Source organism: Gobius niger (genome assembly GCF_951799975.1).
Source record: "Gobius niger genome assembly, chromosome: 3".
NCBI classification, from domain to species: domain Eukaryota; kingdom Metazoa; phylum Chordata; class Actinopteri; order Gobiiformes; family Gobiidae; genus Gobius; species Gobius niger.
In genome coordinates, this window is record NC_136854.1 from 10,453,699 (window position 1) to 10,515,986 (window position 62,288).

General features: G+C 43.0%; 1 protein-coding gene across 1 annotated transcript; it reads right to left on the reverse strand.

Annotated features, from left to right (window-relative positions):
* Positions 1–29,929: 29,929 nt before the first annotated feature.
* Positions 29,930–56,777, reverse strand: LOC306961506 (cytochrome P450 3A30-like). Its single transcript, XM_079554273.1, has 14 exons — positions 56,693–56,777; positions 56,398–56,491; positions 54,665–54,717; positions 52,898–52,997; positions 50,425–50,538; positions 44,128–44,216; positions 41,639–41,781; positions 41,440–41,570; positions 39,834–39,909; positions 39,603–39,763; positions 36,956–37,023; positions 32,865–33,023; positions 32,630–32,792; positions 29,930–30,033 (listed from the first exon to the last, which is right to left on the reverse strand). Exons 1-14 carry the CDS (start codon positions 56,761–56,763, stop codon positions 29,947–29,949), a joined length of 1,509 nt encoding a protein of 502 aa, XP_079410399.1. The 5' UTR covers positions 56,764–56,777; the 3' UTR covers positions 29,930–29,946.
* Between the last annotated feature and the right edge of the window lie 5,511 nt (positions 56,778–62,288).

A 62,288-nucleotide genomic window follows, 5' to 3' on the forward strand; every position in this document is an offset into this window, starting at 1 on the left:
AAGAAGTCTTTGTTCTTGGTTTTGCCTGTTTGCATTGGGTGAAATTTGGAGCACAGTTAGCCTCTGTGTGGTGGTGTTTTTTGCTGACTCTCTGCTGTGGTAGCGTGTGTGATGTACAGGTGTTTATATTATAATATCTGAAGTGCAGTGCTGTGGGCAGCCATTTCGTCTTTGTAAAAGGTTCATACTGTCTTGTTAGGTTAAGTCTATTCCAGTTTTGTTCTTTTAGTAATACAGAAGGTTTAGTTTACCTGCTTCACTAGTTTCAATCACTTCCTGTGATCTTCCTCTGGAAGGAGGGAGATGAAGAAGATCACAGGAAGCGATCGAAACTAGTGAAGGAGGTAAACTAAACCTTCTGTGTTACTAAAGGAACAAAACTGTAATAGGCAGCCATTTTGTGTCTGCAGGACAGTTGCTCAGGCGGTTTTATTGCAATGTGAATATACATGGGTAACACTTTATTTTACATTACCCTTGATTACTTTGTACCTGCCACATTTAGTACAATGTAATGTTCTATGTAACCATAACACATGGTTACAGAGCAGATTACACTGTACTAAATGTGGCAGGTACAATGTATCAGTGGTAGTGTAAAATAAAGTGCTACCTATAAATGTACTGTTATAGTGATTCATGTCAACATTACTGTAGTGTTCTGGTACTGGTTCAGACCTGATGTAGGGTTTGTACTTGTGAGAGGAGGTTCTATGTGTTTAAGGACAGCCGCCATTTTGTGTCAGATATGATACTGCTAATGTGTTTGCATTAGACTTGTTGGCTCGATTGTGACACTTCACAAATAAATCATCATTTAAAACTATTTTGTTCTAGTAGCTTAACTGTTTGTGGGGAACAAGTCTTTGTTGGTGTAGCCTGTAGTGTTGTGTGAAAATGTCCAGTTTTGACACAGTTGGCATCTATTTGTTTGCTTTTTTTCTGGTTCTCTGTTGTGAGATTGCATGTGATGAACAGGAGTACATATTCTCTGAAGCGCAGTGCTCTGGGTGGTCATTGTGTGTATTGCAGGTCATTTGCTCAGCCTGTTTTATTGTGTGACGTGAGGATAAATGCTATGAGAGCGTGTGTGATATAAATGTAATGTTCTGACTAGGGTTATGTTTCACACGTGTTTGTCCTTGTTTGAAGAACACGTCTGTGCTGAGCTGTGTTTGCATTAGACGTGTTTCAGTTCATGATTTAAACATCTTTAATGTTGTGGACAGTTTTATCAAGTCATGTGAATGTTCATGCAGTGATGATGACAGTCCTGTTGAAGACTTTGTTTAGTTCTGTGTTTTGTGGATCATTTTAATATGGCAGGTCTTCTATTTACAATAAAGTCTGACCCTGGTGGGTCTTATTGTTTGTGTAGGCCATGCAGAGTTCTGGTTCTTGTTTAGTCCTGTAGTGTCACGTTTTTACTGTACAGTTTTGTGCAACAGTTAAGTTGATCTGTTTGTGTATGTTTTAAAGTAACAATAGGTTTTAGTTGCTCATATAATCTGGAATGTTTCCACTGTGTGGCTTTAAAGTGATGGTCTGTCCATCTTTGCTGTCGCTGTTACGACACAACTGAACACTCAGTCGTTCACCAGGATAGGGAGGAGCAGCTGCTCAGAGAACAGGATTCAGGAGGATTACTGAGAGCTGCGTGAATGAAGCCAGACGACTCTGGGGTGTTTTTGATAAGGAAATAGCATAACAACATGGCTAAAAGCTCCAAAAAGTCAATTTTGCATGATATAGGACCTTTAAGTTGATCTGTTTGTGTATGTTTTAAAGTGACAATAGTTTTTAGTTGCTTGTATAATCTGAAATGTTTCCACTGTGTGGCTTTAAAGTGATGGTCTGTCCATCTTTGCCTGTTTACCTTATCTGCATTTAATTATAATCTGTCTATGACCACTTTTAGACACAGTTAGCCTCAGTATAGTATTTTGCTCTGGTTCTCTGTGTGAGATTGTGTGTGATGAACAGGAGTAGTTCAAAGGCTTTGTATTTTAAAAAGGCATTATGTTTACTCTTGTTGTTTCTGTGGTGCTATAGCCATGTTGTGACTCACAGGACAGTGGTTCTGTTATATTGATTCATGTGAACTTTCCTGTAGTGTTCTGGTTCACAGGTACTGGTTCAGACATGATGTAGTGTTCTGGTAATTGTGAGAGCGTGTCATGTAAGAGGGTGTAATGTTTGGTTCTCTTTCTGTTTGTTAATGTCCTTGTGTCTTACTTAAAAGTGCATTGTTCATATTTTAGATTTAATCTAAATGAGTTCTGTTGTTGGGAGGACTCTGTTTACATGGTTTGTTTGTAGTTTGTTGAGTTCTGGTCCAAGCTTAGTGCGGATGTTGTTTCAGTGTAAGGTTTGTTAATGTCCTTGTGTCTTAAAGCTGCATTATGTAACTTTTATGTGGAAAAATAGTTTATATTTGTGGGTATTTGACCTTGTAGTAACCCAGTGGGTGTATGAGTGGTCAGCATGGTGCCTTTACTTTCCATCACAGTGGTCTCTATGACGCTCCAGGATCAATTGTTTTAAAAGGTTTTCACTGCTGACTGAGCCTCATCAGAAAACGAAAGTTACGTATGTAACTACGGTTCTATGAATCCCGGATGACCGCCAGAGCTTCTCTGTCAGTGCTTACAGCACCGCCTCTGGCGGTCAGGAGGGAACCTACTTAACAATTGATCCAGGAGTGTTTTAAAGACCACTGTGGTGGAAAGTAAAGGTGCCATGTTGACCACTCATATACAGCCGCTGGGTCACTACAAGGTCAAATACACACATTTGATCTGTTTTTACTCTGACACCTCACAAGTAAACCATCATTTAAAACTGTTGTGAAGAAGTCTTTGTGCTTGGTTTTGCCTCTTCGCATTGGATGAAATGTCCAGTTTTGAACAGTTAGCACCTATTTGTTTGCTTTTTCTGGTTCTCTGTTGTGAGATTGCTTGTGATGAACAGGAGTACATATTCTCTGAAGTGCAGTGCTCTGGGTGGCCATTGTGTGTATTGCAGGTCATTCTGTTTTATTGTGTGATGTTTGGATAGATGCTGTGAGAGCGTGTGTTAAGAACAGGAGCGTTGGCATGACTGAAGGTTCAGCCTCAGTATGGTGCTCGTTCAGACCTGATGTAGTGTTTATCGTTGTGACAGCACATCTGTGTGATAGAGAGCGGCCATTTTGTCTCAGATGTTTTGGTTCATGATTTCTCATCTTTCATGTTGTGGAACAGTTTCATTGTGTCGCGTATTCATGTTTGTTTTGGTGCAGACTTGGTTTGGTTCTGTGTCTTGTTGATTTGATTAATTGTTTTCATTTTAAGCTAATTTTAACTTGATAGATGCCTCTAAGATTTAATCTTAATGATTTCTGTTCCTGGTGGAACTGTCTACATGTTTTGTATAGTTTGCATTCTGGTCCAAGCTTGGTGCAGATGTTTCAGTTTAAGGTTTGTTTCTCGTTCTGTTTGTTAATGTCCTTGTGTCTTACAAGCTGCGTAATGCAACTTTTATGTGGAGAAAAGAGTTGATATTTGTGGGTATTTGACCTTGTATTTGACAGTGGCTCTGTTTTCTTGATTCATGTGATCTTTACTGTCGTGTTCTGACCTGGCTCATGGTCCAGTCTTAGTGTGGTACTGGTTCAGACCTAATGTTCCTCCTCGTGAGGGGTGTCTGTGTGATGGAGAGCCGCCATTTTGATTCTGGGACTGTGTTTGCATTAGACCTGCTGGTTCATCTTTTTTCATTCGTCATGTTGTAAATATGTTTTGGAACAGTTTTATAGTGTCACTTAACACCTAATGTTTCTTAAACAAAATAGCATGTTTTTTTAAAAACTGATTTTATGGAGATTAAGTTGGCTTTTCTATCCTTTTCAAATCACTATCTTATTGAAGTTGAATTGTTTTGTTAGTGAGGAACACTCTTATTTCCTGTTTGCATTAGGTGAAATGGTCCAGTTATTAACAGTTAGATCCTCTGTGGTGATGTGTTTTTTGTGTGTTTCTCTGCTGTGAGAGCGTGTGTGATGAGGCTGTTTTATTGTGTGATGTGAAGGTAATGTAATGTAATTGTGTAATGTTCTGACTAAGGTTATGGTTCAGACCTGCTGTGAGGGGGAGGATGCTGCTCCTCTGTTTGTTATTGCAGCCAATGCTGTCGACCTGTTGGTTCATGACTTGTCGTCTTTCATGATGTGGAACATTCAGATTTATTGCACATGTTCTCTATGAAGATTTCTGCTTTAGTTATGATGTTCTAGGTTAAGATTGAGTTGGTGTTTTGTGTTTTAAGTTGCATCGTGTATTTCTGATTAGTCCGCTTTTTGCAATTGCTTATCTGATCTGTTTGTGAATGTTTGAAATTGGCAATAGTTTTCAGTTGCTCATATAATCTGGAATGTTCCCACTGTGTGGCTTTAAAGTGATGGTCTGTACATTTCAGGCTAGTTTCTCGTTCTGTTAATGTCCTTGTGTTTTACTTAAAGCTTCATTGTGTAACTTTTAGGAGTGTTTTAAAGACCACTGTGATGGAAAGTAAAGGTGCCATGTTGACCACTCATATACAACCGCTGGGTCACCACAAGGTCAAATACACACATTTGATCTGTTTTTACTGTGACACCTCACAAGTAAATCATCATTTAAAACTGTTGTGAAGAAGTCTTTGTTCTTGGTTTTGCCTGTTTGCATTGGGTGAAATTTGGAGCACAGTTAGCCTCTGTGTGGTGGTGTTTTTTGCTGACTCTCTGCTGTGGTAGCGTGTGTGATGTACAGGTGTTTATATAATAATATCTGAAGTGCAGTGCTGTGGGCAGCCATTTCATCTTTGTAAAAGGTTCATACTGTCTTGTTAGGTTAAGTCTATTCCAGTTTTGTTCTTTTAGTAATACAGAAGGTTTAGTTTACCTGCTTCACTAGTTTCAATCACTTCCTGTGATCTTCCTCTGGAAGGAGGGAGATGAAGAAGATCACAGGAAGCGATCGAAACTAGTGAAGGAGGTAAACTAAACCTTCTGTGTTACTAAAGGAACAAAACTGTAATAGGCAGCCATTTTGTGTCTGCAGGACAGTTGCTCAGGCGGTTTTATTGCAATGTGAATATACATGGGTAACACTTTATTTTACATTACCCTTGATTACTTTGTACCTGCCACATTTAGTACAATGTAATGTTCTATGTAACCATAACACATGGTTACAGAGCAGATTACACTGTACTAAATGTGGCAGGTACAATGTATCAGTGGTAGTGTAAAATAAAGTGTTACCTATAAATGTACTGTTATAGTGATTCATGTCAACATTACTGTAGTGTTCTGGTACTGGTTCAGACCTGATGTAGGGTTTGTACTTGTGAGAGGAGGGACGATGTTCTGTGTGTTTAAGGACAGCCGCCATTTTTTGTCAGATATGATACTGCTAATGTGTTTGCATTAGACTTGTCGGCTCGATTGTGATACTTCACAAATAAATCATCATTTAAAACTATTTTGTTCTAGTAGCTTAGCTGTTTGTGGGGAACAAGTCTTTGTTGGTGTAGCCTGTAGTGTTGTGTGAAAATGTCCAGTTTTGATACAGTTGGCATCTATTTGTTTGCTTTTTTTCTGGTTCTCTGTTGTGAGATTGCATGTGATGAACAGGAGTACATATTCTCTGAAGCGCAGTGCTCTGGGTGGTCATTGTGTGTATTGCAGGTCATTCTGTTTTATTGTGTGAAGTGAGGATAAATGCTGTGACAGCGTGTGTGATGATATAAATGTAATGTTCTGACTAAGGTTAGGTTTCACACGTGTTCATGTTTGAACACGTCTGTGCTGAGCTGTGTTTGCATTAGATGTTTTAGTTCATGATTTAAACATCTTAAATGTTGTGCAGCTGCTGTTTTACCAAGTCATGTGACTATTCATGCAGTGATGATGACAGTCTTGTTGAAGACTTGGTTTAGTTCTGTGTTTTGGGGATCATTTTAATATGGCAGGTCTTCTATTCACAATAATGTCTGACCCTGGTGGGTCTTATTGTTTGTGTAGGCCATGCAGAGTTCTGGTTCTTGTTTAGTCCTGTAGTGTCACGTTTTTACTGTACAGTTTTGTGCAACAGTTAAGTTGATCTGTTTGTGTATGTTTTGGTTCTCTGTGTGAGATTGTGTGTGATGAACAGGAGTAGTTCTAAGGCTTTGTATTTTAAAAAGGCATTATGTTTACTCTTGTTGTTTCTGTGGTGCTGTGGCCATGTTGTGACTCACAGGACAGTGGTTTTGTTGTATTGATTCATGTGAACTTTCCTGTAGTGTTCTGGTACTTGTGAAAGCGTGTAAGAGGATATAATGTTTGGTTCTCTTTCTGTTTGTTTATGTCCTTGTGTCTTAAAAGTGCATTGTTCATATTTTAGATTTAATCTAAATGAGTTCTGTTCTTGGGAGGACTCTGTTTACATGGTTTGTTTGTAGTTTGTTGAGTTCTGGTCCAAGCTTAGTGCGGATGTTGTTTCAGTGTAAGGTTTGTTAATGTCCTTGTGTCTTAAAGCTGCATTATGTAACTTTTATGTGGAAAAATAGTTTATATTTGTGGGTATTTGACCTTGTAGTAACCCAGTGGGTGTATGAGTGGTCAGCATGGTGCCTTTACTTTCCATCACAGTGGTCTCTAGGACGCTCTAGGATCAATTGTTTAAAAGGTTTTCACTGCTGACTGAGCCTCATCAGAAAACGAAAGTTACGTATGTAACTACGGTTCTATGAATCCCGGATGACCGCCAGAGCTTCTCTGTCAGTGCTTACAGCACCGCCTCTGGCGGTCAGGAGGGAACCTACTTAACAATTGATCCAGGAGTGTTTTAAAGACCACTGTGGTGGAAAGTAAAGGTGCCATGTTGACCACTCATATACAGCCGCTGGGTCACTACAAGGTCAAATACACACATTTGATCTGTTTTTACTCTGACACCTCACAAGTAAACCATCATTTAAAACTGTTGTGAAGAAGTCTTTGTGCTTGGTTTTGCCTGTTCGCATTGGATGAAATGTCCAGTTTTGAACAGTTAGCACCTATTTGTTTGCTTTTTTCTGGTTCTCTGTTGTGAGATTGCTTGTGATGAACAGGAGTACATATTCTCTGAAGTGCAGTGCTCTGGGTGGCCATTGTGTGTATTGCAGGTCATTCTGTTTTATTGTGTGATGTTTGGATTGATGCTGTGAGAGCGTGTGTTAAGAACAGGAGTGTTGGCATGGCTGAAGGTTCAGCCTCAGTATGGTGCTCGTTCAGACCTGATGTAGTGTTTATCGTTGTGACAGCACATCTGTGTGATAGAGAGCGGCCATTTTGTCTCAGATGTTTTGGTTCATGATTTCTCATCTTTCATGTTGTGGAACAGTTTCATTGTGTCGTGTATTCATGTTTGTTTTTGGTGCAGACTTGGTTTTGTTCTGTGTCTTGTTGATTTGATTTATTTGTTTTCATTTTAAGCTAACTTGATAGATTCCTCTAAGATTTAATCTTAATGATTTCTGTTCCTGGTGGGACTGTTTACATGTTTTGTATAGTTTGCATTCTGGTCCAAGCTTGGTGCGGATGTTTCAGTTTAAGGTTTGTTTCTCGTTCTGTTTGTTAATGTCCTTGTGTCTCACTTAAAGCTGCATTATGCAACTTTTATGTGGAGAAAATAGTTGATATTTGTGGGTATTTGACCTTGACCCTGAAGTGCAGTGCTGTGGGTGGCCATTTTGTCTTTGTAAAAGGTTCATACTGTCTTGTTAGGTTAAGTCTATTACAGTTTTGTTATTTTAGTAAGACAGAAGGTTTAGATTACCTGCTTCACTAGTTTTGATCACTTCCTGTGATCTTCCTCTGGAAGGAGGAAGATGAGGAAGATCACAGGAAGCGATCAAAACTAGTGAAGCAGATCAGCTAAACCGTCTGTCTTGCTAAAAGAACAAAACTGTAATAGGCAGCCATTTTGTGTCTTGCAGTACAGTTGCTCAGGCGGTTTTATTGTATGATGTGAATATAAATGGGTGTGTAATAACACATGGTTACATAGAACACATGGTTACAGAGCAGATTACACTGTACTAAATGTGGCAGGTACAATGTATCAGTGGTAGTGTGAAATAAAGTGCTACCTATAAATGTAATGTTATATTGATTCATGTCAACATTACTGTAGTGTTCGGGTACTGGTTCATTCCTGATGTAGGGTTTGTACTTGTGAGAGGAGGGACGATGTTCTGTGTGTTTAAGGACAGCCGCCATTTTGTGTCAGATATGATACTGCTAATGTGTTTGCATTAGACTTGTTGGCTCGACTGTGACACTTCACAAATAAATCATCATTTAAAACTATTTTGTTCTAGTAGCTTAACTGTTTGTGGGGAACAAGTCTTGTTGGTGTAGCCTGTAGTGTTGTGTGAAAATGTCCAGTTTTGATACAGTTGGCACCTATTTGTTTGCTTTTTTCTGGTTCTCTGTTGTGAGATTGCTTGTGATGAACAGGAGTACATATTCTCTGAAGTGCCGTGCTCTGGGTGGTCATTGTGTGTATTGCAGGTCATTCTGTTTTATTGTGTGATGTTTGGATTGATGCTGTGAGAGCGTGTGTTAAGAACAGGAGTGTTGGCATGACTGAAGGTTCAGCCTCAGTATGGTGCTCGTTCAGACCTGATGTAGTGTGTATCGTTGTGACAGCACGTCTGTGTGATAGAGAGCGGCCATTTTGTCTCTGATGTTTTGGATCATGATTTCTCATCTTTTATGTTGAACAGTTTCATTGTGTCGTGTATTCATGTTTGTTTTGGTGCAGACTTGGTTTGGTTCTGTGTCTTGTTGATTTGATTTATTTGTTTTCATTTCAAGCTAACTTGATAGATTCCTCTAAGAATTTAATCTAAATGAGTTCTGTTCCTGGTGGGACTGTTTACATGTTTTGTGTAGAGTTTGTAGATATCTGGTCCAAGCTTGGTGCGGATGTTGTTTCAGTTTAAGGTTTGTTTCTCGTTCTGTTTGTTATTGTCCCTGTGTCTTACTTAAAGCAGTACTAAGTAACGTGTTTACCTTAATAAATCCTTTTCGTAGTCCCTGTGCGGGTAATAGAAGTGTTTATGGGATGATTGGAGGGTCTTTCATCCCCCCCTGGTGTCTCTGGACAGAAAACCATGTTTGCAACTTGACTGCCACCGGTGCGGAGAAAGCAATACACACTAATAAAATCACGAAGAAGAAGCTAACATGCTAACGGGCAAAGCTAACTGCGGGCTAACGTCACTTTAAACAGTATTTACAGCAAAGTTTGAGTGAAAAAAAATATTTCCATTGTATAATTGGATGCACTGTAACCCTCTCTCCCTTCGCCTTTCCTGTTGGCGTAGTATTTACTCTCCAAGACAATTAATAAGTAAAAAAATCGTAACTTTCTACTACACCTGCAGTTGCGCTTATGGCCTCTAGGGGGAAGAGTTACTTAGTACTGCTTTAAAGCTGCATTATGTAACTTTTATGTGGAAAGAGTTGATATTTGTAGATATTTGACCTTGTATTTGACAGTGGCTCTGTTTTCTTGTGTCATTTGAACTTTACTGTAGTGCTGTAGTACGCAGGTTCTGGTTCAGACCTGATGTCGTGTTCTGGTACATGTGAGAGCGTGTCATGTAAGAGGATGTAATGTTTGGTTCTTTCTCTTTGTTAATGTCCTTGTGTCTTACTTAAAAGTGCATTGTTCATATTTTAGATTTAATCTAAATGAGTTCTGTTCTTGGGAGGACTCTGTTTACATGGTTTGTTTGTAGTTTGTGGAGTTCTGGTCCAAGCTTAGTGCGGATTTTGTTTCAGTGTAAGGTTTGTTAATGTCCTTGTGTCTTAAAGCTGCATTATGTAACTTTCATGTGGAAAAAGAGTTTATATTTGTGTGTATTTGACCTTGACCCTGAAGTGCAGTGCTCTGGGTGGCCATTGTGTGTATTGCAGGTCATTCTGTTTTATTGTGTGATGTTTGGATAGATGCTGTGAGAGCGTGTGTTAAGAACAGGAGTGTTGGCATGGCTGAAGGTTCAGCCTCAGTATGGTGCTCGTTCAGACCTGATGTAGTGTTTATTGTTGTGACAGCACATCTGTGTGATAGAGAGCGGCCATTTTGTCTCAGATGTTTTGGTTCATGATTTCTCATCTTTCATGTTGTGGAACAGTTTCATTGTGTCGCGTATTCATGTTTGTTTTGGTGCAGACTTGGTTTGGTTCTGTGTCTTGTTGATTTGATTTATTTGTTTTCATTTTAAGCTAATTTTAACTTGATAGATTCCTCTAAGATTTAATCTAAATGAGTTCTGTTCCTGGTGGAACTGTCTACATGTTTTGTATAGAGTTTGCATTCTGGTCCAAGCTTGGTGCGGATGTTTCAGTTTAAGGTTTGTTTCTCGTTCTGTTTGTTAATGTCCTTGTGTCTCACTTAAAGCTGCATTATGCAACTTTTATGTGGAGAAAATAGTTGATATTTGTGGGTATTTGACCTTGTGTTTGACAGCGGCTGTTTTCTTGATTCATGTGAACTTTACTGTAGTGTTCTGGTCTGGCTTAGGGTTCAGCCTCAGAGTGGTACTGTTTCAGACCTGATGCAGGGTTTGTATTTGTGACATGTCTGTGGTAGGAGGAGGAGCTGCCCTGTGTTTAAAGGCCCTATGTGACTTTGTTGATTGCAAACACAGAAAAGGAAATCACTAAATTAAAATGTTGTTTGTAGGCCAAACTCATTCCTAACTTTCGGAACATATTTGTAGCATCCAAAATTGTCATTTTAAAGGCAATATATTAGACCTGTTGGTTCTTTCTTGTTGTGGAGCAGCGTCATGTTTTAATGTAGTGATGATTACACTGTTGGTGCAGACTTGGTGTGGCTCTGTGTCTTGTGTACGTCTTTTTGGTTTATTGCCTTATACCTGATGGGTCCCACTAATGATGAATTCTACAGTTCAGATGAATTCTACAGTTTAGATCATTTGACTGTTTTGAGTTAATAGTTTTTAGTTGCTTATGTTATGTGGAATGTTTTGATGAAACGGGCCGTAAATGACTGTCTTCTTGGTACAACTGAGATAGTGGCTTAGTACTGCTTGGGATAAGGTCTTTCTTTTGTTACTCTTTGGTGAAAATTTGGGAAGTGGAGCGTTTTCTGTTGTCAGATTTGGAAATGTATTGTCTGTGTCTGGCAGGTTGACTAAATCTCACTTTAGGCTATATTTGGTGTTAAACTAGATACATCTAGGATCATGTGGTTTTGGTTTTGCTGGTTCTGGCTTGGTCCATGTCTGGTCCTGTCTGTGAGGACACTGAGGACAGAAGTTGTTTCACATTAAACCTGAATTAAATCTTTAGCTGTTGACAGTGTGGACTGAGTCATACCAGTCCATGCTGTGGTCGTCTCTGCCTCAGTCCATTGATGCCAGAATGAGGTCAGTACCTTCTACAGCACCATCACAAGACTGAGGCTAGGATGATATGAAGTGTTGTTTCTCTATGCGTCTGACTTTAGTTTAAGACATGGCTACTTCGGTTTGATTGTTTGACCATTGTGTTGTTTACTCATTCCACTTTTGTATTTCAGATGCCGCGCGGCAAGGGGTCCAGGCGATCCCTTGCGGCCAAGAGGAGGAGGGAGAAGCAGCTCGCGGGGCAGTGCGCTGTTCCTGAGGAGGAGCTCGCGGGGCAGTCTTCTGTTCCCGTCGAGCTGCTCCCGGGGCAGTGCGCTGTACCTGACGAGCTGCTTGCGGGGCAGTCCGCTCTTCCCGAGGAGGAGCTCGCGGGGCAGTCTCCTGTTCCCGTCGAGCTGCTCCTGGGGGAGTCGTCTGGTCCCGTCGAGCTGCTCCCGGGGCAGTCGGCTGTTCACGAGGAGGAGCTCGCGGGGCAGTCCGCTGTTCCCGTCGAGCTGCTCCCGGGGCAGTCAGCTGTTCCTGAGGAGGAGCTCGATCCCTCTCCTCTTTGGCCCCCCGTCGAGGAACGTAAGTGGATTTCAGAATACTTCCACCTCCTTTTTAATTCTTTTTGATATTACAATGATTTCTCTTGTCTTTGAAGCCCGTGGACCCGGCTACCGACACCGTCCCCAGGTTTGGCCCACTGGAGTGTCCGGGAAGCAGCACCGGCTGGTGCTCCCGCAGGAGTCTCCCGACAAGAAGGCAAGTTCATGAGTTTGAGAAGGAAATAAAGGTGTGACTTTTGATGTGCTGACAATCACTAAATACAGATTGTTTCTTTTTTGGTCTTAGTTCATTCTGCTTGTCGGGAACTCCCATCTGCGAGCCATCGTGGACCAGCACGTGCCGATGCAGGAGGGGCACTATTCCTTCGGCTTCAGCGCGACGCCTGGTGGTGGACCCTCGCACATCCACAGGGAGCTGGCTGGGACCACCCTGCCCCGAGGTGGGTACAGTTGTACTAGCAACATTTTAGACTTTTTAAAAAATTTTTTTTTTTTTTTTTTTTTTTTTTTTTTTTACATTTTTGTTCAGCACGTTTGACCTCTGACCCTTCTCTTGTTGTCAGAGCCAGCTCTTGTGGTTCTCATGGCACCCTGCAACGGACTGTCGACGTGCCGGACGTTGGACCAGGCTGCGAGGGAGTTCGGCCAGCTCCTGGCCTACGTCTGTGGACGCTGGCCCAAGGTGTGTACTTCACTTCTATGAGGTCTGAAAGTACTTCATTATTGTATTTAACATGTCTTAATTGTAATTTTGTGTTTGTAGGTGTGTGTCGTGGATTTTCCACCTCGGCTTAGCGCTGGGGTGGAGATTCAGACCCTCCTTCGGCAGGCGTACCACCGCATCGCTGTCAGCATGGGTATGTATAAAAAATGCAACTGTCATCACTATTTTCCTTAGAGTGGCGCATACTTTAACATGTTCTTTTTGTTGCTAACATCTGTTTTAGGGATCCGCTACTTCCGTGTAGCACACAAGTTTCCCCGGAGCGAAGGGCATCTGTGGGCCAGGGATGGTGTAAGTACAGTCTCTCTCTTTAAAGTTGACCATTTTAATGACTGTTGTTTTATTTAACGTGGGTGAATGATGTGTTTCAGACTCACCTGAGCGACGACTTTGGCATGCCCATCCTCGTCCAGCTGCTGTGGCAGGCGTGCTACATGCAGCTGGAGCTGGATGACGCTGCCGCTGTTGCGCCGGTGTCTCCTCCCCCGCCCCGACCGGTCACCAGGAGGGTTTCCCCAAGAGTGGAGGTGCCCGAGCCGCCGCCCGTGCCACCTCCACCCCCTCCTGAGTGGACAGAGGTTCGACGGGGCAGCAAGGTGAGAAACTGTTCCTGTTTTGTTAAAGCATTGTTAACTGAAGTTGCATTTTACTGACTGCTTTGTGTTTATCTCTGTCACTCAGCCTGGGGTCTCCCCCGTGAGCCCCAAGGGACTGCTGCAGGCGCAGGAGGTTAGTGTTCTACTCTATAAAGCTATGGTTAGATTGTGAGTGCTGTGACTAAACTGTCTGTTTCCTTTGTTTTGAGGTGGAGACCGTGTTCTCCTTTCCCCTGTCGCCTTGCCTGTTCAGCCCTGCCATGCTGGTGGAGATGGAGCGCTTCTCTCCATCTCACGGCGGCTGTGGCCAGGGCATCGGCTCCTTTCCTTCGGGAAAGAAGGTAAGTATCAGATCTTGTGTGAAATGTTGTTGTTTAATAATGATTTCTGAGCTGGTGAAATAACACGTCTTTTTTTTTTTAGACGTCTCGGGCGAGGCGTCGCAAGCGTGCTGCCCCAAAGAGACGCCGGCCCACGCGGCAGGTAGGTGTTTTTAAGGCTGTGCTCTTTATACATTCTAAAGAAATTAATGCATATTTGTTATTTTGTTTATTGTAGGCGCGGGCAGCACAAGAGGTTGTGGCGGTGAGACCCGGCTCATCTGCCAGCTCCGTGTCTACTATGGAGGAGGACCAGGTCAGTGTCGTTTAAAGTGGCTGAATAAGTTTATACATTGTAACTTCTTTGATTATTAACAAATGTTGTCCTCTAGGTGGCGGCAGCGGTCGTGGAGGTGACACCAGGAACGTCACCTACCAGCGTGGTCATCCTGGACGGTTTCCTGGAGGAGGAGGTGTGTGTACTTTTTATTAATTGACGTTCTATGATCTGTCATGAAGTAGTATCTAACACGTTATTCTTTTTGCAGCTGGAGTTCGTGGATGTGGGGGTGATTCCAGGAGCATCACTCACCAGTTCCCCCGACGCCCCAGTGGTCTTCGTGGACCAGGTGAGATGATGATTTTTATGTATCATTTTTAAAAGCAGCTACACTGAACAGAGTGAGATCCGCTTTAGTTTGAGAGATGTCTAATGGTTATGTGTTTTCTTTGTGACTTGTAGATGAAGAGGACCAGCCCCCTTTCAGCCAGTCAGCCTTCTCCACGCCGCAGCATTCCACCAGCTGTCCACGGGGAGAGCGCTTCTGATGCCAGGGACCAAGATAAGTCTTGCATTTGTTGTGCACAGTCTGACATAGATGTTAGTGATAGTGAAAGCCTTATCACGTTTGGTAGTAGCGATGTAGAGATGGAGGTTGATAGTCCTGTAGCTTGTGCTGATATAGTTATGGAGGATAGCGTTCCTGTTGGTATTCCGAGTTGCGTTAGGGGTAGTTTTCATCAGGCTGATGACAGGTTCCCGTATGGAGGGGCTCAGTGTGCAGCCATAGCTCTGGTGGCATTAGCTAGGCACACTGTGTCCAGTGTGTTTACATGGCAGCAAAAGGATTTAGACAAGACTTTAGTGATTGGTGATGCTGTTTACACAGAGCTTAGGGATAACGACCTGACTCATGGGCACGAGCTCTTACTAGCTTCTGACTTGCCCAAAGAGTCAGTTATTGATGGTCAACCGTTTGAGTTTGAGTTCAGTCAGCCGGTCGCTGGGGCTGCAAATGTACTAGAGAGTGAGCTTATTGTTTCCGGTACCTGTGTGACCTTAGATGGTGGTTTAAGAGAGATGTTGGCACACTATGATGCATGTCTACTGACGATGTGTGGCAGCACTTGTGCAGTCATTAAAGACAGCGGTAGGTACGCGGTGGTGGACTCGCACAGTCGTAGTGCGACTGGGATGGTTGACCCTGATGGTAAAAGCGTTTTACTGTACTTTAGCAGCCTGGATGATTTATATGCTCATTTTTGCGCGTTAGCTGAGTGTTATGAAGTTGAATATAAGTTGTTTGAGATTACAGGTGTTGTTGTTGTGGTTGTTGGTTTGAAGTGTGAAGCGTCTGAGGTCATTTTGCCTCAGACGCCTGACACTTCTGACCAAAGGCCAAAGCGTAAAAGGTCAGTTAAAGCTAAGTCGTCTGTTCCCAAACGCACACTCACAAGTAAGAGGGTGAAACGTGAACGTGAATGTGATGATTTGGATGTTGTGTGTGCTGATATAGTTATGGAGGATAGTGTTCCAGTTGATAGTCCTGTTGTAGTGTTTTCTGATATAGTTATGGAGGATAGCGTTCCCGTTGATATTCCGAGTTGTGTTAGGGGTAGTTTTCATCAGGCTGATAACAGGTTCCCGTATGGAGGGGTGCAGTGTGCAGCCATAGCTCTGGTGGCATTAGCTAGGCACACTGTGTCCAGTGTGTTTACATGGGAGCAAAAGGATTTAGACAGGACTTTAGAGATTGGTGATGCTATTTACACAGAGCTTCGGGGTAACGACCTGACTAATGGGAAAGATAACTTACTACCTTCTGACTTGCCCAAAGAGTCAGTTATTGATGGTCAACCGTTTGAGTTTGAGTTCAGTCGGCCGGTCGCTGGGGCTGCAAATGTAGTGGAGCATGAGTTTATTGTTTCTGGTTCTTGGGTCACCTTAGATGGTGGTTTAGGAGAGATGTTGGCACACTATGATGCATGTCTACTGACGATGTGTGGCAACACTTGTGCAGTCATTAAAGACGGCGGTAGATACGCGGTGGTGGACTCACACAGTCGTAATGCGACTGGGATGGTTGACCCTGATGGTAAAAGTGTTGTAGTTTACTTTAGCAGCCTGGATGAGGTGTATGCTCATTTTTGCGCGTTAGCTGAGTGTTATGGACTTGAATATAAGTTGTTTGAGATCACGGGCGTTGTTGTCGTGGTGGTTGGTCTGAAGTGTGAAGCGTCTGAGGTCATTTTGCCTCAGAAGCCTGACACTTCTGACCAAAAGCCGAAGCGTAAAAGCTCAGTTAAAGTAACGTTGTCTGTTCCCAAACACACACACGCACCTAAAAAGACCAAACATGATCGTGAATGTGATGTTGATTGGGATGTTGTTTGTACCGGTACCACAGATGATGCTCTTGATTTTATTCCTCTTCAGGAGAATGTTTGTAGGGCACTGTGTAAGAACCTAAACATTGACTATGAGAGACTCGCTGTAGCAGAACCAGAAACAACAGATCCTTTGAGATCGTTAAAGTTAGATGTGCCGTGTACAAATGATAAAATCGTTGCCGACGGTAACTGTTTCTTTCGCTCGATCTCGCAGGCTGTTAGTGGCACACAGAAATATCATAGGAAACTTAGACTTGCGGTCGTTAAACATCTTAAAAGTAATGCATCAAAATACAATAGTCTTTTGCGCGATGGCTGCTCTTCTGTGGCCCAGTATATTAACGATAGTAATATGCATAGAATTAACACGTGGGCCACTGAGATAGAGATCCAAGCAACAGCAGATCTTTTATGTGTAGATATATATACGTTTTTGAGTGGACGTTGGCTTAAATATGGTTGTACTACCAGGCCTTTGTCAACCAGCGGCATCTACCTAGAAAATATTAACAATATTCATTATGAAAATGTAACTTGCGTTAAAAACCCTGTGACCCATAGTTGTTACGGAAGCTGCCAAATTAATAGTTCTATTCTTATGGGTTACAACACAAGGTCTAGACAGGTAGATGCCCAATCAGTGGTTAGTCCAAACACTGAAACGAATGTACAACACACTAAATTATCCAAGTACATTCAAAACAAAAAGCATAAACATTTAAAAAGCAAATATGCCACAATTAAAGATAGACTGCGTGAAACACTGAGAAGTAGATATAGGGAAAATGTAGATTATAGACAGGAAAAGAAGGCTGCAAATAGAGCTGCAGTCAACCTTAAATATAGAGACGATGTTGATTATAGACAGGTAAAGAAGGCTGCAAATAGAGCTGCAGTCAACCTTAAATATAGAGATAATGTAGATTACAGACAGGGAAAGAAGGCTGCAGTCAATCTTAAATATAGAGAGAATGTATTTTATAAAGAGGAAAAGAAGGCTGCGGTCAATCTTAAATATAGAGAGAATGTATTTTATAAAGAGGAAAAGAAGGCTGCCGTCAATCTTAAATATAGAGACAATGTAGATTATAGAGAGAAAAGGAAAGTGGTAATCAAGGCAGCAAATAAACATAAATATTGTGATAATACAAAGTATAGACAAAAGAAAAAGGCAGCTAGCATTAAAAAGTATGAAGATAACTTAAAGCACAAACACGATGTCAGGGCCGCCAGTAAACAGAAATACAAAGATAGTCCCAAACATAGGCAGAAAGTAAAAACCTATAGTAAAGTGAAATACCACAAAGATGAGCAATACAAAGCTCAAACTCGTGTTGCTTACAGAAATCGTAAACGGCAAATTAAGCAACAATTGGCTGATAATTTTGATTTGGTTAAGGAACGCTTTTGGCGGGAAGTTGAACACGGTCCTGAACACATTTGTTGCGTGTGCTTTAAATTATTATTTATCAACCAGGTCTTACCTTGTAGAAAGGATGATTTTATGGCTGATCCTAAATGTGCTGCTGTTGCTGAGGCTTGTATCTCAGATGCCTATTTACATACATGCAGTAAGAGTTGTCCGTCACCGTGTCCGCTGTCTGATTGTAGAGGGAGTTTGTGGATCTGCTACACGTGTAACTCTAAACTCAAAAAGGGTCAAATGCCGGCTGAATGCTCAATAAACAATTTACAATTAGATGATATTCCTCCTGAACTCGCGTGTTTGAACACCGTTGAACAGCATTTAGTGGCGCTCAATATAGTGTTTATGCAGATGTACGCTCTGCCAAAAGGGGGTCAAGGGGGGACCCATGGTCCGGCCACCTGTGTGCCGTCCAATATTATTGACACCACTAAGCTGTTACCGCGTCGTAGCATGGACGGATGGTTACTACCTGTGAAATTAAAGCGTAAACTTACTTACAAAGGCCATTATGAATATCAATACGTCGACACGGGTCGGATAAAGAGCGCGATAGCCTTTCTTAAAGCGAACAACCAGCATTATTTAGACATAGAGTTTGATGAAGAGTGGGTGAATGAGTTTGTGAGGCAGGAAGAGGAAGCTATGGATACGGGAGCGACACCGATGGAACAGGGACAGGCGGCGCAGGGACAGGCGGGGCAGGGGCAGGCGGCGCAGGGACAGGAGGCACAGGGACAGGCGGCACAGGGACAGGCGGCACAGGGACAGGCAACGCAGGGACAGGAGGCACAGGGACAGGCAACACAGGGGCAGATGGGGGCTGCACAGGGACAGGCAACGCAGGGACAGGCAACGCAGGGGCAGATGGGGGCTGCACAGGGACAGGAAGCACAGGGACAGGCAACACAGGGGCAGATGGGGGCTGCACAGGGACAGGAAGCACAGGGACAGGAGGCACAGGGACAGGCAACGCAGGGACAGGAGGCACAGGGACAGGCAACGCAGGGGCAGATGGGGGCTGCACAGGGACAGGAAGCACAGGGACAGGAAGCACAGGGACAGGAAGCACAGGGACAGGAAGCACAGGGACAGGCAACGCAGGGGCAGATGGGGGCTGCACAGGGACAGGAACAGGGGGCGAAGGGGCGTCCGGCGAAGGGGCGTCCGGCGAAGGGGCGTCCGGCGAAGGGGCGTCCGGCGAAGGGACGCGCAGCGAAGGGAAAGAAGGGGCTAGGACAGGGGGGAGAGGGACAGGCAGCACAGAGACAGGCAGCACAGGGAGGAGAGGGGCAGGAGGCACAGGGACAGGCAGCACAGGGACAGGCAGCACAGGGGCAGGAGGCACAGGGACAGGCAGCACAGGGACAAGATGAAGATTTAGATGATGAGCATCTCCATGACCGTCAGCGTCATTGTATGTTCCAGGACACCTTCTTTATGCCTGCAGATATGGCTCAGGAGGCTCTTGACCACTACTTCCAGGGTGTACTGAATTTGGCTCCGGCAGAGGGGAACAGTCCAGTTAGTTTGCTCACTGATAAGGAAAATGAGGCAAAATGCTTCCCAAAAGAGTTCCCCTTTGGGCGTAATACGTTTCACACCCGTAGGCCTGTTCGTATTACTTTGTGCCGGTATTTCATTAACAGGCTATTGCACGCGGACGGTCGTTTCGCGCGCAATCTTAAATTTCTATTCATGGCTCTGTACATGTTGGAAGTAGAGCAGGTTGTATCGAAGGTCTCCATAGCTTTGCGAAAGGGACATGCGTGTCAGGGTTCGGGTAATGCTGCTGCAGATGAAGAATCTTTGGAAAATTTATTACAGTTTGATAGTGGTTATCGTTTTTTAAAGCCTATTAGAGGCACGCCCCCATACTGGCAAGCCACACTCAAAGACTTAATCGCGATGGTGCGCCAGCTGGGTATTCCAACATGGTTTTGTTCATTTAGTTCGGCAGATATGCGTTGGCCAGAAGTCCTCGAGGCCCTGTTAAAAATAGAGGGTAGTACCAGGAGTGTAGAGGACTTAAATTGGGCAGACAGATGTGATCTTTTGCGTCGCCACCCCACAACTGTCGCCCGTATGTTTGATCAGCGGTGGCATAGATTTCAAAATACCGTCCTGAAGTCCCCGGCTCACCCGATAGGCGAAATTATAGATTCCTTTTATCGTGTAGAGTTTCAGCAGCGCGGAAGCCCTCATGTACATTGTTTATATTGGGTTAGAGACGCCCCCAAGCTAGGAGTTAATACAGACGAGGAGGTAATTGACTTTATTGATAAGTACATTAGTTGTGAATTACCCTCTGATCCAAAATTATTGGAAAAAGTTACTTCAGTGCAGCAGCATTCAAAGCGTCACTCCAAAACGTGTAAAAAGGGAAAAAAGAAGTGTCGCTTTAATTTCCCACGTCCTCCGTCCATGCGTACATTTATTAAAAAAGTAGACCCGGAACAGGAACCGATTATGCCTAAAGAGGAAGCTGTGGCGTTTATGACTGCACTTAAAGATGCTATTGTAGATGAGAATGTTCCCATTGATAGTGTGCAGTCATTGTTTGCAGCTGCCGGTTTAACACAGGACTCGTTTGAAATGGTGTACCAGGCTTTAGGCGGTCACACTCATGTAGTTTTAAAGCGGGGGATTAAGGAAGTCTGGATTAATAATTATAACGCAAAATTGTTGGATGCTTGGGATGCGAATATGGATATTCAGTTTGTTGTAGATGCGTGGGCGTGCATAGTTTATATAATTTCATATATTTCTAAGGCAGAGAGGGAGATGGGTTTGCTCTTGGGCGCTGCCCAAAAAGAAGCTTCCAAAGATAATGTTAGTGCAAAAGAGGCATTGAAAAAGTTAGGACGCGTTTATCTTCATAATCGTGATGTCTCTGCGCAGGAAGCTGTTTATCGCGTTACAAACATGCACCTTAAGGAATTCTCACGTAAAGTGGAATTCATTCCGACGGGGAACAACATTGTTAGATTGAGCAAACCCATCAGTCAGTTAGATGGTGATTCGGCTGCGGACGATATTTGGATGACCAACATTATAGATCGCTTTAAGAGTAGGCCAAACGATAGCACTTTTAATGATATGTGTATTGCTTCTTTTGTATCTGAATACCGTGTACTTAGTCAAACAGATACTTGTCAAAAGGCTATTCCTTTACAAAATTCTTTAGGTGCTGTCGCTAAACGGCAGAACACCAAGCCTGCAATTGTTAGGTATGCACGGTTTTCAGAGACAAAAGATTCAGAGTTATTCCATCTTAGCATCCTTCAATTGTTTTTACCGTATCGCGATGAAGCCGACCTTAAGCCGGCTCCATATGAAACGTATAAGGACTTTTATGAAAATGGGGAAGTGCGCTATAGTGACGGGTCGGTGCATTCGGTGAAGGCGATCGTTGATGCGAATAGGTGTCGCTTTGAAGTGGAGGCTGAGGATCTGGATGAGATCCAAGAGGCAATGAACTCTGAAGAGCTTTTGGAAGAGGCATGGGCTGATCTCTGCCCAGAGCTGGAAGTTGAAAGGTTGGAGTCGAAGGAGGAGTTTAGGGAGATGTTGCAGGAGGTCCTCTCTGAGCATGAGCAAGAGCCCATCCCTGACTTAGCTGTAAGGAACGAGGACATTTGTCATTTGGAGAGGACAAATGTTATGAGTCGTCCAGAGGGTCTTGCACTTGTGCGAAGCCTGAATGAGCAACAGCTGTCCATTTTTTACAAAATACGGCAATGGTGCTTAGACAAGGTTGCCGGTAACAACCCTGGGCCATTGCACGTATTTATATCAGGTGGAGCTGGCACCGGGAAGAGTCACCTGATTAGGGCTATTCAGTACGAAGCGTCGCGGATATTGGCTCCTATTTGTCATAGTCCGGATAACATTAGCGTTTTATTAACGGCTCCGACCGGGATAGCAGCGTATAACTTAGAGGCGGCGACAATCCATACGACGTTTTCTATCCCTGCGAATCCTCCAGCAAAGTATGGTAAGCTTGGAGAGGAAAAGTTAAGTACACTGCGCGCTAGATACATCGATGTTGAAATTGTTGTAATCGACGAAATATCGATGGTTGACAAAAGGATTTTTGAGTGGATTGACGGTCGTTTGGGTCAAATTAAACAGACGGATGAGGAGATTAAATTTGGAAACGTTTGCGTTATTGCAGTTGGGGATTTTTATCAGTTAGCTCCTGTTGGGGGGGAGGTTCTGTATAAAGAAAATGTAGGCGTCGATTTTTTCAACGATTTGTTTAAAGTAGCGGAATTAAAAACTGTTGTTAGACAACAGGATAGTACTTTCGCGGACCTCTTAAACCGGCTAAGAGTGCGCACGAGAGGGACACCCATGCTCCAAAGCGACATAGACATATTGAAGCGTTGTGAAACAGGCGAAGAGCCCGACGTATTGCATATTTTCGCGAGGAGGGTTCATGTTGGGGAATATAACTTAAGAAAGCTTAGTAGCGTTTGTTCAGAGGTGATGACCATAGAGGCGCGGGATTTTGGGATTGATAAGGGCTCCGGTAAAATTAAGGAACTCCATGGTCATCTGTGTTTCCATAAGTCCAAAAAAAAACAACCTAGTTTGGCGGAGGCACTGCATATCGGCGTCAATGCACGCGTTATGCTTTGTAAAAACATAGATCTTTCTGACGGTCTAGTAAATGGGGTATGTGGCATTGTAACTTATATAGTCGAAGATCCCCAGAACCAGAGGTTTCCTTTAGCTATTTACGTGAAATTCGATGACGATAGAGTGGGCGCGAAGACAAGGAAACAGACCCGTACCCCTGCAGACCTGACTGGTTCTACCCGCATAGGACCAGCTGAAGAACAGGTGAATAAACGCAACGAGAGGCGTAGACAGTTTCCGCTTAAACTCGCGTGGGCCTGTACAGTACACAAAGTACAAGGGGTAACTGTAGATGAAGCTGTGGTGTCCCTGAAGAAAATATTTACCGCGGGTCAGGCGTATGTGGCCTTAAGTCGCGTCCGGAGTTTAGAGGGTCTTGTAATTCAAGACTTTTCGGAAAAGGCCATTTACTGCAAGGACAACATTAGAGCCGCGTTAGAGAACCTGCCTCCCTTCGTGGTCGACAGTTTGCCCTGGCACAGACAAGAGGCACATGTTTTGACAGTGTTTTTTATGAATGTACAGGGATTAGCCCGACATGTGTCTGACTTAGCTTCACGCACACAGCTTTTGCAGCCTAACTGTATCGCTGTGGTAGAGACATGGTTATCTGTAGACTCATCTTTTGATGGTTGTCAAATTGAAGGTTATACCTTTCATAGTCGTCCCCGTAGTATCTCCTACCAGCGCAGTAACCACACAGCGTTGGTTAGTTTACGTGGCCAACAGTACGGTGGAGTTGGCATGTACTGTGAGGAAAACCTTAACTATGAAATCACAGTACGAGATTTCGACTTGGAGTGTTTAGTTAATTATTTTGCAGAGCATCAAATCATCATAGCAGTAGTTTACCGGCCACCGTCTTATCCCATGTCTCTATTCAAGTATAACTTTGACAGGTTATTGAATTGGCTGAGTTCACATTGTGCCACTGTGGCTGTGATGGGAGATTTTAATGACGACGTATTGAAATCTACAAGTCTCTGCAATTTTATGGTAGAAAGAGGTTATGTTCAATACGTTACATCTCCCACAACTGAGAGAGGGACATTAATTGATCATTTCTATCTAAAGTCAAGTGATTATGACATTGACTGTTCAGTCGTGCCAACATACTTTAGCGACCATGAAGGGATCGTCTGTTCTTTTAGGGGGAAGTGCGTTGAAATGCCGCGTTTAGATTAGATCTACTTTATAGTTTAAATGGACAGCTGCTGTTTATTCTGTCGGCTCATCACATTGCTCCTTACATATGACTTGTCTTGTGTTGCTTACAACTTTGTTTTCCCATGCCTTTTCATCATGCTCTAAGCAGTCCATTCCTCTCTTGATTATTGAGCATTCAGGGTTTGACTCTTTGTCAAAATTGTATATAATATTTTAATAATTGGCAGTAATCATGTATTTTGACTTTTGTGTGTGTTTGTCTTTGGAAACATTTCGAGTGTTGTATATATTTATTTGTTGGTTCGTTTTGATGATAGGCTTAGATGTTGGATCATGGTAATTCAGTAATGGTGCGTTTTCAAATATTTATTTGCAGAGGTTTTCTCTTTGCTGACAGGTTTTTTGTGAATCGTGCATTACAATATTGGTCTTCCTTCTCTCGTCCTCTTTATTAGGTGAAGCTGTGCTCAGTCTTGTAGTTTTCTAATGTCATTTTGTCAGACTGGGGGAAACTTATCTGTGACCATGCAGTTAACGTTTTCCCGTTTTGTCTGACAAAAGTACATTATTAGACTACAAGCCTTTACACAGTGACATCATGTGAAGAGGGAGGTGTCTGAGGAAAACCAAACTTGTAAAGCAGGCGAACAAACAAACCGGTCTGTGAAGAGACTGCTTAGCTTTGGATCATGTGTTTGCTGATTTAGGCGTTGTAGTTTTAGGGCTTTCGGTTGTAGTTGTTGTTTCTGTTTTTGTTTTGGCTTTATTGTTTGTTGTACCTTACAGTGATGCGTGCACACATACTGTAAGGTTTGTTGTCTCTGGTCTTGAGCCATTCTGACTGGTTCAAAGGGTCCCTCGAATAATAAATTAATCATGTAATGTATATATACATGCCAAATAATAATGTATGTATTGTATTTATATTGTATATTTTTATGTACTGTTATGTATTTTATAATGTATTCTTGATGACATAATGTAAATCATGTATTCTATTGTAATGACACTAATAATGTTAATAAATTTTCCTCTCCTTGAACCACCACCTTATCGTGGTGGAGAGGTTTGAGCGCCTGAAGGATCCTAGGAGCTATGTTGTGAGGGGCTTTATGCCTCTGTAGGGACTCCCAGGGCAAACAGGTTCTAGGTGACAGGCCAGACCAAGAGTGGTTCAGATAATATTAAAATAAACTACAATTAATTTTTCACTGGTTTATCCTCATTTTTTGTTGTCGTGTATGATGTAAATGGGTTTGAATGTATACACAAGCTTTTTTCAAAGTATTTATGTTGTAATACTGTGACAGAAATTGAATATGTTTTGTGTTTGTATTTTAAGGGACAGTTGCTATTGTTTGAAACATGTGTATAAATGATTTGTCAATGTCAATTTAAAGACTTATTCAACTCAATAAATGTTTTGTTACACTTGTTATTGATTTTGCTTACATTCAAGGCTTGTTTATTTTTCTGGTGTAGAAATTTTATGACAAATTACAAAGGCAGCAGATGAAAGAATTCACAGACACATAGAGCAGGTTTAGTGTTTCAGATACATGACACATGTTTATCTTAAATGGTCAAATACTGTCAGGTCTTTATAATGTTTCCTGCCATTTTAGCTGCAACTTCTGAACACAAAGAAAACAAAAGAGGTCATAATTGATTTTGGGAGAGAATGTGAGAAAACATCTCACAGTGGTCTGTGGACTGATGGGATGGAGGTAGAGAGGGTCTCAGACTTCAGGTTTTTGGGTGTGCAGATCAGTGAGGACCTGACATGGAGTGTAAACACCTGCATTATTAAAGTCCCTATACCTGATATTTTTATTTCAAATAATCGGCACTTTACACAACTTGCAGGGTCACTTTTCAGGATCACTTTCGCCTATCATTTTACCATAGAAAGCATACTACATACATACTGCTGCACAGCATGGTGCGCGAGCTGCTGCTGAGAAGGACCTGCAGTGCGTGATAAGGACAGCAGACAGGATCTTGGGCTCCGCTCTGCCAAACCTGGACGACATCTACGCCACTCGACTGCTCACGCGTGCAACCAACATACTGCAGGATCCCACACACCCAGGAAACTGCCTCTTCACCACTCTCTCCTCAGGCAGACTCCAAACTCCCAGGGCGCACACAAACAGGCTGCAGAACAGGTTTACCCACGATCAGTGGAAACATGGCCCAAAGTGCAATAACAGTTGCGTTTGTAATCCTTTTTCAACTGAAGGTGTACTTTTAAAATAAACTCATGTTTATGATTATTTCTTATGGTATTGGGATAAACGGGGTAGAGACTGAGCGCACTTTAGTGAGCTCCATCAGTGTTCTGGTCTATGGTTCCATTGTATAAAGATTTGTCTTATCTTTTCTACTTCTAAAAAACAAATTGCATCATTAGGTTGTGTTCTCATGATGTCACAAAAACAGCCTACAATTTAAAATCAAGTTGGCACAGTTACAAATTTTATTGTGGTAAACATGATTACTATTGGTTTATGGCTGGACTGTATGAAACAAAACTTGTCCCAAGGTCCAGCGTCTTCTCTCTCAGGACATGAACTAACGTCACATGACTTTCTGATGAAGGCATCCAAAAGTGCTGATATTTTTCATATGTCTTGGTTTTTGGCTAAAATCTGTCACAATGTTCAGGATTTTCTGTAAAACATGTATGAAATTAGGTCAATGTGTTTTCCCATAAATGTTCAAAGATTATTGTAAAAAAAAAAAAAGCTCAACGTGACTGAGTGGCACTTTCCAGCAATAACAATATGTTTGGTCACTGAGACGGTGAGATTACGTATGAATGGGGGACAGTGCATTTTACCTTTCTCAGGTAAAATTGTAGCCTCTCCATGTGAGAAAACAGCTCCAACCCACAGAGGGCGCTAGTATGCCAAAAATCTTTTTCATTTCACAAGGGAAATTGTACCTCCATGTCCGCTGCCAAACGCACCTTACAGAGGGCGCCAACGCACTGTAATTTTGTACAATGGGACTTTTATGACCAGCAGAAAATCTTTTTTTTTCACAAGCAGCATCGGATGGCCCCAATGGGCCGTACTTCCATTGCTACTGTCCACACGCTGCAGACAGGGCGCTAACACGCTGTGATTGTGTATAATGTGACATTTATGTGTCCGTCCCATTGGCATAACATTGGGGTTCCCGGTCCCCATGGCAACACTGTTTTAGATTACGGTATGGGTTCCATTGGCTTTCTTGATCGGGATGCATCAACTATTTTTGTACCAAATTTCATCTATTTCCGAGAAACTAGTAAAACATAGGCAAAAAAATTTGGAAAACTTTTGATGCCCCACATCTCGAGATGAGCTGGAGCGATTTTGAGCTCATTTGGTTAAAGCAGCACGGTAGCGCAGCGGTTAGTGCTCTCGCTTTACAGCTAGAAAGTCCGGATTCGAGGCCAGGATGAATGATGTGTGTGAGTGAATGTATGATGGTGTCAGAGGGTCCGTTGGCGCAGATGTGTGTAGTCGCGAAAGCGCTTCTGACAGTCTCCCCCAGGGGAAACTGAAGCTACAAACGTAGTTTACCATCACCGAGTGTGGAGTGAATGTACAATTGTCTCATGTAAAGCGCTTTGTGACTATTTGTCTGTGAAAGGCGCTATATAAATAAAGATCTTCTTCTTCTTCTTCTTAAAGGCCCAAGGAGGAGTTCGTTAAAATGCGACATCAGCGAAAACGCTGACTCAGCATTTTCCAAACATCCTGTCAAAATGTCGGACTTCCGGTTTATCAGGGGGCGCGGCCACAATTTTTTGTTTGTTGTCACATGACGAATGTCTGTACCAAATCCTGTCGCTCTCCGACAAAGTTGACGTTGACCCCGCCCCCATAGGTGCTGTGTGTTTTTTCCCTCCATGTGAAAAATGGTTCCAAACTCCAGAGGGCGCTAGCGTGCCCATAATCTTTTTTCTTTCACAAGCAGCATCAGACGGCCCTTACGGGACTACTGTCCACACACTGCTGATAGAGGGCGCTAACGCGCCGTGATGGTGTATAATGTGAGATTTATGTGTCCATCCCATTAGAATAACATGGGGGTTCCCAGTCGTTCCCATGGCAAAACCGTACAAATTACGATATGGGTCTCATTGGCTTTTTGGATCAGGACGCTTTCACCTATTTTTGTGCCGAATTTCATTCATTTCCGACAAACTAATTTTTTTTCCCATAATGCATTTTTTATTCTGCACCTGGAGGGGGCGCTTTCGCGCCCAATGTTACTTTTTCACATTTGTTGTGTCCAGGGGTGGAAGGTCAATAAAATGTGTATTTCCGATTTTTAATCGGAGTTTGTTTGAACAAATGGGAACAATTTTTAGTTTACAATGAATTGCAAAATTGTTCGTAAAGATTGCGGCTTCGCCGCAAACAAACCGTAAAACATAGGCACAAAATTTGGATAACTTTTGATGCCCCACATCTGGAGATGAGCTGGAGCGATTTTGAGCTCAGTTGGTCAAACGCCCTAGGAGGAGTTTGTTAAAATGCGATGTCAGCGAAAACGCTGACTCAGCATTCTCCAAACTTCCTTTCAATATGGCGGACTTCCGGTTTGTCAGAGGGCGTGGCCACAATAATATTTTTTGTTTGTCGTCACATGACGAATATCTGTCCCGAATCTCGTCGCTCTACGACAAAGTTGACGTTGGCCCCGCCTCCATGGACGCAATGTATTTTGATTCACCATGGCAACACTGTACAAAATATGATATGGGTCTCATTGGCTTTTTGGATCGGGACGCCATCAACTATTTTTGTACCGAATTTCATCCATTTCCGACAAACTAATTTTTTTCCCATAATGCATTTTTTCCTCTGCACCTGGAGGGGGCGCTATCGCGCCCAATGTTACTTTTTCACATTTGTTGTGTCCAGGGGTGAAAGGTCAATAAAATGTATATTTCCGATTTTCAATCGGAGTTTGTTTGTGTGAATGGGAGCGATTTTTAGTTTTTGATGATTTGCAAAATTCTTCGTAAAGATTGCGGCTTCGCCGCAAACAAACCGTAAAACATAATCAAAAAATTTGGATAACTTTTAATGCCCCACATCTCGAGATGAGCTGGAGCGATTTTGAGCTCATTTGGTGAAACGCCCTAGGAGGAGTTCGTTAAAATGCGACGTCAGCGAAAACGCTGACTCAGCATTCTCCGGACTTCCTGTCAAAATGGCGGACTTCCGGTTTGTCAGGGGGCGTGGCCACAATAATATTTTTTTGGGGTCGTCACATGACGAATGTCTGTACCGAATCTCGTCGCTCTACGACAAAGTTTACTTCGGCCCCTCCCCCATTGGCGTAATGTATTTTGATTTTTGTAGGTGGCGCTGTCGCGCCATTTTTTTTTTCCCCAATATGAAACACACATTTTCATTAATTTTTCACCGGACCTGAATTTTGGGCAAAGTTTGGTGAGTTTTCGACTATGTTCAGGGGGTCAAATTCCTGCTCAAAGAGCAGAAGAAAGAAAGAAGAAGAAGAAAGAATAATAATATTTTTTACAAAAACAATATCGTCGCTTTCGCGACGATGTCATATTATACATTTTTGGAAAGCTTTCAACGATCCGCACGCATCCGTGGGGGTCCTGGGTGGATGACGAGCGCTTCGCGCTCGTCATCCACTATATACCCCCATTCACACTATATACCCCCATTCATTTTAATGCAATAATAAGTATAAAGGCCCCACACCTTCGGTGTGGGCTGTCACTGTTTTACATGGTGAGTTTACGGTTGACATGGGGACAGCGCTTCGCGCTGTTTTTGTGCGCTCCGCGCACTTAGGTTCAGTGCGCTGCGCGCACTGCGCTGTGATTACGATTACAATAGGCCCTTGCGACGGCAGGCCGCTCGGGCCTAATAATATTTCCGAGAAAAACAATATAGTCGCTTTCGCGACAATGTTATATTATACATTTTTGGAAAGCTTTCAACGATCCGCACGCACCCGTGGGGTTCCTGGGTGGATGACGAGCGCTTCGCGCTCGTCATCCACTATATACCCCCATTCACACTATATACCCCCATTCATTTTAATGCAATAATAAGTATAAAGGCCCCACACCTTCGGTGTGGGCTGTCACTGTTTTACATGGTGAGTTTACGGTTGACATGGGGACAGCGCTTCGCGCTGTTTTTGTGCGCTCCGCGCACTTAGGTTCAGTGCGCTGCGCGCACTGCGCTGTGATTCCGATTACAATAGGCCCTTGCGACGGCAGGCCGCTCGGGCCTAATTAACTTTTTTTTTACTTTAGAGCCTTTATAGAAATGTAATGGAGTAAAAATTATTATATTTATCTTTCAAATGCAGTGAAGTAAAAAGGGCTCAACTGAAGCATTGGTGAACTATAGTATTTTGCTGTGGCCTGTGTGTTCAGTCATGTTTGAGCAGAACGCAGGCAAATCTTTAATTTGATCGGTCGCACAGGTGCCAATAATCCGTTCGGGTCAAACTCCAAAGGGATCTGCCGGACAAAGCAAACAAACAAACAAGGAAGTAGGTCAGTGAATTAATAAATATAAAAACTTCTTGGAAAAAAAAGTGTTAAAACAGAGATGAAAGCGAGACCAAAAAATTTATGAAAACACAACAAAGAGTGACAAAAACGAGACCAAAAAAAATGATGAAAACGCAACCAAAGGTGACAAAAATGCGTCAAAAATGGTTTGTTCGGTTCCCAGTTGTGCTGCGACCCACCTCCACCCCGCAGCTTACTACCACGGCTTCTCCGTGCTGCATCTTCACGGGTCTTCCATACCACCACCAGTGTCCAGGCTCCGGGGAAGACATCCCTAACTCCAAGCTGTTCATCCATACTGACTTTCATACATCGATGTTACCGCCGGGGTCTGATCGCCAAAACTAATATACATGTCAATAAATCTTCCTAATCGCTGCTTTTGTCTGTTTGAGTCTATCCGGGTTGGATTCTTTTTGTTTTCAAATGAGGCATTACACCGGTCTGTAGGTTGTACACTCCAGTCGAGAAGCTTTTAGATTTGGGTAAAGCTGAACTGGAGAAAATGCACTCAGTAAGATGGGGGTTAAGAGGTAAAGAAGAAACAACCCCAACATGTTATTTTCCTGACATAAAGCAAATTATAATGTTTTTATTCAGTTGGTGTAATGGTTTTGAACTCTTCATATTTGAACGTTTTCGAAAGGTCAATGGGAAATTTGAATGTGACTTTTTAGTTTGGAGAAATGGCGCTCAGCCCTATGCAAACTTTTAAAGATTTGACTTCAGATCATCTGAGCTAAATGCTAGATCCCGCGCTGCCTCCTGCTCCCCTTCACAGCCGCTTCGATAAAGACTTAAAACAAATTCTGTGACTCGTGTGTTGGGCTGGGTGCTGTTACATTTGTTTCTATACAGGTACTATAACGATATATTTGTCGATATCTATACTAAAATATTTGTCATCTCGAACCAGAAAACTGAACAATAATGTGTTGAACATGTGCAAATTTACAATATCAGGTTTATCTCCAGTGTCAAGAAATGTGGGAAAAATGGGGAATCATTGGGAGAAATTGTGGGGGGAAGGATTACATTTAGAAAAATATAAATACAAATAAAATGGATATTCATCAGCTTAAAAATTCCAATTAAAATTACTTTTTTGCTCAACATGTCTTCATTACTTTTTTGCTGCTTCACTGAAATATAATCATTACTTACAATAGATGTTACACAACTAAAGAAGTCATCTAAATTTGCTGGCGCTGCATTGTGCTTTCATTTTTGAACCCCATGAGGTCCATACTCCCGCCATCTACAACATGGCAGATTTTCAAACATAACTGGTGATAGAGATTTGTAAATGTACTTCAGAAGAAGAGGTTCCTCCTCCAATATAACTGTTGTGCACACATTTCGTGATTGCACATGTTCTGATCAAAATTTTTTAAAAAAAGAATAGATAATCATAAAACACTAAAACAATGACAACAATTGGGCCTAAGGTGCCAAATTGGCGTGGGCCCTGCAGTAGAGAAGAAGAAAAGTAACCAACCAGTCACAGTTGTTGTAAAATATATTCCAGATGTGCAGCTCGAAGATGGCTGCTCTGCCTTTGCCACAGGGTTTATGCTAGCAACAGTTAGCGGCTAAGACCTTACCCAGAGGGTAAGAGGGGCAGACGCTGACTGATCTTCATTAGAAAACACACTCTGGGATACGTTTTGTTTCTCCGCATTAAAAGTGCTGCAAGACTTCAGAGTTAAGCTAGTTTCTCTTATCTTTAGCGCGTAGGACGCCGAAATGAACATTTATTAACCCCTTAACTCCCACCTGAACCGAGCACATTTTCTCCAGTTTGGCTTTACCCCAGTCCAAAAGCTTCTGGAAAAAAGCTGTGAAAATAGCAACAAAACTGAGAAGAAAAAAATTATGGAAATGTGACAAAAAAGTGACGAAAAATTGATGAAAAAGTGGCAAAAATGTCACAAGAAATGGACAAAAAATGGACAAAAAAATTACAAAAATGTGATAAAAAAAATTACAAAAATGTGACAAAAAAAATGCAACAAATGTGACAAAAATGTGTTAAAAATTTGACCAAAAAATGACAAAAAATGTGACAAAAAATTGATAAAAAATGGACAAAAAAATTACAAAAATGACCAAAAAAAAAGGACAAAAATGTGATAAAAAATTAACGAAAAAATTACAAAAATGTGACAAAAAATGACCAAAAAAGTTACAAACATGAGTTGAATACCGAACAAAAAAATGATGGAAAAAAAAAATCTGATGATGTGAGGAAAAAGATCCTCTCGGCGGGAGTTAAGAGGTTAATGGCCTTACAGGTAGAAGCAAATAACTAATTATGGCAAACTAAATGAATGTGGTCAACAACAAAACAAGTACAGAAAAAGCTGCACTTCAAGTGTTAAATCACACAAAACTTTTACTTCCGTAACCAGGCAACCACCGGCCGTCATTCGCAAAAAACGTTTTGATGGAAACACATGTACATTTGCTTTAGTTATGCGCATTAGGTACAGTATGTCATTTTCTACAGATGCACATTTTCTTTGATAGGAAGCCGACTGACCTCTGTCTCCTCACACACGTGGAAGCTGTAGTGCTGCAGGACCTCCACTAGGGCCAGTTTGACCATGGCCTGGGCAAACCTCATGCCCACACAGTTCCTGGGCCCCACCCCGAACGGCATGTACGAGTACGGCTGGATCTGGGCCTGGTTCTCCTTACTGAACCTGAGAGTAAATCAAGCATAAATCACGTGAATCGTTTTGAATGAGATCCCAGCTGTGGTGTTCTGTAGCTACCGCTCTGGTCGGAACTCCTCTGGCTCGGGCCACAGCTCCGGGTCGCGGTGAAGAGCGAAAAAGGGCACGGACACAATCATGTTTTTGGGGATGGTGATTCCTTTGACAGTGACCGTTTCCTTAGCAACGCGGTCCGTACGGGCAATGGACGGGTATAACCTGCAAACAAACAACACAGGCTAGTTAGGACCATAACAATCATAGACCGGACTGGTTTGAATTGATTATTGAATTGTCATACAAATGAACGGTGAAGCCAGACCCGATATTAAACTATGGAGAGGTATAACATTTGTTTCATTGCATTTATATAATTCCTGTGTTTTCTCTATTATTAACTTATAGCAAGACTATGTTTAGTGGCAATTGGATGTGTATGTGACCCACAAAAATACACTGAAGGTGCTAACAAACACTGAAAGGTTTCTCCGACTAGCTTGCTTGCTAACATAACACATGGTCGGATCCGACACCAAGTAAGAGCAAAGTAATGTTGCTCTACAAATATTTAAGCTACTCTGCCCACCTCTGCATATGATGGATCGTCCTAAACCGCAGCAGTGTCACATTACTTTTGACTCAACATTTCTAACTACACTAATCTTAAAAACGGAAAAACTAGTTTTGAAACACGCAGTGTTTCAAAACATGTCAACAATGTTGTCCTTGAAAATTGACTTGAAACAAATATATTTAGGCATTTGCCTCTTCCCATAACGTTAGTGTATGTCCAGAGAGGAGAGAGGAGTTTAATCAGAATGGAGAGTGATTATCTCCGAATCTACAAAAAAAATCAGTGATTTTGATAAAACATTGCCTCTGTTTAGCTTTGATTTCTCAGGAACCGAGGCACGTAGAATTAAGCTTCAAGTCTCAGCTGTAACATAGAATATGCTGTGGCGCTACAAATATCATGAAAAATGGTCTGGATTGTTGGCACTCTACAGCTAAATTCCAAAAACAGCGCGGCCTCAATGTGTTAACAGTGATAAACTCATTTACTGTAGCCCAATCAAAGCTAGTTTTATTTAATTTTATTATGATTACCATTGTCATATTATATGACTATATGATTATCTACTCATTAAAAAACATCATGAAAAGTGCACACAACAGTTAGGCTATACTGGAGGAGGAGCCTATACATGCGTTTCCAATGACATCACAATAGTTCCGGCGGCCATTTTGAATACCGAAGTAGCATTATGCAGGCTAAACTAAATCATCGAAAAGGAAACAGACAACCTTTTTCTGTGATTTTTACAGTTTGACATGTCAACAGAGTCTCAGTCTGAGTCAGTGTTGAAGCTGTTCAAGACTTTAGCATGCTAGTGGTTAGCAACTGTCAACCATTGACAGTTTATTCAATCAACTGCCAATGGCTTCAACATGATAAACACATGTGTGGCTCATATCTATGAACACTGAGGAAATACTACAGTAACAGCTCAGCTCTGACCTCTGTCACAAGCTCTGGGGCCGTGTTTTTACTGTTGTCTTGAGCAATGATTATGAGTAAATAAAATGCCACTGTCAATCAGTTGTCTTTCATTTTCATACTGAGTAGAGTTATTGTTACATGTGATAGTGCTACATAATGCTACTTCGGTGTTCAAAATGGCCGCCATAACAACAAAGGTCACATGACTGAAAGGCATGTATACTTCAGAAGTAGATTTACACATTTTCACACATGTTACGTGGCTCCCTGGAGGCGTAGCAAGACAGGGAGGGATCTTTTGAAAGCTTGAGACGTCTAGTTTCCAACACAAAAGACTCAAGTCTCTATGCCTTTCTGTTCCGAGAAGTTTGTCCGAAAATCAGCGATGTTGCAGATGGCGGGTGGCATAGGTTTAAAAAATTAAAGGGCAATTCGCCTTCTTCTTCAGCCGATGGCACCCTAGGCGGCCGCCTGGGTGTACATAACAGTACAAACGTCAACTCTCAGCCAGATTTGAAATGAAAAGAGAAAAAGCAAGATTTAAAAACAGGAAGTGAGCTGGCTTGTCTGATATACAGAGGAAGCACATACCACGATCTCCTCTCAGCTTCCTTTTTGTTTTAGGGATAGCAAGCAGACCTTAGTGAGCGAGAGGGAGCATTGGGCATTTTTGGAATTGCCCATATATGGTCATGCTCGAAGCAGAGGCAGCCAAAAACAGGAAAAAGCTAAACTTTCTCCCATTACTTTAACACATGCTGAACTATTAATTAATTTTTTCTACTAAATAAAGACACAGAGACACAGAGATGTGCAATGTGGTTCAACAACCCATAGATTCGGTCATTTCAAAGCAGCCAGAGGGAGAATAACCCATAAATACTTAAAAAACTGACAATGCTAACCAGGAAGCTACGCTAGCCTCATGCTACGAATGCTATCGTTAGCGAAGTGATGCTAACAGGTGTGTTTTGTTGCTTCTACTGAACAGTTTGCTGTACATATGGACCGGATTTTGGCTTGACTTTATTGGTGTGTGATAAATATGTTCATAGTCCGCCTGAAAACGGCTAAAAAGATGAAAAATTGTGATTCCCATTAGAGGCTTCCTTCCCCCTCGGCTAGCCCACCCCCTCTTGTATGATGCGATGTCATTTATCTATAAATACTTTTCAAAAATATGGACAATGCTAACCAGGAATCTAACGTTAGCTGCATGCTACATATGCTAATATGTGGACCCGATTTTGATTTGCCAGAAAAAGGTAAAAATAGTGATAATAGTGATTCCCAAACCATCAGCTAGGCCACACCTCTTGAATGATGCATTGCTGTTTGTATCTATACACTTCCATGATTTAGGCCTATCCATACATGTATCAAGAGACTGTGATTGTGTATTAGACATCGTTACAGTTATTTGAATTCATAAATACTGTATATCTGCGCCAGACCATCATTTGGATCTTGCCAAAAATGTCCGCAGAAAATCCCATTGTCTGAAGCCTAAAGGTAAATATAACTTAACTGTGTTTAATATTGGGAGGGACATGCGCTTCTTCCTCAATACTCGTTGATGCCACCCAGGGGCGGATCTAGAAAAAAAATTACATGGTGGCAAGGAGGGTCTGGGATAACTTCTGGGGTGGCAACACATGCACCCCTCCTGGAACCGCCACCTTAACGTGGTGGAGGGGTTTGAGCACCCGAATTATCCGGGAGCTCTGTTGTCGGGGGCTTCGTGCCCCTGGTAGGGTCTCCCATGGCAAACAGGTCCTAGGTGACGGGTCAGACAAAGAGCGGTTCAGAAGCCCCTTATGAGAGACCAAATCACATTGGTGCAATGTGATTTGGGCAGCTCCAACAGCCCATGAAAGAAAAGTGGAAGATAATGGATGGATGGATGGATGGATGGATGGATGGATGGATGGATGGATGGATGGATGGATGGATGGATGGCAACACATGCAAGTTGTGCACAAAGCAATTTTTCCGTTTAGATGCAGGCTCAGACTCCCAAAATTATATACAAATAGTAGCATCGTCCATAATATAAGTAGGGGGTCTCAAACTCATGTCATAAAAAAAATCATCATCATCATCTTGGGAGCCACAGGAATTGGCAACTGGCTCCTCATTTAGCTTTAAGTTTAGCTATATAAGTTGTTATTCCTCTGTAAGCACCCAAAGATTCTAGAGCAGATGTGTAACATTACATGGCATCAATGGGGAGGCAGCTGGGGTGACAAGACTTTACCGCCACCCCTCTAGATCCGCCCCTGATGCCACCCTGTCAACAAGTGTTATAAAAACATATTTTTGCTTGTGAAAATGGAAACTTTTCTCGTAAAAACTTGTAAAAACAGGAATGACTTTACTCATAAAACATGACTGATTAACTCAAAAACAAAATCTTATTGTTGAAATCAATGTTAACTGATCTTTATTTTAAAAAGTAGCCTATTTAAACTGTTGTTTCTCAAATAGGGGTCCAACCAAACCGTTCACTGGGGCTCAACAGAAAAATATTGTGGATGGTTCAAAAGAAAACACAACATTTAAAAAAGGCTGACTTTAGGAATCCACTATTTTTTGCGCGTGCGACTCTCTGTCATTTAGGAAAAACTTTATGAAAAAGCGATTGCCTCACCTCATATTCTCATTGAACACACAGTCCAGGTACTCCATCTGCAACAAGGCTTCATAATGGACAGGTCCCTGCAGAGCAAACCACAACGCAGGAGTCAAAAAGACCAAATAAGTGAAAGTAAACACACAATAATGATCAGATGGGATATGCATAGTTAGTAGGGCTGGGACGATACGCTTTTGTCACAATCCGGTACATATGTGGGATACAGTAACTATTTGTCATAAGTAATATTGTCTTAAAATGTGTAAATAGAATAACAGTCAAGTGTCCAAAAGTTATGAACAGTTCTCGAAAAGATAAAGGAGTGAAATTTAAAAATGCCTCCAAACTTCTGATTTTATAAACAGGAAGTCCCACAATCCCTGCATTAAATGAACGCTTGAACCCTTGACTTGAAGGAGACCTGACTTCCCTCTCAGTCTGTGTGACAACCAACCCCTCAGTCCATGTGAGATCAACCCCTCAGTCTGTGTGACAACCAACCCCTCAGTCTGTGTGACAACCAACCCCTCAGTCTGTGTGAGATCAACTCCTCAGTCTGTGTGACAACCAACCCCTCAGTCCATGTGAGATCAACCCCTCAGTCTGTGTGACATCAACCCCTCAGTCCGTGTGACATCAACCCCTCAGTCTGTGTGACATCAACCCCTCAGTCCGTGTGACAACCAACCCCTCAGTCCATGTGACATCAACCCCTCAGTCCGTGTGACACCAACCCCTCAGTTCATGTGACACCAACCCCTCAGTCTGTGTGACATCAACCCCTCAGTCTGTGTGACACCAACCCCTCAGTCCGTGTGACATCAACCCCTCAGTCTGTGTGAGATCAACCCCTCAGTCCACGTGACAATCAACTCTTCAGTCCTTGTGACATCAACCCCTCAGTCTGTGTGACATCAACCCCTCAGTTCGTGTGACAACCAACCCCTCAATCCGTGTGACATCAACCCCTCAGTCCACGTGACAACCAACCCCTCAATCCGTGTGACATCAACCCCTCAGTCCACATGACAACCAACCCATCAGTCTGTGTGACATCAACCCCTCAGTCCGTGTGACACCAACCCCTCAGTCTGTGTGACACCAACCCCTCAGTTCGTGTGACACCAACCCCTCAGTCTGTGTGACACCAACCCCTCAGTTCATGTGACACCAACCCCTCAGTCTGTGTGACAACCAACCCCTCAGTCCGTGTGAGACCAACCCCTCAGTTTATGTGACACCAACCCCTCAGTTCATGTGACATCAACCCCTCAGTCTGTGTGACAACCAACCCCTCAGTCCGTGTGACATCAACCCCTCAGTCTGTGTGACATCAACCCCTCAGTCTGTGTGACATCAACCCCTCAGTTTATGTGACATCAACCCCTCAGTCCGTGTGAGACCAACCCCTCAGTTTATGTGACATCAACCCCTCAGTCTGTGTGACAACCAACCCCTCAGTTCATGTGACACCAACCCCTCAGTTCATGTGACATCAACCCCTCAGTCCGTGTGAGACCAACCCCTCAGTCTGTGTGACATCAACCCCTCAGTCCACGTGACAATCAACCCCTCAGTCCACGTGACAACCAACCCCTCAGTCTGTGTGACATCAACCCCTCTGTTAAAGGAATAGGCCACCGTTTTTATATACTAAGATATGTTCTTACCTCACTTTAGTCGAGTTAATATATCCCCGTCTGGTCATTGTCCGCGCGCTCTGTCACGCAAACGGAGCACATACGCAGCCTCTCCCATATGTGACATAGCTCCGAAAAAGCTCACGATAGAAGCTACCAAGCTCTTCCACGTGTTCCCTATTTAAATAAAGTTACGTGAAGTGTTTTCATGCGAAGTATATTTACACAGAAATGTAACGTGTCGATTTTATAAGCAAATAAAAAGGGGGACTATATTGTGAGGCGTAATGATACGAGGAGCACAGCGTCCGCGTAGTAACTCCTAAAGACTTCCCCCCGCTCACTTCCGTCAATAACCTTTAGGAGTTACTGCGCGGACGTTTTACTCCTCGTATCATTACGCCTCACAATATAGTCCCCCTTTTTATTTGCTTATAAAATCGACACGTTACATTTCTGTGTAAATATACTTCGCATGAAAACACTTCACGTAACTTTATTTAAATAGGGAACACGTGGAAGAGCTTGGTAGCTTCTATCGTGAGCTTTTTCGGAGCTATGTCACATATGGGAGAGGCTGCGTATGTGCTCCGTTTGCGTGACAGAGCGCGCGGACAATGACCAGACGGGGATATATTAACTCGACTAAAGTGAGGTAAGAACATATCTTAGTATATAAAAACGGTGGCCTATTCCTTTAATGGCTCTAACAAAAGGAAAGCTCTCGCTACAAAAAATAACCCAGACATCAAAGATTGGGAAAAGCATCAAAACAATCTCCTCATGTCTTCAGTCCAAATGAGAAAATGATTATTGGGAGAGAAGAAGAAAACCAATACACACATTACATATCAGTACCAAAACACACTGTGGCTATAAAAAAAAAAGCATTGTGACATTTAGCCCCATGTGACAACGGGTCTCCCTTACCTTATCTTGGTATTGCGGCAAAAGTAATGCGATATTTTGTCCCAGCCCTTATAATTAGGTCGAGTCTGCTCTTGAGACTTAGCCTTGTGTACTTTGTTAGGGAAGGTGGCGTCTATCTCCTCCTGCAGGCGCTGCATCACGTCCGGGTTTCGGGCCAGGCTGTAGGCCAAGAACGTCAGGGCCGAGGCGCTGGTGTCGTAGCCTCCCACCACAAACATGACCAGCTGACACAGGAGCTCATGGTCACTCAGCACTACAGAACGAGAACACGTAGTTACATATTCAAACAGCCAAGCGCTCTGGGCCGATAGTGGAGGATGTACCTTGATCATAGCTTTCTCCTTTCAGCTTGTTGGAGGACTGAACATCCATGAGGTACTGCAAGAAGTCTGCCTGCTTCTGAAAACCCACCGGTATATATAATACAAAAAAAAGACTGGTTAACGCGTATGGAAGACTATAGGCACCTTAATTCTAATTGTCTATTTATTTGTCAAATAGCTATATTTATTTTGGAGTTGCATTTGGCCAAGTGGAATGTTATATCTTATTTTGACATTTAATTTTCTATTCCAAATGTTCTAATGGCAATTCAATATGTAAAGTGTCGATGCAATGTCTTGATATATTTCAAAATACAAGATGTTGAAATGAATAGCATATTGCCATGGGATTTTGGCCTCTTTATTCATTGTTCTATTCATTCTTATAAATGGCATTTAGTTTAGAGTTGCATTTGGCCAAGTGGAATGTTATATCCTATTTTGACATGTACTTTTCTATTCCAAATCTGAGTATGTTAAGTTTCATTTAACCTCTTAACTCCCGCCTGAACCGAGAGGAACTTTTTCCTCACGTCATCAGATTTTTTTTCCATCATTTTTTTGTTGGGTATTCAACTCATTTTTGTAACTTTTTTGTCATTTTTTTGGGTCATTTTTCGTCCATTTTTTGTCTTTTTTTTTCGTCAATTTTTAAAAAAATTTTGTCAAATTTGTATCAATTTTTTTAACTTTTTTGTCAAATTTTTTTTTTCATTTTTTTTTTTTTTCATTTTTTGTCGCATTTTTGTAATTTTTTCATCATTTTTTAATCAACTTTTTGTCCTTTTTTTGTCACATTTTGTCACATTTTTGTCATTTTTTTGTCACATTTTTGTAATTTTTTTTCTTCTTTTTTTTGTCACATTTTTGTCATTTTTTGTCACATTTTTATCACATTTTTGTCACATTTTTGTCAATTTCTTGTGACATTTTTGTAATATTTTTGGTCATTTTTTGGTCACATTTTTGTCTTATTTTTTCTTCAAATTTTTGTCAATTTCTTGTGACATTTTTGTGACATTTTTGGCACTTTTTCATCAATTTTTCGTCACTTTTTTGTCACATTTCCATCATTGTTTTCGTCTCAGTTTTATTGCTATTTTCACAGCTTTTTTCCAGAAGCTTTGGACTGGGGTAAAGCCAAACTGGAGAAAATGTGCTCGGTTCAGGTGGGAGGTAAGGGGTTAATGAAACAGCACTTCCCTCTGGATTGTTTTGCATCTTGCATTGCCACGCGCTCTGATTGCAACTTTATTCAATATGCTATTTAGTCCTTGACCCCTGGGAAGGCGGGCCCTGGTCCGCCTTCCTGGTCCGCTGTGTTGTTGATTTTTGCTGGAAGTAAACGCTGTTTTGACGGATTTTAATAACAGATCACCCTTCATGAAAATTCCAACTTACTCTAAGGAGGTTTTATGTAAAATAACAGTAGTGTTTAGTGCTTTTTTTTTTTTTTTTGGATATAATGATAAATAAAAAACTGCCTTCATCCTGGCTCGGATCTAGTCTTATATTTAAAAAGATTATCACTCTTGCCATTGCTGGAGACATGGTTACTACAACTACTACCAACTAACTACTATCTTCTATGTTTTGTATTTCTCACCTTATCATCCGCACTCTTTATACGACCCTCTTTGATCTTCTCCCCGATCCTTTTGAAGAAAGCGTACGAATCCTTAGAGAAAAAGGCCACGCCCAGCCAGTCCAGCAGCGGAATGACAAACGGGAAAAAACCTGCCAACGCAAAAGGCAAAACATGAATAAATAGGTCCACGTGTTCGCACGGACAGAGGACAGCGAACCTATGAACATGAAGAGAGGTATGGAGATCTTGAAGAGGTTGTTGGCGTGGTACGTGAGCTCCGCAGAGGGGCTGTTGGTCACGTCCATGTCCACGCTCAGAATGCAGCTGCCCATGACGTCCATGCTGTAGGAGCCAAATATCCTGCACATAAGATATAAGACAGCAAGGCGGTCATTCTGATCAGCTCGCTGTTGTAAAGGGGAATTACATTGCCTCTCGAAAGTACTTATACACCTTGAACTTTTGCACATTTTGTCATGATTACAACCATAAACATGAAGATTTTATTTTGACTTTTTTTACTGAACGTTCACACACAAGTAAAATAATACATGATTCTGTTATTTAAAAAAAAAATAGCATAAGTATTCATACAGCATTTTTTCTGAGTGCATTAAATTGCCTTTATAACATAACATGACGGCAGAATGTTCACACCTTGGCCTAACCATTAAATAGAGGCCACCTGTGTGTAATCTACTCTCAGTATAATTTCAATTTGTCATTTTGTCATTTTTTGTCACATTTTTGTCACATTTGTTGTCATTTTTTTGTTTTTTTTTGCCAATTCTTAGTCATTTTTTGTCATTTTTTTGGTCATTTTTTGGTCATTTTTTCGTCCCTTTTTTGTCATTTTTTGTCATTTTTTGGTCACATTTTTGTCATTTTTTCGTCCCTTTATTGTCATTTTTTGTCATTTTTTTTGTCACATTTTTGTCATTTTTTCGTCACTTTTTTTGTCACATCTTCATCATTGTTTTTGTCTCAGTTCTGTCGCTATTTTCCCACCTTTTTTCCAGAAGCTTTTGGATTGGGGTAAAGCCAAACTGGAAAAAATGTGCTCGGTTCAGGTGGGAGTTAAGGGGTTAAAGCAGACTTTTCAAGGTGATTTTGCTTTTGTTGTCAATTTGACATGATACATCAATTCTAAAAGAAGAGGAAGAGGAAAATAATGTGCGTGCTGCTTGTCATGAACCACGCCTCAGTCAGCTTCTTTTTCCCTCTCCCTAGTGGCACAGCCTTTAGCGCAAAACCTGCGGCACATGCACGACCACGCCTGTACCAGGTTGTGCTTAGAGTTGTGCATGGCCAGGTGGAAGATCTGGCCTTTGGTCCCTCCAGCGTGTCCTGGGTCTTGCACGAGGCCTCCTCCCAATAGGACATGCCTGGAACACCTCCCGACGGAGGCGACCAGGAGGCATCCGGGACAGATTCCCCTAGCCACCTCAGCTGCTCCTTTCCACGTGAAGGAGCAGCGACTCTACTCAGAGCTCCTCCCGGGTAACTGAGCTCCGATTTCAGGCCCAGCCACCCTGCGAAAGAAACTCATTTTAGCCGCTTGTATCCACGATCTTGTCCTTTCGGTCATTACCCAGATCTCATGACCATAGGTGAGGGTAGGAATGTAGATCAGTAAATCAAACACGCAAACTCGCGAAAAACAAATCGCACGCTACCAACGGCTTTAGTGATGGTTCACCTGTTGTACAAAAACAGAGGACATACAACATAATCCAGGAAATACAAACAGTAGAAGAAGAAATAATCAAAGTGAACAGGACCCGACACAAAACTGTGCAATGGAAGTGAAATATTACTTGAGGTAGGTTTTCTTTAAGTTGAGAGAGTTCATATTTTCCTCACACAGTCCTACTATACAGGTCTAGTATAGTGTCTGAATTCTAGACAAGTTGACTGACACAATCAGGGGCGGACTGGGACTGAAAAACAGCCCTGGACTCTGACCAGCCTGGCCCAAATTAGCGTAATTGTGCACTTCCACAAATACATATTTTAACCTCTCACCACCCGCATTTTCCCCAGGTCAACTTTAAAAAAAAAAAAATGTTTTATTGGTATCATCAGCAAAAAGAACTGGAAAGGTGGTCATAGAAACAGAAGCAAAATCATTAATATAAATAATAAATAATAATGGTCCCAAAATTGAACCTTGTGGTACACCATGCACCACGGAATTCCTTTTAGATTCATATTTTTTTTATACTGGGCTTTACCCAAATCTAAAAGCTTCTCGACTGGAGAGCAAAGGAAAGCTAAGACCTACAAAAGTCATTTTTGTCATATTTTTGTTGTTTTTTTTCATTATTTTTTCATCATTTGTTTGTGTTTTTCTCACGTTTTTGTAGGTTTTTTTTGTCCGTGTTTTTCTCATGTTTTTGTTGCCTTTTCATCACATTTTTTGTCACTTTTTGTTGCTTTTCCAGCACATTTTTGTTTTGTTTCCGTGTTTTTCTCGCTATTTTTATGCTTTTCTTTTTAGCTTTTAGATTTGGGTAAAGCTCAGTTGAGGCGGGACTGGTGGCCCTCGAGCCAGTGGCCCTTCTGTGCTCTTCCAGAATGGACATATGGCCAGTCCGCCCCTGGACACAATGTGGAAAAGATGAGATCATCATACTTTTGTTAAATGTAGTAGCAGTAGTTCAGCAGTAGATACATTCTAAAGTTAAATTGTCTCAATCCACTTACTCTTTGACAGAGATGACCTCACTGCTCTGGGCTTTGCTCTTGAGGCTCCTCACCATCTTGGACGAATGGTACTTCATGAGTTGGAACATCTACAACAGACAGAAACAAGCTGCAAATGTTTTTCACATCGTGCATATGGGGCTTAAAAACGTTCTTTTCGGGGACTGTCAGTTTCGATTTACGGCACAGTTTACGGCTTCAGCACGGCCATGTTGTGTTGAAATAGTTTCGTAAAATATAACCAAAAAAATCATTACTGCAATTAGAGGTGTGACAATATATCGATTTAGCCTTATATCCCAATTTTTTGTGAAACGAGTCCATACCGATACTTTTTATTCTGATATTGATACTTTTGATGACGGCTTCATGAATATTAATGAGGCTGCAGTTAGAGGCCAATAACAGTGGAGGGCAGCTCTACAATTTTAAGGACTTGGACCGAACACTCTCATACAAATATATTACTTTTGATGATTATTTTTTGTAATTATAAATAAGTTTAATTTGTGGTTTATTTATTCCTTTTGAAACAGAACTGTGTTTTTTTGTACATTTAGATTTTCATGAAGTGACAGATCAATCTATCCATCCATCCCATCCATTTTCTCCGCTTTATCCGGGGCCGGGTCGTCTGGGGGGGCCCCGAGGCGACACCAGGCCAGCTCAATGAGTAACAGATCAACAGACCCAGTTTCAGTGTGTATATCAGGGGTAATTTATTCACTTATTTTGGGGGGAAAAGGGACACGAAAACAAATGTAAATCATAAATAATACTAAGTTTGTTGAAAAAGGTAAAATTGCATATGTTTCTTTAAAAATCGCGTAAGATGTGTCGTATTTTGTGCAAGTTATGCGCAGTATCAGCATATTGTAAGGTTATCATCATTGTGAGCCATATATCGCATATCGAATCGTGAGGTACCCAGAGTTTCCCACCCCTTATTGCAATATTCAGCACATTTAACTGGATACCGTTATTTTTTTTCCCGATACTGGTACTTTAAAAGAATTTCCTCCCCCTACATCAGGGGTAGACAACGTCAGGCCCGGGGGCCAAATCCGGCCCTCCAGCTTAGAACCTTTGGCCCTCAAGATGATTTTGAGAAATTTTATTATACAAATCAGAAGTACTTTTTTTTTTAGAGTTAAATCTTTACCTCTTACCACCGGCCTAAACCAAATGCATTCTGTCCTCTTTGGCTATTATATAGGCCTGTGTAACACCTCATTTGAAAGCTAAGACCCACAAAACTGATCTTTTTTCTCGCGTTGGTGCTGTGTTGTGTCACCTTTAGTATGTTTTTTTTTTCTTTCTTTTTTTTTTTGCATTTTTGTGACATTTTTGTTGAGTTTTTGTCACTTTTTGGTTGAGTTTTTTGTCACTTTTTGTAGAATTTTTGTCACGTTTTTGTAGAATTTTTGTCACGTTTGTTGCGTTTACATCCTTGTTGTCTTTTCATTTTTTTGTGGCTATTTTGGTGCTTTTTGCTTTTGATTAGGGTAAAGCCAAACTGGAGAAAATGGGATCCGTTCAGGTGGGAGTTAAGAGGTTAAATGAGGCGTTACACCTATAGGCTGTAAGCTCCAGTTGAGAAGCTTTTAGATTTAGGTAAAGCTGAACTAGAGAAGATGTGCTTGATTAAGGCAGGGGGTTAAGTACTGTAAAAATGTGAGAAACTCTGTCAATTACTTAAAACTTTCCAAACAGGACACCAAATTAGGTCATAAATTATGCACAGCACTGGCAATTGTAGCAAATGGTGCTTTACTTTTGGCTAAAATTGTCAGGTTCGACCCTTGGTCCATTTACAATAAAGAAAATCTGCCTCCACCAAGCAAACTTGCCTATCCCTGCCCTACATGTTCCAGTCATGTCCTAATGTGGAGAATGAGCTCATCCTGCACTGTCACTCAAAAAGGTGTTGATTCGGGTCCGTCATGCACGAGCTATAATATAAAACCTGCAGTAACGTTTAAGACCTGAGGTGGCAGTAGTGAGTATAAAATGACCAACTTACATCTTGTCGGTTTACGACACCGATACCTGTGAAGGATACTTTTTGATACCTATACTCAGATGTTTGCCGTCTAGAACCAGAAAACAGAACAATAATGTGAATTTATTCCATAAAAGGTTATTTCTTTTACATTTGCATAATTTATTTGAGCTGAAACAACCAAATAATAACCTTTAACCCCTTAACTCCCACCTGAACCGAGCACATTTTCTCCAGTTTGGCTTTACCCCAATCCAAAAGCTTCTGGAAAAAAGGTGAGAAAATAGCGACAGAACTGAGACGAAAACAATGATGAAGATGTGACAAAAAAATGAGAAAACTTAGACAAAAAACTGGCAAAAAACTGGCAAAAAACGGACAAAAAAATTACAAAAAATTGACAAAAAAATGATGAAAAAGTGACAAAAAAATGACCAAAATGTGACAAAGATGTGACAAAAAATTGACAATTTTTTTTTTTAAAGGATTTAAAAAAATGACGAAAAATTGACAAAAAAATGATGAAAAAATGATGAAAAAGTGGCAAAAATGTCACAAAAAATTGACAAAAAAAGGACAACAAAAATTATGAAAAATTATGAAAAATTATGAAAAAATGATGAACATGTGACAAAAAGTGACAAAAGATTTACTATTTGACAAAAAATTACAAAAAAGTTACAAAAATGAGTTGAAACCCCCCCCCAAAAAAAATGATGGGTAAAAAAATCTGATGACGTGAGGAAAAAGATCCATTTAGATGAGTTTTGTAGATCTTAGCTTTCAAATGAGGCGTTATACACTGACCTACAGGATTTGGGTAAAGCTGAACTGGAGAAAATGCTCTCGGTTCAGGCGGGAGGTATGAGGTTAATGCTGTAACTGGACCAGCAGGCATCAAAACCTGGTCCTGCTTTCTGTTTTGTTTTTTTGTTTTTTATACCATATATAATAGCACCTAAACCTTTATTTCTGATACCATGTCATTAACTCGTTGGCTGCCAGGTAATTTCAGAACAGCCAACCCCATACTGCCAGGCATTTTAGATGATTTTCACAGAATTTTCAAGACACAGAATATGTAAAATCTGAATCTCCATCCATCCATCCATTTTCTTCCGCTTTATCCGGGGCCGGGTCGCGGGGGCAGCAGTCTCAGCAGAGATGCCCAAACTTCCCGATCCACACACACCTCCTCCAGCTGTTCTGGGGGGACCCCGAGGCGACACCAGGCCAGCTCGGAGACATAGTCCCACCACCGTGTCCTGGGTCTTCCACGAGGCCTTGTCCCACTAGGACATGCCTGGAACACCTCCCGCGGGAGGCGACCAGGAGGCATCCGAAACAGATGCCCGAGCCACCTCAGCTGGCTCCTTTCGACGTGAAGGAGCAGCGACTCTACTCCGAGCTCCTCCCGGGTAACTGAGCTCCTCACCCGATCTCGGAGGGTGCGCCCAGCCACCCTGCGAAGGAAACTCATTTCGGCCGCTTGTATTCGCGATCTTGTCCTTTCGGTCATTACCCAAATCTCATGACCATAGGTGAGGGTGGGAACGTAGATCGATCGGTAAATCGAGAGCTTTGCCCTCCGACTCAGCTCCCTCTTCACCACGACAGACCGATACAGCGACCGCATCACTGCTGACGCCGCACCGATCCGTCTGTCGATCTCACGCTCCATCCGTCCCTCACTCGTGAACAAGACCCCGAGATACTTGAACTCCTCCACTTGAGGCAAGGACTCCCCACCGACCTGGAGAGGGGAAACCACCTTTTTCCGGTGGAGAACCATGGCTTCGGATTTGGAGGTGCTGATCCTCATCCCGGCCGCTACACACTCGGCTGCAAACCGCCCCAGTGCAGCTGAAGGTCCTGGTTTGTTGAAGCCATCAGAACAACATCATCTGCAAACAGCAGAGATGAGACTCTGAGGCTCCCAAACCGGACACCCTCCGGCCCCTGGCTGCGCCGAGAAATTCTGTCCATAAAAGTAATGAACAGAACCGGTGACAAAGGGCAGCCCTGGCGGAGACCAACACGCACCGGGAACAGGTCTGACTTACTGCCGGCAATGCGAACCAAGCTCCTGCTGCGGTCATACAGGGAACGGACAGCCCTTAGCAGAGGGCCCCGGACCCCATACTCCCGGAGCACCCCCCACAGGGCACCACGAGGGACGCGGTCGAACGCTTTCTCCAAGTCCACAAAACACATGTGGACTGGTTGGGCGAACTCCCACGAACCCTCGAGCACCCGACGGAGGGTATAGAGCTGGTCCAGTGTGCCACGACCAGGACGAAAACCGCATTGTTCCTCCTGAATCCGAGGTTCAACTATCGGCCGGATCCTCCTCTCCAGCACCCTGGAGTAGACCTTACCGGGGAGGCTAAGGAGGGTGATCCCTCTGTAATTGGAACACACCCTCCGATCCCCCTTCTTAAAGAGAGGGACCACCACCCCGGTCTGCCAATCCAGGGGCACTGTCCCCGACCGCCACGCGATGTTGCAGAGACGTGTCAGCCAAGACAGTCCTACAACATCCAGAGACTTAAGGTACTCAGGACGAATCTCATCTACCCCCGGAGCCCTGCCACCGAGGAGTTTTCTCACCACCTCGGTGACTTCAGCCCCGGTGATGGACGAGCCCACCTCCGAGTCCTCAGCCTCTGCTTCCTCATCGGAAGACGTGACGGCGGGATTAAGGAGGTCCTCGAAGTACTCCTTCCACCGTCCGACGACATCCCCAGTTGAGGTCAGCAGCCCCCCACCCACACTGTAAACAGTGTTGGTGAAGCACTGCTTCCCCCTCTTGAGGCGCCGGATGGTTTGCCAGAATTTCTTCGAGGCCGACCGATAGTCTTCCTCCATGGCCTCCCCGAACTCCTCCCAGACACGAGTTTTTGCCTCTGCGACCGCACGAGCTGCAGCACGCTTGGCCTGCCGGTACCTCTCAGCTGCCTCAGGAGTCCCACAAGCCAACAAGGCCAGGTAGGACTCCTTCTTCAGCTTGACGGCATCCCTTACTTCCGGGCGCCACCACCGGGTTCGGGGATTGCCGCCGCGACAGGCACCAGAGACCTTACGGCCACAACTACGAGCAGCCGCATCGACAATGGAGGAGGAGAACAGAGTCCACTCGGACTCCATGTCCCCCGCCTCCCCCGGAATCTGGGTGAAGCTCTTCCGGAGGTGGGAGTTGAAGACCCCACTGACAGAGGGATCCGCCAGTCGTTCCCAGCAGACCCTCACAACACGCTTGGGCCTGCCAGGTCTGACCGGCTTCCTCCCCTGCCAGCGGATCCAGCTCACCACCAGGTGGTGATCGGTTGACAGCTCCGCCCCTCTCTTCACCCGAGTGTCTGAGACACACGGCCGGAGGTCAGACGACACAACTACAAAGTCGATCATCGACCTCCTGCCTAGGGTGTCCTGGTGCCACGTGCACTTATGGACACCCTTGCGCTCGAACATGGTGTTCGTTATGGACAAACCGTGACTAGCACAGAAGTCCAATAACAGAACACCACTCGGGTTCAGATCGGGGAGGCCGTTCCTCCCAATCACTCCCTCCCAGGTCTCACTGTCGCTACCCACGTGGGCGTTGAAGTCCCCCAGCAGAACAATGGAGTCCCCAGTCGGAGCACTATCTAGTACCCCTCCCAGGGACTCCAAGAAGGCCGGGTACTCTGCACCGATGTTGGGCCCGTAGGCCGAAACAACGGTGAGAGACCTGTCCCCAACCTGAAGGCGTAGGGACGCGACCCTCTCGTCTACCGGGGTGAACTCCAACACGTGGCGGCTGAGTTGGGGGGATATGAGCAAACCCACCCCAGCCCGCCGCCTCTCCCCGTGGGCAACTCCAGAAAAATGGAGAGTCCAGCCTGTCTCCAGGAGTTGGGATCCGGAACCCAAGCTGTGCGTGGAGGTGAGCCCGACTATATCTAGTCGGTATCTAGATATAGATACTGAAATCTGAATCTTTCATTAGTAAAAAAAAAAAGAAAAAAGAAAAGTTTCTAGCTTCTTTCATTCTTCCGTAATCACCAGTTGAAAATAGGTTAGTTTCACTGAAAGCGCCAGTTTCTGACCAAAAAGCTGAGAAAACAACCTTTTTTTTTTTTTAATAAACGCATCCAGCAGAACAGTGACTTTGTGACAGTGACTTTGATGCTAATATTTTTTGCTTTAGTGACACCTCAAACATCTGAACAGTGGTTTCCTTCTATAAAACCACAAAAAACCTGTGTGATATGATGAAAGGCGCCGTCGGCAGCGCCATAGTGTTGGCTCCTGACCTCTTTGACATGTCCCGTGGTGTAGGCCGGGGTGATGATGTTCCTCAGCCGTCTCCACTTGTCGTCTTCACTCAAAGTCATGGCATCCCGGAGGTCCCCGTTCAGGCCCAGGTTCTGCCCACACATATCACACAAATGACACCTTTGATTTATAATGCACTTTACATACAGATATCTCAAAGGGCTACAAAGACAGAGATTAAAAAGCAACAGGCATTTACATTATAGATTAATACATTAAAATGGGAATAAGTATGTTTTAACCTCTTTCCACCCGCCTGAACCAAATGCATTCTGTCCTCTTTGGCTATTATATAGGCCTGTGTAACACCTCCTTTGAAAGCTAAGACCCACAAAACTGATCTTTTTCCTCGCGTTGTTGCTGTGTTGTGTCACCTTTTTTATGTTGTTTTTTTTTTTGTCACATTTTTGTTGAATTTTTGTCACATTTTTGTTGAATTTCTGTCACATTGTTGTTTAATTTTTGTCAAATTTTTGTTTAATTTTTGTCATTTTTTTGTTAAATTTTTGTCACATTTTTGTTGAATTTTTGTCATTTTTTGGTTGAAATTTTGTCACATTTTTGTTGAATTTATGTCATTTTTTGGTTGAATTTTTGTCACATTTTTGTTGAATTTTTGTCACATTTTTGTTGAATTTGTGTCGCTTTTTGGTTGAATTTTTGTCACATTTTTGTTTAATTTTTGTCATTTTTTGTTTAATTTTTGTCACGTTTTTGTTTAATTTTTGTCACATTTTTGTTGAATTGTTGTCACATTTTTGTTGAATTGTTGTCACATTTTTGCTTAATTTTTGTCACATTTTTGTTGAATTTAGTTTGTGTCTCTTTTCTGTTGCGTTTACATCCTCGTTTTCTTCTCATTTTTTGTGGCTGTTTTGGTGCTTTTTCCCCAAGAAGCTTTTTGATTAGAGTAAAGCCAAACTGGAGAAAATGGGATCCGTTCAGGTGGGAGTTAAGAGGTTAAACCCCTTCCTAAAAGACTCCAGGGTTTGTGGGGCCCTCAGATGTGGTGGGAGGGTGTTCCACAATGTCGACTCGGGGCGGGTGCTTAAAAGGCTCTCTCTCCCATTGTCCGACGGTTTGTTTTCGGGACAGAGAGACGGTTTGTGTTTGTGGATCGGAGTTGTCTGGTTGTGGTGCGTTGGATCAGAAGTTCCGAGAGATAGTCCGGGGCGTGGCCATGAATGCACTGATAGGTGAGCCAACAGATTTTGTATTGAATGTGAATGTTGTGTGATTGGAAGCCAGCGGAGATCAGGGAGGACAGGTGGAATATGCTCATGTTTAGGCGTCCTCGTCAGGATCTTGGCAGCGGTCTTCTGTACATGTTGGAGCTTTTCGATGCTCTTTGCTGGGATCCCGACGAGGAGGGCCTCACAGTAATCCAGCCCGGAGGAGACGAAGGCATGAATCAACTTCTCAGCATCTGCAGGGGAGACACTGGGGCGGAGTTTGGAAATGTTTCTTAAAGCAGTACTAAGTAACTTATGCTCCTGATGCTTATGCTTTTTTCACTCAAACTTGGCTGTAAATACTGTTTAAGTGGCGCTAGCCCGCAGTTAGCTTTGCCCGTTAGCCTGTTAGCTTCTTCTTCAGGATTCGATTAGTGTGTATTGGTGGCTCTGACCCGGAGGCAGTGAAGTTGCAATCATGGTTTTCTGGCCAGAGACACCGGGGGGAGATGAAAGACCCCCCAATCATCCCATTAACACTTGTATTAATTAAATATTTTAGTATAGTTATCGAAAAAAGTATTGTTCAAGATCGAAAGCCCTATAGCTCCTACCCACCAACCCACCGCCACCCACAGTAGCAGAAAATATTCCAGTCTGACACGGTCTGTAGGAGGTAAAGCTCGCCCCTGAAGATTCCACACAGGCCCATACATTTTGAAAGATTTCCTATTTATTTCTGATTTATTTCGGACTTGTTCTTGTTCATGTGTGTGTTGGTGAGGCAATTCCGCTCCCCTCGAGAGACATGGCTCACTTGTGGATTGTGGAAACTCCAAACCGGTCCAACCAGTTTACCGGCACTATGGGAATGGGACTATTGGTGCCATATATCTTTGAGGGAATCTGACACGTCCGCACACTCATTGTTACCAATGTTCTGAACATCACTGAACTGAATATTTCAAAAGCAGACAATTTTATAATGTGACTTCAAATCTGAACAGGTGGCATTGTGATCCACTCTGCAGCAGTTGATGGGAAAGGACAAGCAAAACAATGAATTCAATCTGTGTGAGTGTCACTATGACTATCATTTCTATCGTAAGTTGAAATGCTTTACAAATTGAATAGATTGTGTAAAATCGAGCGGCCTTGTGAAAATATCGGATTTCCCTTAAACAATTCCCGACCTGAAATACGAAAAAGCCGCCTTTGTTCGCTTGAATCCCACTGAGCTGCTCAGAGTGTTTTGCTGATGATCTTGGGACGCACTCACCCGACGGTTGGGGAAGATGGTGAAGCAATCCTTCACTAAAATGGTTTTCAGCATGTCTGGGTCCATGACGGACAGCACCGGCTGACGCATCTCATAGAAGCTGCACGGAGACAGGAAAACACAGCTGGAGGTGGTTCATCACAACACCATGTAGAGGTACACTGCCGCTCAAAAGTTTGGGGCCACTTAAAATGTCTTTATTTTTGAAAGACAAGCACTGCTTTTTTTCAATAAATAACATTAAATTAATCAGAAATAAAGTCTAGACCAGGGGTGCCCAAAGTGGGCCGCCTGAACAATTCAGTTGGCCCGTCAGAGAGTGACTTACTTTTGCACCACATAATATGGTTAACACTAACTCTCTTCCCATTCATTCTCAGTGGTAAATATGGATGCAGCACACGTTTTGACCACTAGCGTCAAATTGGGGGCGCTGTTTCACTCCTTTCGAAAAGTTAAATGAATAGGCCACCGTTTTTACATACTGAGATATGCTCTTACCTCACTTTAGACGTGTTAATATATCCCCGTCTGGTCTTTGTCCGTGCGCTCTGCCAGGCAAACGGAGCACATACGCAGCCTCTCCCACATGTCACATAGCTCCAAAAAAGCTCACGATAGAAGCTGCGCGGACGTTTTACTCCTCGTATCATTACGCCTCACAATATAGTCCCCCTTTTTATCTGCTTATAAAATCGACACGTTACATTTCTGTGTAAATATACTTCGCATGAAAACACTTCACGTAACTTTATTTAAATAGGGAACACGTGGAAGAGCTTGGTAGCTTCTATCGTGAGCTTTTTTGGAGCTATGTGACATGTGGGAGAGGCTGCGTATGTGCTCCGTTTGCCTGGCAGAGCGCACGGACAAAGACCAGACGGGGATATATTAACACGTCTAAAGTGAGGTAAGAGCATATCTCAGTAAGTAAAAACGGTGGCCTATTCCTTTAAGGAAACACTGTTGAGACGTCAAGGCTTTTATCAGAGCGTTGTAGCATCAACTTTCCCAGTTTTCCAACTTTTATTTCAAAGGTTGGTGACATCAACAAAGGTGGGTGCTAAAAATTGACTTATAAAATAATTTATGCTGAACTGACACTTTCAAAATGATCTAATATGGCATTTTCTTTGAGTTACTAAATTAATGATGCAATGTCACTGTAGGTGCTGCAGATACAGGCGCTGTTGTTTACATTTTGCACTACATTTCTACAGTTGTTGATTTTGTTCGACGAAAACTAGGCTTTTGCCATAGTTAACATTTGTATTAATGTAACATGTTATTTGCATAGATAGAATCAAATGCAGATGTATACCGTAAGTGATATAATATTATAATATAATAATAATATTATTATTAGCAGTTATATGTGTTTTACGCTCGACATCGCCATGTTTGGCCCGCGACCCAAAGGAACTTTTTCATTTTGGCCCTCGGAGACAAAAAGTTTGGGCACCCCTGGTCTAGACATTGTTGATGTTGTGAATGCCTGTAGTAGCTGGTAACGGGTGATTTTTAATGGAATACGAACATAGGTGTGCTGAGGTTCTAATGGTACATTGTGTTAGCTAATCATGTTAGAGGGTCATTGATGATAAGAAGACCCTCGTGAATTTACTGCATTACTGCTGTAAACTGTTGTGCTGTTTAGAGAAGCTCTAGAACTGGCCTGGGTGACGCCAAACTTTGGAGCGGTAGTGGCACGTCCCACTTTTTCTGTTGAGAATATGACTCAGTCTTATTAAGAGTGTACGAGCTCACCCCCAGACTCGACCGTACTGAGCGGCACACTCCAGGTCGGCGAGGAAGTACACCTGGAGGAGCAACACACACATTCGGATTAGTAATACAAACAAGTGCTATTAGAGATTTCTATTTAAAAAAAAAAGGACCGAGTCTACAGTTAAGATCCCGCCCTTTTTAGGAACTTGCTCCGTCAGAGCTGGGAGGGGGAGTCAGTAAATCCGCCATGATTTCCCCCTCGAACGTGGTCATTGTGGGAAACGGGAGGAGTGAGCAGGAGCTGTTTATTTATATATACAGTCTATGGTGCACAGCTGTTGCTCTATGTGCCTGCACCAATACAGAGAGGGCATCAGTTAAAAAAAGAGACGTAGGCTCCTTTAGCATTATAGGCTTTTATAAGCTCTCACGGGTCAAACTAGAAACATTATTTATCCCACCGTGAGTTAAACACTGTCTGTGTCCAGTGTCCTGAGAGAAAGAGATACAGCCGGTCCTGCTGTGGTGAGGGTCGATGTCTATGGTCTGCACTGGGCCGAAACATGAAAACAAACAAAAGCACAGCCCTTCTCCTTAGCCCTCTCCTGGCCCCGGAAAGAGTCTGGGTGGAAGAAAAGTTTGTTCTACATAACATCATCATTGGCCAATGGTGTTTTCCTGCCCACTTAAAGGAACAGACCACCGTTTTTAAATACCTGTCTGGTCTTTATGCGTGCGCTCAGTCACATAAACACAGCACAGACGGCATTAGCATATAGCCTGTCCTCTTGCCCTTTTTATCCGCTTAGAAAATCCACATGGATAATTGTATGTGACTATACTTGGATCGTGTACAGGCTCATGCAACCATATTTAAATTGGGAAAACGTGGAAAAGCTTGGTAGCTTCTTCACCTCCGTTTGGATCCATAGATGAGGAGAGGCTAAATGCTAACGCCGTCTGTGCTGTGTTTATGTGACTGAGCGCACACGTAAAGACCAGACAGTTACGCATCAACTCGTCAAAGATAAAAATAATAAGATAAAAAAAATAAGAACATATCTCAGTATTTAAAAACGGTGGCCTGTTCCTTTAATGCTCCAGGTCTGGAGCTGTCAGAGCTCCTCCTCTGCAGAAAAGGTTATGCTAATGTCTGCTGACCCAATATGTTTTATATTGTAAATTCTTCAGCCTTTATTCTTGGCATTATTTCAACGAGCTTGAAATGATTCAGCGCTCTGTGAAGTTAAAACCAGTTCTGTGGCGACATTGTGACTCTCAAGCAGAAATCAGAGCGAAAGGCGGCGATTTTGAAGAAATTTGTTTAAAGCATAATTCCATGTGTGTTCACTGAGAATCTACAATGTAAACAGAGTCTTGAAATAACAGAAAAACCAAAACATAAACATACATTTCAGGGGACACAAACTGATGACAGCCATTTAAAAATTGCTAGGTTGATTATGACAGATTAGATTAAAAAAATATATATAAATTGAGCGGGGATTGTGGGTATCAGATTTGTTTTTATTATATTGTGGGTAAAAGCTCAATAAATCAGGTCAGAGTAAGAACTTTAATATTTTCTTTCTATATATTCCTTCTTTTCAAAATTCTGCATTTGTACGTTCTCCTTTAGTTGCTTTCCCCAGAGTGTGATAAAAAAAACTGCCTTTATTGGAATTCCCCCCCCAAAAAAATCAAGAGTGGAGAGTGCGTCAAATAATAAACATCTTTTTGTGAAGCTGTTTCATTATTTCACTCCAGGCTACCTTGTTGGTTTTTGTGAGTGTCCCAAAATATAAAATTGGTTTCGGACCAGGGATCCCCATCTTCTCAAACACTCCGTACGTCCAGGAGCCATATCTGCGCAACAACAAAAACAATAATAATAATAATAATAATGATACATTTTATTTATATTGCACTTTACATTTCAACGAAACCTCAAAGTGCTACAACAGAAGAATACAATCAGATAAAAACAAAAAGAAACAGAAATTATCCACCGATACCATGCACGTCACGTCTCCCAAATCAGGTCAGGGGATCGTATTTCAACCTTACGTGACAAAAAGGCAGATCAGCGCAACCAGGAGAATCCACGTTTCGAGGGAGAACAGCAGCAGGGAGGTCATGGCGAGGTCTGAGGACGAGCTGCCGTGCTGGAGTGAGAGAGAGAGGAGTCCGACCTCCCCCTTCCGCCTCTTGCATAATTTCCTGCAACAACAGCAACAGAAGAGGCGCTCCATGCCCTAACATGCACTTTGGACACACACTTTAGCTTTTCTTGTGTGTGCGTTTGTGTGTAAGAGGGTTAGGCTACTGAGAAATAGTTTGTTTGTTATGTTAGATGTGCTTTTCTGGGTTAGGATCTTAAAATAACTTTATTGGCTGCATTAACCTGTGGCTTACACATTATTCACATGCAACAATACATTGCACACAGCCTGTATTATTGAGGAAGTGCTTTATTTATATAGTTCAGTAAGAGTGTTTCCGGATGTTCTATCAAGGCAGGAGGCATCAAAATGGTGCTCAAAAAAGTGATTTATTTCCAAAAAAACATGAATGATAAAGCACAACAAAAAAGCCAAGGACTTAACTTAAACAAAGGAAACAAACAAAAACCCCGGGTGCAGCCTCACTGCAAACTGACCTTCTCCTCCAATAATTCTAAAACTTGGGCTCAATCCGAAACCATCAAATTGTAGCCTCTAAGCACTAACACTAGCAACTAACTCCTTAACCTTTCATGGGGTCAACTGTTAGACCTCTATGCAGTTAGGGAACTAGACCTTCAGCAGCATTTGAACAATCCGTCCATCCTTAAACAGGGGAAGGGGAAGTGACATCACCAACAGCTGCTTTTCTTCTTCTTTAAAGTTATTGGTGGAGTGAGGCCAAACAAAAGTGCATGTCATCCCCTAGTGTACAGTGTCCAACAACAACATAGTGTCCAAACAAAGACATTTAAGGAGAAAAATAAATCCAAATGATCCAAACATTTCCCTTTAGTGTTATTTTATTTCAACAGCTGTTTCATAAAACTACATTATGCATTTAATCCGTTTACTGAGTTTCCTCTTTAACACTGACATGTGACTGAGCTGTGGGGACGACAACATGGATTTATCACTTTTATAAAGTTTGACTTGTGCAGAATCTTAATTTTTTATTATTATTATTTTTATTATTAAATGTGCTCCTGTCAATCAACAGTGGTTGCACATGAATCACTCGAGGGTGGGGGCGAGGGGGGTGGGGGGATTTGGCGCAGTGGCTTGTGGGATGGCACATAGCTCCTAATCACTGGTTAGTTAGCATCAGAGGTCCCTATGCTAAAGTGGCCATGATAGTTAGCATCAAGGCTCCTTTTCCTAACTACTTCCTAGCTGACTTACCAATTCGGAGGCAACTTGCCATGGCGGACGCTGACGCACATCCGGTTTGGCGTAAGAGCTCTTAGCAATCTGCCCGTTTCGGAAGCAGCCCAAGAGTACTAGTAGGAGTGCCCCACCTCACCCACCTGGAAGCAACCACTAGCCTTCAGGGAAGGGAGGTGAGCAAGTTGGTCTTAAAACAACCAAGATAAGCAATAAGCAATCACAAATTATACAAACAATAATCAAATCATATTAAAGCAATATACTTGATTACATGAATCTAAAGAAACCATAAACAACAAATGAAACGTACCATCCCCCTCTAAATCAATCCCAGTGCTGCAGCCCAGCTCCCCAAGGTGTCACCACTAATCCAGCTGAGCTGACAGCACTTAAAGTAAACAAACCAACCAAAACATTAATCAACTAAACTAGGCCATATAACCAAACAATACGAAAAGCAAAATAATTGACCACTCACACATATTCACTGTATGTGAGGGCGTCATGAGAGAGAGTGACTGAGAGGGCGCCATGAGAGAGGGTGACTGAGAGGGCGTCATGAGAGAGGGTGACTGATTGGGCGTCATGAGAGAGGGTGACTGAGAGGGCGTCATGAGAGAGGGTGACTGAGAGGGCGTCATGAGAGAGGGTGACTGAGAGGGCGTCATGAGAGAGGGTGACTGAGAGGGCGTCATGAGAGAGGGTGACTGAGAGGGCGTCATGAGAGAGGGTGACTGAGAGGGCGTCGTGAGAGAGGGTGACTGAGAAGGCGTCGTGAGAGAGGGTGACTGAGAGGGCGTCGTGAGAGAGGGTGACTGAGAGGGCGTCATGAGAGAGGGCGTCATGAGAGAGGGTGACTGAGAGGGCGTCATGAGAGAGGGTGACTGAGAGGGTGACTGAGAGGGCGTCATGAGAGAGGGCGTCATGAGAGAGGGTGACTGAGAGGGCGTCATGAGAGAGGGTGTCTGAGAGGGCGTCGTGAGAGAGGGTGTCTGAGAGGGCGTCGTGAGAGAGGGTGTCTGAGAGGGCGTCATGAGAGAGGGTGACTGAGAGGGCGTCATGAGAGAGGGTGACTGAGAGGGCGTCATGAGAGAGGGTGACTGAGAGGGCGTCGTGAGAGAGGGTGCCTGAGAGGGCGTCGTGAGAGAGGGTGACTGAGAGGGCGTCATGAGAGAGGGTGACTGAGAGGGCGTCATGAGAGAGGGTGACTGAGAGGGCGTCGTGAGAGAGGGTGACTGAGAGGGCGTCGTGAGAGAGGGTGACTGAGAGGGCGTCATGAGAGAGGGTGACTGAGAGGGCGTCATGAGTGAGGGTGACTGAGAGGGCGTCGTGAGAGAGGGTGACTGAGAGGGCGTCGTGAGAGAGGGTGACTGAGAGGGCGTCGTGAGAGAGGGCGTCATGAGTGAGGGTGACTGAGAGGGCGTCATGAGAGAGGGTGACTGAGAGGGCGTCATGAGAGAGGGTGACTGAGAGGGCGTCATGAGAGAGGGTGACTGAGAGGGTGACTGAGAGGGCGTCATGAGAGAGGGCGTCATGAGAGAGGGTGACTGAGAGGGCGTCATGAGAGAGGGTGTCTGAGAGGGCGTCGTGAGAGAGGGTGACTGAGAGGGCGTCATGAGAGAGGGTGTCTGAGAGGGCGTCATGAGAGAGGGTGACTGAGAGGGCGTCATGAGAGAGGGTGACTGAGAGGGCGTCGTGAGAGAGGGTGACTGAGAGGGCGTCATGAGAGAGGGTGACTGAGAGGGCGTCGTGAGAGAGGGTGCCTGAGAGGGCGTCGTGAGAGAGGGTGACTGAGAGGGCGTCATGAGAGAGGGTGACTGAGAGGGCGTCGTGAGAGAGGGTGACTGAGAGGGCGTCGTGAGAGAGGGCGTCATGAGTGAGGGTGACTGAGAGGGCGTCATGAGAGAGGGTGACTGAGAGGGCGTCATGAGAGAGGGTGACTGAGAGGGCGTCATGAGAGAGGGTGACTGAGAGGGCGTCGTGAGAGAGGGTGCCTGAGAGGGCGTCGTGAGAGAGGGTGACTGAGAGGGCGTCATGAGAGAGGGTGACTGAGAGGGCGTCATGAGAGAGGGTGACTGAGAGGGCGTCGTGAGAGAGGGTGACTGAGAGGGCGTCGTGAGAGAGGGCGTCATGAGTGAGGGTGACTGCTCTGATGGGAGCACCGCTGACATTCATTTCCTCGCTTACATCGCGTTGCCTTGTGTTCTTCCTGAAGCATTACAGGCGTAGGTTTCCTCCAGGTACTCTGCTTTCCTCTACCACTGAAAACATGTACAATAGGCCAGGATGAATGAGAGTGTGTTTGAGAGTGGGACTGTGGTACAACGGATGCAAACTAGCCCAAAGCTATAATCTGGCATGGCGTGTTTACATGCATGAGTCCCATGTGTGTTCATTAAAGGGGCTAGATGCAAGTTAGCAATTATATACTCACTACTGCCACCTCAGGTCTGTAAAGCACTTTGTGATGCCTTTCGGTATGAAAATCGCTTTATGAATAAAGTTTGATTGAAGGTCACAAAGTGCGCTCCTACTCAGCACAAAATGTTTGTGCTATAGTTCGTGTTTTGAAACTCAAGATCGGGCCCTAGATTGGACGTGCCAGAATTTCCATTCATTCCTATGTATTACTATGGCCGAGTTTTATTAAAGATCTTTGTATTTATGTATACATATAGCCTTATAGGTTTCAGGTTCATTGCAGACACAATGGCAGTTTGAACAAGATTAAGAAATGGCTACGACTGATTAATTCATCTCAGTTTCAGTCACAATAGTTTGAATTTAGACTCGGTTTGGCCCTGATTTGATCTTTATGTAGGCCTGGTGGGACTTGTTGAAAGGGTCAAAGGCAGGTCCCAAAGTTGTATGAAATTTCATAAACTTACATATTGACAGTAAAGTAAAAGTAAAGTGGCATTGAACGTAGCAAGTGGCAAAACCGGTCTGAGTAAAATGAGCTCATGTAAAAAAAAAAAAGTAAAAACATAATAAAAATGAAAAACAAATTGACTAGCTAACCCTATGAGCTAATGACCATAACCCTCCGCCGATAGCTTATCTTTAAAATTACGTTTGCGCCCTTTCTTATCTTTTTGTGTCGCTGTGTTATGAGACAGCGACTGCACTAAAGTGATCATATGACACATGAGCCACAGTGAAACTCAGAAAATTAGAATATCGTGAAAAATATTTCTGTAATTCAACTTAAAATGTGAAACTAATATATGAAATAAACAAAATACATGCAAAGTGAGATATGTTGTGTTTTTATTTGTTTTAATGTTGATGATTTTGGCTTACAGCTTGTAAAAAACCCCAAATTCAAAATCTCAGAAAATTTGAATATTATGAAAAGGGACAATATTGTAGCTCAAAGTGTCTCCTTTCATCAGCTTATTCATCCAAAACACCTGCAAAGGGTCCCCGAGACTTTAAATGGTCTCTCAGTGGTTCAGTAGAATTCACCATCATGAGGAAGACTGCTGACCTGACAGTTGTGCAGAAAACCATCACTAACAAAAGCCTCTCAAAGGGTAATAACAAAAGAAGTTGGATGTTCTCAAAGTGCTGGATCAAAGCACATTAATAGAAAGTTAAGTGGAAGGGGAAAGTGTGGAAGAAAAAGGCGCACAAGCCGCAGGGATGAGCACAGTCTGGAGAGGACTGTCAGGAAAAGGCCATTCAAAAGTGTGGAGGACCTTCACAAGGAGTGGACTGAGGCTGGAGTCAGAGCATCAAGAGCCTCCACACACAGACGGATCCTGGGCTTCAAATGTCAGATTCCTCTGGTTAAGCCGGTCCTGAACTATAAACAACATCAGAAGTGTCTTACATGGGCTAAAGAAAGAAAGACCTGGTTCCACAGTTCTCTTTTCTGATGAGAGAAAATGTTGCATCTCATTTGGAAACCAAGGTCCCAGAGTCTGGAGGAAGAATGGAGAAGCACAATCCATGATGCTTGAAGTCCAGTTTCCACAGTCTGTGATGATTTGAGGAGCCATGTCTTCTGCTGGTGTTGGTCCACTGTGTTTTATTAAGTCCAGAGTCAGCGTAACCATCTACCAGGAGGTTTTAGAGACTTCAATCTTCTTCAACAAACAAGCTTTATGGAGATGCTGACTTCATTTTCCAGCAGGACTTGGCACCTCCTCACACAGCCTAAAGTACCAAAACCTGGTTCAGTGATGAAAACGCAACAAAAATGTGACAAAAGCGCAACAAAAATGCTTCAAAAAATTGGACACAAACACGGTGTGACAAAAAAGCTGCAC

What these genes read in the sequence shown, in the direction of transcription:
- LOC306961506 (XM_079554273.1), bottom strand. Translation starts at nt 56,763, where the DNA reads ATGACCTCCCTGCTGCTGTTCTCCCTCGAAACGTGGATTCTCCTGGTT. An exon ending in CTGATCTGCCTTTTTGTCAC is followed by an intron (nt 56,492 to 56,692) that starts GTAAGGTTGAAA and finishes GTTGTTGCGCAG; the next exon opens with ATATGGCTCCTGGACGTACG. An exon ending in CACTCACAAAAACCAACAAG is followed by an intron (nt 54,718 to 56,397) that starts GTAGCCTGGAGT and finishes TTGCTCCTCCAG; the next exon opens with GTGTACTTCCTCGCCGACCT.